Source organism: Vigna umbellata, chromosome 4, assembly GCF_029865625.1.
Source record: "Vigna umbellata cultivar VRB3 chromosome 4, Vumbellata_1.0, whole genome shotgun sequence".
NCBI classification, from domain to species: Eukaryota; Viridiplantae; Streptophyta; class Magnoliopsida; order Fabales; family Fabaceae; genus Vigna; species Vigna umbellata.
The window spans coordinates 7,611,927-7,683,620 of record NC_142168.1 but is presented as its reverse complement, the minus strand read 5'-3'; the positions used below and the strand labels follow the sequence as shown (position 1 = coordinate 7,683,620).

The 71,694-nt window shown below is 32.0% G+C and overlaps 7 protein-coding genes, 2 non-coding genes and 1 pseudogene across 10 annotated transcripts in view; all 10 read right to left on the bottom strand.

Annotated features, from left to right (window-relative positions):
• LOC124833931 (golgin candidate 3) overlaps positions 1-2,444 on the bottom strand; it is a 10,324-nt gene extending 7,880 nt beyond the window's left edge. The window contains exon 1 of the mRNA XM_047308510.2: positions 2,079-2,444. Within this exon, the coding sequence (XP_047164466.1) occupies positions 2,079-2,291 (213 nt within the window). The 5' untranslated portion in view covers positions 2,292-2,444. The remainder of the gene's footprint in view (positions 1-2,078) is intronic.
• Positions 2,445-4,995: 2,551 nt separating this feature from the next.
• LOC124833940 (putative caffeine synthase MTL2) lies at positions 4,996-12,018 on the bottom strand. The gene is made up of 5 exons (XM_047308518.2): positions 11,885-12,018; positions 6,592-6,678; positions 6,074-6,478; positions 5,700-5,963; positions 4,996-5,621 (listed from the first exon to the last, which is right to left on the bottom strand). The coding sequence occupies exons 2-5, from the start codon at positions 6,670-6,672 to the stop codon at positions 5,256-5,258; spliced, it is 1,116 nt and encodes a 371-aa protein (XP_047164474.2). The 5' UTR covers positions 6,673-6,678; positions 11,885-12,018; the 3' UTR covers positions 4,996-5,255.
• Positions 12,019-17,048: 5,030 nt separating this feature from the next.
• Positions 17,049-18,451, bottom strand: LOC124833939 (S-adenosyl-methionine 4-1-methyl-2-pyrrolidinyl-3-oxobutanic acid methyltransferase-like). Its single transcript, XM_088114641.1, has 3 exons — positions 18,053-18,451; positions 17,664-17,918; positions 17,049-17,547 (listed from the first exon to the last, which is right to left on the bottom strand). Exons 1-3 carry the CDS (start codon positions 18,446-18,448, stop codon positions 17,194-17,196), a joined length of 1,005 nt encoding a protein of 334 aa, XP_087970767.1. The 5' UTR covers positions 18,449-18,451; the 3' UTR covers positions 17,049-17,193.
• A 1,986-nt stretch (positions 18,452-20,437) lies between these two features.
• TRNAA-AGC (transfer RNA alanine (anticodon AGC)) lies at positions 20,438-20,510 on the bottom strand. Its single transcript has one exon. It is a non-coding gene; the product is annotated as a tRNA-Ala (tRNA).
• A 3,355-nt stretch (positions 20,511-23,865) lies between these two features.
• Positions 23,866-23,938, bottom strand: TRNAA-AGC (transfer RNA alanine (anticodon AGC)). The gene has a single exon. It is a non-coding gene; the product is annotated as a tRNA-Ala (tRNA).
• A 1,115-nt stretch (positions 23,939-25,053) lies between these two features.
• LOC124833938 (S-adenosyl-methionine 4-1-methyl-2-pyrrolidinyl-3-oxobutanic acid methyltransferase-like) lies at positions 25,054-26,580 on the bottom strand (annotated as a pseudogene). Its single transcript, XR_015786258.1, has 4 exons — positions 26,442-26,580; positions 25,948-26,337; positions 25,551-25,805; positions 25,054-25,471 (listed from the first exon to the last, which is right to left on the bottom strand). The product of XR_015786258.1 is annotated as an S-adenosyl-methionine 4-1-methyl-2-pyrrolidinyl-3-oxobutanic acid methyltransferase-like (transcript).
• Positions 26,581-43,447: 16,867 nt separating this feature from the next.
• On the bottom strand, positions 43,448-44,695 carry LOC124833927 (desiccation protectant protein Lea14 homolog). The gene is made up of 2 exons (XM_047308502.2): positions 44,270-44,695; positions 43,448-43,992 (listed from the first exon to the last, which is right to left on the bottom strand). Exons 1-2 carry the CDS (start codon positions 44,545-44,547, stop codon positions 43,740-43,742), a joined length of 531 nt encoding a protein of 176 aa, XP_047164458.1. The 5' UTR covers positions 44,548-44,695; the 3' UTR covers positions 43,448-43,739.
• A 6,088-nt stretch (positions 44,696-50,783) lies between these two features.
• Positions 50,784-51,563, bottom strand: WRKY43 (WRKY DNA-binding protein 43). Its single transcript, XM_047308515.2, has 2 exons — positions 51,193-51,563; positions 50,784-51,095 (listed from the first exon to the last, which is right to left on the bottom strand). The coding sequence occupies exons 1-2, from the start codon at positions 51,561-51,563 to the stop codon at positions 50,918-50,920; spliced, it is 549 nt and encodes a 182-aa protein (XP_047164471.2). The 3' UTR covers positions 50,784-50,917.
• A 4,058-nt stretch (positions 51,564-55,621) lies between these two features.
• LCBK2 (Diacylglycerol kinase family protein) lies at positions 55,622-59,746 on the bottom strand. The gene is made up of 12 exons (XM_047308522.2): positions 59,300-59,746; positions 58,769-58,845; positions 58,588-58,641; positions 58,447-58,506; positions 57,926-58,003; positions 57,750-57,796; positions 57,611-57,651; positions 57,374-57,458; positions 57,180-57,294; positions 56,961-57,083; positions 56,725-56,825; positions 55,622-56,021 (listed from the first exon to the last, which is right to left on the bottom strand). Exons 1-12 carry the CDS (start codon positions 59,436-59,438, stop codon positions 55,892-55,894), a joined length of 1,050 nt encoding a protein of 349 aa, XP_047164478.1. The 5' UTR covers positions 59,439-59,746; the 3' UTR covers positions 55,622-55,891.
• Positions 59,747-60,484: 738 nt separating this feature from the next.
• On the bottom strand, positions 60,485-64,458 carry LOC124833947 (alpha/beta-Hydrolases superfamily protein). Its single transcript, XM_047308526.2, has 10 exons — positions 64,074-64,458; positions 63,222-63,358; positions 62,955-63,128; positions 62,459-62,695; positions 62,267-62,367; positions 62,118-62,190; positions 61,962-62,030; positions 61,777-61,884; positions 61,044-61,169; positions 60,485-60,894 (listed from the first exon to the last, which is right to left on the bottom strand). Exons 1-10 carry the CDS (start codon positions 64,417-64,419, stop codon positions 60,700-60,702), a joined length of 1,566 nt encoding a protein of 521 aa, XP_047164482.2. The 5' UTR covers positions 64,420-64,458; the 3' UTR covers positions 60,485-60,699.
• Between the last annotated feature and the right edge of the window lie 7,236 nt (positions 64,459-71,694).

Here is a 71,694-nt window from a genome sequence, read left to right as displayed (position 1 = left end):
AAGTGTGAATTTAGCTAATAATTTGCTTTTATATCATGTTAAAAATGGACTTTAAACCAAACTTAACCCCACAAAACCGACTTGTAAGATGAGGTTTGCATCCACTTATATACTTTAACTTCAAACTGGCTTTATCTCTAACCAATGTGAGAATTCCAACATACCCCTCATGCCGAGTTACATACATTTCGAGCATGAAACTAGACATTAATGAGTGATCCAAGAACGGCCCGATAGCGAGTAGAACAATATGTCTAGCAAATAACAAATCTCGCTAGGATAAGTTCTAACTCTAAAATGACTCTGATGCCATATTGAATATAGTGAAAAACTATGTATAAGATTAATCTCTCTTGTATAGAAAATACAAATAGGATATTTTATTTATAATGAAGGAAATATGGATTAAGCTCAAAATACAAACTAAATAATAATAACAAAATAACAGAAGATAAGTAATTGAAGATAAAAATAAATATAAGATATCTAATAATCTAAGATATCTAAAAGTATTAGAGTCAATCTTAATGAGATTTGTTGGGCCTGTTGCACTACCTGCTATCAGACACCCCCCTTTATTCCAAAGCTACATTATCACCTTACAATTTGGTTTTATAAGGTTGATTTAGGTTAAAAGTTCACCTTTATAAAATTCTTGATATTGCGTTTTCCTCTATTCCCATGTTTGATGTCCTAGGCTTGAGGAGATAAGATGTAAATCTCCCATCTACTAGAGATATGGCCAAAGTAATGTATATAAGTGAGGAACAAATTTCACCTTACAAGTGTGAAGTTCAATTAAGCTTAAAATACACTTTCACAAGATGGAATCAAAGCCTATCAATGCCCATCCTATTGAAATTTTTAGGGTCTATCATGCCATCCAATATTGGGTTTCCCTCTAATCCAACATTTGATGTCCTCAACATGTGTGAGTGTGTTGGAGATCCCATACTGAGATATGTTCAATTATAGTACACAAGTGGGGTGTAAATCCTACCTTATAAGTTAATTTTATGAGGAAGAGTTAGGTTTAAAGTTTACTTTATAAGAAAACTCAATGGAAGAGTGTCATCTGACAAGATTTTATCATCTCTTTCCAGCCAAACAACCACAGAAACCCAGTCTGAGAACACCCAAAAGCTTTTGGATCTTGGCTATAAATAAATCCTATGAATTAGCATACATGAGCTTTTGAAGGTCAACGAGAATCATCCAGTTTTCATCAAAAAGACCAAACGATTTATTCCATAGAGGATGCGGATGGGCAACGCCAAAACAAATATTAACAAGTTTTGGAACTCAACCTACACATTACACAAAAATCAGGACTGATGAGTAGGAGAACTTCAACACTGTCTATCAATTTTGGAGCCAGTTGATTTAATATAAACTTGTTATGTATCCTTCTCTAATGTATTGGGGCTTATATTGGAAAGTAAGCCAATGCATTGATTTAATGACCAAAGATCCATCCTCTGGGCCTCGAATGTACGTCATCGAGAACCTTCCAACACCAGATAGACTACAATGTACACACATGAAGCAGGGAACCATGGCCAATATTCTACTAGAGCTAGCAATTCTGTTAGTATTTGCCTTAAAAGCTATTTCCCACACCCCCTCACGGACGGAACACGATGATATCAAATTAAGGATCAGAAGTATCAATAGACCCTACAATGTTCCTTTTCATCCACTTGTATACTGGATACACTGTGTTGGAAGTCAGAGTCCATGTAAGTTCATCATTGGAATTTTACTTGCTCGTATTCAAAGACCTTCTGTTTTAATATTTCATCATCTCATATAGAACAGGCGATGAACAGTAATTATTTACAGTTCTTAATTTGACCACCACACACCTAGGGTTCAGTGACACCAATCCTAAATTAAACGCAACGACCTGCTGCTATCCTGCTTCGACTCTGACTTCAAATACGAAATGTCCGCCATTAAAAACCTCTTAAAGCATTCACAATCGCAAGTCGCTAGCTAATATTGCAATGTTCCACGCGACTTTCGAATATGGTATCTAAAAAGCAAACAAAAACGCAGAGAATTTGAGGAGAACGCACCTCAGAAGCGTAGGGGTGATCGGACATTCCATTGGGCGGCGGAGAGCTGGAAAGCGAATTGGAATGGGCAAAGGTGTGAGAATTGCGGCGATCGGAGACGGCGGGGCTGACGACGTGGTGTTGGTCGTCGTCATCGTCGTCATCGTGGGCGTAATGAACGTCGAGGGCGATCTTGTTCAAATTCTCCTTGAAGTTGGCGATTGTGCCCCACATGGTTGAATGAGAAGAATTGGGGTTTGGAAGGGGATTTGAATCGACGGTGTTAAATCCGTGATTTGGTGAAGAGCGCGCACTGCAATTTCTGCTGGATCTCGCCTTCCTGTCTATCGAATCCTGCCTTTTCGTTTCCTTACAAATGCAATTTTTGGACCAACTCCTTCGTTTTCAACTTATTCTTCTTCATAATAATATTAATAAAATAATATTTAAAACATTTTTTCTTTCTTTTAGTTTCCATTATCTACGATAATAAATGGCTATGTTGAGAAAAAAATTAAATTGCTTTCTTAGACACGGCATAAATTTGCATTCAACAAGAAAATTGAGTATTTCTTTTCTTTTTTTCTTAATTTTCAAACCCTATATTTTCATAATAAGATTATGTGTTTTAATATAATCTTTTTTAATCACAAAATTATTTTTTATTTTATTACACATAGAAAATTGTTTTAAAAAAAAACGAAAAATATATAATAAGTAATTTATAAAAAAGTTAAATCAGAAATGAGAGAATTAAATGTTTTTCTTTACGGAGTCAATGAATATTAAACCACTATTATTATTACAACACATTTGGGTTGAATTCAGCGAAACTCGTTATGCTTTTGACGGCGGGTGACAAGCTTCGGGAAGCTTGGGGCGTGGTAGCCTTTTATTTCAACCATCATTTAACAACTTTAAAAGATGAGACTACGAATCAGTATTTATTTTCTTAAAATAATTTGACAAATTAAATAGATTTTTTTTTGCGTTGTTCTATTTTATTTATTTATTTTAGAATAATTTTTTATTTATTTCAATTAGTAAATATTATTTTCTTTCGCAATTAAAAAATTATTTAAGTATCATTTACTTTAAGTTTAAACAAATTAATTCTTTGAGCGTAGAAAATAATTTTTGTATTATTTATATCTTAAAGTGTGTCATGCTTTGATTTAAACATGCAAAATAAGTTTTAATGTGTAAAATTAAAACACATTAATTTAATTTTAAATAAAATAACTTTTTTCTTCCTTGTGCATTTGTATATGATCCTCGATATAAATAATTCTTTCATTTTGGTCATTCATATATATATATATATATACATATATATATATATATATATATATATATATATATATATATATATATATATATTGGTTTTTACTTATATGTTAAATAACTTTCTATTAAGTGATACATCGAAAAAAAAACAACTGAATAAAACTGACACATTTTTCTGACCCAAATAAAATATATATTTTATTTTTAGTCCTTAATAATTTCTTTTTCTATTTTTAGTGAGTCACAAAGAAACTATAATGACGAAGGAAAGACTAGTTTATATAAAATCTTTTCTAGAGCAACATTTCCTCAAAGCACGGTTTTACTCACATACATTAGAAAACAAAACAAAATATATATATTTTTACATGGTTGAAAAGAAAATAACAAAATGAAGGATTTTACATATGTTTAGAAACAAATTTTCCTTTTCTGTTTTAAATGAAGTAATGGAGCTAACTAATCAACCAAAAGAAAAACTACCCTAATTATAAAGTAAAAGTAATTCTAAAATATTCTTGGATATTTATGTTATTATAGATAAAAACAATTTATAGTATAGTAGTGAAGTTAAACTTTATTTTATAAATTAATTTCATAATTATGAGTTAAGTTTAAATATGTTTTTTAATATATTGATGATTTTATAAGTCAAACTTGGTTGTATAAGAAAAAATTACATTTAAACTTACTTTTTAATAAATGTCTTAAACTTTAAATGCATTTTGAACTTATAGGAGTCTATTTAGTTAAAAGTTCTCAAATTCAAACAATCATTATTTTCACTCTTTGGATCCTAATTGAGTTCAATAAAGATAGTTGTAATTTTTCAACAAAGAAATAAATTAAAAAGTTGATGTAGTCTAGATCTCTTTCCCACACACTTAAAATGATTGAGAATTTTGATATTTACGTTCAAGTCAAAAGTAATATAGGTGACTAGTTTAATTGGACCTTGATATTTTAACAATTTTTTTAACAACTTTTTGACAATACTATGGGTCACTATTTTATTGGTCCGTATACTTGAAACGAACCAATCACATGCTACGACATAGATTGTTGTAAAAAAATTGTTAAAAAAAGTTATTAAAAAGATATTTTCCATATTTTTACTTTGAAATGAATCACCTTATATACTTGTGGTCCTTATTAATTACTTTGGCTTATTTGAGAAAAGTTTAAATATTTATTATAATAAATACTTATGAATGTACAAATAGACTTGTTATTAATTTAATTATGTTGATATGAACATCATTTACACATAATCACTATGTTTTTACTCTAAGCTAAGTTTCAACATGCCATTGTGGTACCAGACAAGATCATCTCAACTCGGTACTAGTCAAGATAATCTCAATCTTATACAATATATATAATTTAATTATAAATCATTTTCTATTTAATATAAGAGTTAAACTTATACAACTTTATTTGAAAAAGGTCGCTTTAATCCACTTTGATATAAGAATCTAAAGATAAAATACATGCTATTTGAAGAAGAAATATTGAAGAATGTATTGACAATATTTAAATTTGTTTGGTTTGCTTGATGAATTTCTAAGGCAAAGCGGCAAAGTTTTAGCTATTGACTCTTTAATTTTCTGTGTAGCCTAAGTGGTCTTTGTCGAATTTAACCATCAAGGAAGACACTAAAAGGTAGAAATTTATCAATTGGACTTCACACAATTAGAACAACAAAAGGGTCAAATATATACTATATACATTCTCATAAACGTATATATGCTTCATGCTCTGCCCAGGCATTTTTCTGCACACTTCTGATACAAGTCTTAAGCTTCAACAAGAGTATCATCTTCGAATACCCTATCTTTATTCACGAAATCAAAACAGAGAAGAAAAAAATACTTCTTATAAGATGATCTTATTACGTTGAGAAATACTTGCTCAAACAACTTTTGTCATGGATATGATCACATTAGCAGTCTCAAATTTCTCCACCTCCATTAGTTGCACAAGTTTCCTTTGAAACCTGATAAACAATTCGTTTATAACTTGTACCTCAAACTTTGCAGATAGAATAGGCTCCATTGCAGCTCTTGTGTATGTAGCTATGAACTCAGCTCTTATACCTCCATCAAGAAAACAATAATCTCCACGTTCACTTATACCTTCATCCCTAGCCACTGTGAAAACTTCTAACCTTTGAACAAACAACGACTCTTGTTCCTTAATCAAATCTCTGATCTCCTCAATCGTAGGTTCATATGTTGGTATGTTAAAAGAGTCTAATTTTTCTTCTTCAATCAAACCCTACAGTATAATATATATACCTGTTAATTATATACATGAAGGACAAATATTGGTAACTCAAAAGAAAATGTTATTTACCTCCAAGAACATGTCATTGAGTGTTAGGCTAATTACTTCCCAAAGACTTTTTGAAAGAGTTTCAGTTTTGCAAGTGCAAGGTAGCACTAAAACCATTGCTCCTCCAGGCACAAGTTCCTCTGAACGTGATTTCAGAAACAGTTTAAAACCTTGTTGAAATTGCTTCTGGTATGCTTTGTGTACGTCTGGTGGGCTTGTGCTAACTATATGGCAGTTTCCCTTATTAAGTTCTTTTGCCTCCTTACTTAATCCCATTAACGGATCCTATAACCAAAATATGATAAATAAATATATAAACTCAAACATTATGTTTTCATTATAATAATACCATTTTATTTTTTTGGATTAAATATGCTAAAAATAGTTGATTTGACCTGAGAGAGCCAGTGTAGACTGTTGGCAGAATGAAAAAAGTCTACAGAATCATCAGGAAAGAGCCTGCCATGAAAGGATCCAGGGGTAGCATTGATAAAGCAGGAACCAAACTTCTGACCCTTTTCTTGTACCAATTTTGCATAGAAATCAGGAAGTGACTTGAAGATGGTATTGAAATCGTTTCCAAACAGATCATTGAGATAAAATTGGAATGTCGGTAGTTCAATATTCATGCAAGTGCACGTAGCATCAACAATGTCAATAATATTTGATGTGACAAGAAGTGTATTTGGTCCTACGGAACAACCTAAATCTGCTACTTTGATGCATTTTGGAGAGGAATCTTGATACAGTATCGTTACAGTTTCTTCAAGTATAGGTTTGGCTTTAAGCATCAATTTTTTCTGCAATAAATCAAAATCAAATAGCTAGATGAACGTATAGAAGAAAAAGAAAAAATGTATGTTATATATAAAATATTGTTACAAACTTATATAAATGAAACAAATATATATACTTGAAATAAGGAGTTGTTTGCATAGCTCCTTTCTCCCTTGCCACCATTCATGTGAATTCCATTTGATGAACCCATGATCATCAATGCCTATGATAGTATCCACACTTAACAACATTAGCTTGAGCCAATATAACCTTTTTTAAACTTAAGAAATTTATTATGGACCATGTGATGGATAGTAAAAAGAAAATATATAAGCATAGAAAAATTTCACAAGTAATTGGATTTTAAAGGAAAATATAAAAAAAGTTTAAAAACTATACTAGTTTACAATTTTAAATTAAGATAAAAATATTAAACTTACTGTTATATTATTTTCCTTCACTTAAAATTCTTGTTAATTATTATCAACGTGTTTGGAAAGTTGAAAGGATTTAATAAAAAAATTAGTTGAGTTATTATTAAGAAAAATAACAGTTTTTTATATAATTAACTAATATCTAAGCGTGATGTGTAGTAGTAATGTTTGAATTTTTATTAAAATATATTTATGTTTAATGTCTAATCTTGTTTCAAATAAAAAGTATTTAAAAAGAAGATAGTTATATAATACATTTTTTTAAAAAAATCAATTAAAGGGATACATTAAAAATATTCAATAGTGAGTTGGTGGCAAGGCCATTCACATAAGAGATCACAACACCCTAAAAATTTGAATTTGTATGTTTTTATTTTAAAGTTTATTAAATTTAACATTTAATAAATCGATAATAAATAAAATATATTTTAATATTAATTAAATTTATGCTGACTGATGTTAATGACAGAAAATTAAAAAAAAAATGGTTGTAATAAACTACCTCCATTGTCATTTTAAAAAGATAAATATAAAATAGACAAAATAAAATAAGCACATGGTCTTTCTTTTAGAGGGATAACACTTTTTTTGTCTCGATTTACATTGTGGTAAATATTTCTTAGTGACAGTGAATAAGAATTGAGAAATGAGATATTACATTGAGAGAGATGAGTTTTATGGGTTGAAGGAGAAAAGTATGAAATAAACGAGAATGAGACAATCATAATTAATTAAAATCAAACTCCCATTACAATATTTCTATCATTTTTAATTATGAGTCTTAGTATTAAGAATAATTTACAATTTTTATTCTGTCACAAAAACACATAAAAATAAATAAATTTATACCACTTTAGTAAATACTAATTTAAATAAATATATAAAATGTATTATATTAATAGTATCTAAATTGTAAGGACCTAAAAATGTGAACCCAGGGTTATTGGGCCTTAATTGTGGCAGCCAGACCTTTAGCAATTTGGGCTCATGACCTTGGTAAGGGGGCTCTCCTAAAAAGAAAAGGCTGAAGTTCATTTGTCAATTCTCCTTTCTCTCTCTAAAACCCCCTTTTTCCAAATTCTTTTCTGCCTTCTCTCTAGCCTCCACACTGATTTAGTCATTGCATGTTCTGTTAGGTGGTACCCTAGCGATCGCCTCGTAGAGAGCTTCAAAACCATTCGATTGATTTTACGTTCTTCAACCGGTAAGTGGCTTCCTCTTTTCTCCGCTATTTTCGAAATTTAGGGTTTATGGTTCTACTGCTTTTGTGCAATTAGAACTGTCCTCTTTTCAATTCCTGTCAAGTTTGAGCTCTAAGGGTTGTTCTCATCACCAATGTGATGGTTGTAGGGCACTGCTTAAGTTCTTCCTGGGGTAGGATACTGTTGAAAGTTGTGGTGTGCTAGACGGCTCAACTTTAAGGTAAGGGGAGCTAGTTCTATTCTTGATTTTACTGTGTGGAGTGAATGCATGATAAAATTTTGTAGTGGTATGTTGTGGAAGCATGAACTTGGTTCTAGTAAACTTGAAATGCATGTATGGAAGTGTGTGTTATGTGAATTGGTGATTGATGGCTATAAACTGTTTTGGAATGACTTAGAATGAGGGAATTGTGTATGTTGAAACTGTTTTGGCATGAAAATTCGGTGGTAGTGCTGTTAGAAAGGAAATCAAGTGTCTTTATGGTCAATTTGGGCTATTTTAGAGGAAGGGAGGTAGGGATTTTGAGTAAATGAGGGCTGCAGTGTTCCTGGACTGTTCGGGCAGCCTAGACAAGTCCATTGTGACTTGTTAGAAACATAACAGTAGTCGAAAACATGTTCCAAGTAGTAGAATCAAATTTGGGTCCCTAAGTTGTTGAATTTAGTGCTCTGGAGCTGAAAGTGAACTTTAATCACTTAAAAATGGTAGTAGAAATGCTTAGAATCATTTGGATAAGTTTAATTAAGTCTAAAACGAGAATTAAGAGTCTAAGAAGTTGAGAAAAGTGGTTAGAAATGGTCAAGGGAGGTTCGGTTATCATTCTGCAGAATTCTGCAGAATTCTGCAGAATGCGAAAAACTGACCGTTCGTCCATGTCGGATTTGGACGATCGGTCATGCCATGTGCTGAGTGACGTTCGGTCAAATGTTGGTTTGGTTAACGTTCGTTCGTGGTAATAGCGTTCGGTCATAATCATGCTTTGGTTTAGGCATTTAGCGTTCGTCCTTGTTTGGAGAGCGTTCGGTTTTAGGGGATGATATTAATAGCGTTCGGTCATTGGTTTAAATAACGATCGCTCAGGTGTTGGTTAGTAGCGTTCGTTCATTCGCTGGTTTAGTAGTGTTCGGTCAGTTGAAGGTTTAATTAGCGTTCGGTCAGAGGTTGAATTAGTAGCGAGCGTCCATAGGTAGTAGCGACCGTTCATATTGGTGGCGTTCGGCCTTGGTTTAGTTGCGATTGTGAGCGTTCGACCTTAAGTTTGTATTCTTAGGTTTGAATCTTAAGCGTCCGGTCTTGATATTTGTTAGTGATCGTTAGTGTTCGGTCTTCAGGAGGTTTGATCGTTGAGCGCTCGTCCAAACAGTGTCCGTCCAATGGTTTTTGACGTTCGTCCAAACAGTGTCCGTCCAATGGTTTATGACGTTCGTCCAAACAGTGTCCGCCTAAGGGCTTTTGGCGTTCGTCCAAATAGGGTTCGTCCATTTAAGTGGTGATGTTTTCTGTTATGTTTTCTCTCATTCCAGTAAGCTATGTTATTTAAATATTTCGGTTACAATTTATGAATGCATTTTCATGTGATCCAAATTGGTTGAAAGTGTATGGTTATAAGTGGTTTATGATGTACATTGTTGATCCAAAAGGAATATCATGAGATTTAAAAAATGGTCGGATTGAATCGGAAATTTTGATCTCTCGGTGGGATCAGTTAGTGTATCGAATGAATGTAAGAGGCTTCCATATGGGGGGTTATCCTTAACACTCCAACGGTCTTTCATTCTCACTTAGAGAGGATTGACGTGTGTGGTGGGAGTAGTGGGAGGTCCTAGGGTAGACGCTATCACTGGAGGTCTATTCCGCGGTAACGGACTAGCCTTGTGTATGGTCGGGTGGAACCCCTCGGCAATGGCTTTGCAAAGCAGTAGAGGCCATCACAAGTGCACAACCCGCCCCAACTCTACATACATTCTATGTCCGGACGTGTCTAGAGTCTTAACATGATAGGATGTTTGTCTTGATGAGTTTTATGAAATAAATGCTTATGTTGACTAAGGTGTTTATATGTGTATGGATATTCTGGTAAATGCTAGATTGATTGAAAATGAATTGTATGATTGTTTGAGACCTAGCTCACCCTTGCATTTGTATGTGTTGCATGTGTTTGCTTTCCCCCTTGTGATGATCATCCAATCCTTTGGATGTGAGCAGTAGGTGATGATGTACCTTTGGAGCAAGCTTTGGAAGTTGAGGAAGACCCAGCACCTAGTGCTTAGGATTTCTACTAGCTCTTATGTTAAATAGCTCTTCATTTTGAAAGACTTCTAGACTTCATTTTATCATGATCCGTCTTTTGGAAAACTTTTTAGGTCTCTTTAAAATTTCAATAGTCTTGTATTTTGGAGAGTTGTGAACTTGTACTTAAGTTTTAACACTTCCCAGCCAGACTTGGATAACTGTACTCCTTAATTCTATCTATTGTGTACTCTTAACTGCTTTCTATTATTCTAATCGATGCATTCTACATATATACATTGCTATATATTTTGGGATGTCACATAAATTATATTAAAATTAGTAGAACTACTTTTAATGCAATTGAATTTGACTTAAATAAATATTAAAAAAATAAATCTTATTAAATTAACATTTATCTTATTTATTTTAATTAGTATCTATTTAATCAATACTAATATTTTTATATATTTTGAAAAACATTTAAAAGCTTAATACCGATTAAATGGACATTAACATTTTTTTTCATATAAAAATTTCTTCTGAAAGTATTTAACGTCAATAGGCAGAAATAAATACCTTTTATGATTAAAAAAAAGTTAAAATCAAATTGCATCAACCTCAAGTTGTCCAAGCCAAACTTAGAATCGAACATGAACATAGTAATTCCGGGTTGATCGATTTGTCACAACAAATTAATTTTTATTATTATATCACCGTTTAAAAACTTAATTTATAAACATATATAATAAATATAAAATATCAAACGTATCCTAATTAATATATATATATATATATATATATATATAATATAATATAATAGAATATAAATTGATATACATATTAATTAGGTCTTATATTCTTAATTATTATTTTGATAAATTACTTTAACAATGACCAACAAATTATGAATATTTTAGTACATATTTCAAATTTCTATAAGAAAATCATAGGTGATGTTATTATAGGTTAAATAAAACCAATATTATAACTAAATAAATAAAATAACATAAAAAAACATGTTGACGTGGGTTCTCATGCATAGATTAACTCAGATGAATCAGACAATAGCAACAATCTAACCCAAATGAACGCAGGATCAATGAAGCATGCAGTTTTATGGTGTTTATCTTTGATATTACATTTCTCTTTGGTAGCAAGATTAACCACGATTCTCATGAGAGAAAAAAAACAGATATTTTCAGACACAATCTGTGGTTGGAAATAAAATGACGAACATTATATATTAACTAGATGATAATTATTGAATTTTAAATTTATCTTAATTTTACAAAATTAATTAATATAAAATAAGTTTTGTATCTATATATATTTTAAATTATAATTATTATATGAAACTTGACATTAATAAAGTATTCCGATAAAATAACATGTTAAATAAATACAAATCTTGTTGTTAGAATAAATTTAAACATATAATTCTAACGTTATTTGCTTAAAATCTATTAAATTCTATAAAATTAGTTTATAAAATAAATTTTATACGTACTTTATTTCTATTTTAACATAAAAAAATTAAATAAAGGAGGAGAAAAGTCTTACCAAAAAAGTGTGTCCTGCCTTGAACCCTCTAGCCAAAAGATCTGGTTCTGCTAAATTCTTGATCTGAGTTTTGAGTATTTATAGACCCTTTTATCTCTTTAGTTTCACCCGGACATATACAACTTGGTTCAGATGAATAGAATGTGATGAATTTTCAAACAAGGTACTATGATGTTACACCAAGTTATTGCAGTCCACATATTCAAATTAGGCATGTTACAGTTTGTTATTGCAGCATCAGTTTTCAAATCAGGCTGCAAGCTGGGGACGCAGTTGCAGACAGGCCAATAATGGAAGATCAATGTAGCAGCCATTCCAAATTCCAATTTCATCCCTGCACCGTCAGCCCAAATGCAATTTTAGAAAATAATTACAAAACACTTCTTCAATTCTTCATATATTAACTATACTTATAATGATATATTAGAATCATATTAATTATAAATTATATAAATATTTTATTTATTTTTAAATAATATAAGAACAAAAGATGATTAATTAAAAAAATTAAATATATTTCATAAATTATTATTATTTATTAATTGAAAGAAATAAGTGTTGACTTTTCATACAAAAAAGAAATACTCATGTTTTAAAGGAGAAAAACATCAAGCTTGTGATATTTATAAAAGAGAAAGAAAAAGACATTAGCATGTGTAGGGATGGGATAAAGACTCAATTATAGTGTTTTAAATTATTGAGATAAGATAAGACAATATAGACTGTTATTTATTTATTTATTTAAATTATTGAGATAAGATAAGACAATATAGACTGTTAAGTGTTTTTGTTTCAGTTATCTATTCACAATGAAGTGTTCTTAATTTTATTTTATTTATGTTATTTAGATGTATGTGTTAAGTTTTTTTACTTATTTATATTTATATCAAATTATGCACAAGTTTTACTTATTTACTTATTTAAATTTATTTTTCAATAATTGATTTTATTTATTTAATTATTTATATTTATTTTTAATTATGAACTAATTTCATTTATTTAATTATTTTTATTTATCTAGATTATATTTAATAAATTATTTATAATAATCTCTAGTCACAAACGAATTCATTCTGTTTATTTATAAATATTTTTTTTAATTACTAAAAAATATAGTACAATTAATATAAATTATTCTTCAAGAATAATAAAATTTATAATAAGTAAAAATTTGATGGTATTATAATAGATGTATAATCTTGATGGTTTTAGTGAATAAATATTATTTAAGATAAAATATTATTGTATTGTTAAACATGATGAACCTCATTTATTCCTATTAGTTAATATAACTTTATTAAAAAAAATAAAATATAATAACACGTAATATATTGATTTAAAATATATTTGTATATTTGATATGATATAATTTTACATTATATTTTTTCTGTATGAAAAACAATTTCGAAAATATAACTGTAAAATAGATGGAGGCGTCATAATGGCGAAATTGATTCTTGGTTGTAATAACTACAATTCTCCCTAGAACTAGTTGGAACAATTATACTGCTCACAATTCCCTGATATTTTAAAAGATTGATATTTCAACCCTTTTATACAAGTTGTACTACAAGGATTAATTGTGGTCCACTTTTTCATTTTTCTCACTTTACACGTTTTTACATGTTAATCCTATTATCCTATCAGTTATGTAAGGATGGATACACGAGAGTATTAATAAAATAAAGAATAGTATGTAAATAATTTTTTTCTCCTTTGATAAGGAATAAGAACATATAGAAGTAAGGAAAAAAAATGTAAAAATTATAAATTATTTATGTCTATATGTAAATCTTTTATTTTATATACTTCTTCTTCTTTTTTGTTAGAAATGAATTATCTATCAAATTATAATTAAATTAAAAATTAAACTATATTATATTTAAAGTGACATCAAATTTTATACGGTTATGAACTAATGGTAATCTCTTCATGATTCATTACAATTGAATCTTTTTATATATATTCTCTTAAATATTCAACTCTGATATTAGTATTGATAGATCGACAATGCATATGGGATGTCAATCGGATGGAACCGGTATTTATAACTACCGTTTTCCTTGGATAAATATTTATTTCGTACCTATCTTTTAAATATGTGTGGATCTTCTTGTTGCAGTACTAATTATCTTTCTAATATTTATAAATATTCACAAATATTTATAAAGAAATTATAAAAATATTTAACAAAATATTTTAATAATATATATATATATATATATAAATATATAAAATTATAAAATGTATAGTAATTAACATTTAAAAAGATCTATATAATATTTATATATAAAATTGAATTTTGAAATTTTAAAAAGATAATGATATCCAAATAAATTTAAATAAAATATAATATATCACTATTATAAGTTTCCAATAAAGTCGAATTCACATGAGTTCAAATAAAATTATAAAAATATATATTAAATCATGTTCAACATTATAAGATTTTAGTAAATTATAAAAGTATATATAAGGATATTTTGATAAATTAGATATTATGAAGTTAAATGCAAACACGGACATCTTCTAAAATATAGGAATTGATGGTTCTTTATTTTATTGAATATTTTTAATGGTTTTTTTCGATAAAAATCAATCGAAAAAACATGATTCTGGGACTTTCATTGTTTCTAAGAGTCATATTTCTATTGTTGTCGAATTTGTGACTAAGTCAAGTATATCTAACTCTACTCTTAATATTTTTATTGTTATTAGAGATAATGATTGAATAATTGATTAAGGTGATATTGATCATATGATCTGTGATCCTCATAAATTTACTAATATTTTCCTAATTGTTCTAAATATGTTATTATTAATGACAATATGGTCTCATCTCCTATTGAAGGTGTATGTATTATATCTCTTTCACCCTCCTTATCGATTCCTAATGTTTTATTTGTTCCTACATTGAACTGTAGTCTTATCTCCGTCAGCAAGTTAATAAATCACATTTTGTGTTCCCTTGTTTTATCCAATCCATTGTCTTTTCCAGAACATCGATTCCAATGAGATAAAGAAGCGTTGGCTTGTCTTGTGAATGATCACATACAAGATAAAAACAACAAGAAAATTAGATATGGCATAAACGGTTGGGACATCCCTCTTTTGGTTATTTTAAAAAAAATATTTCCATCATTATTTCATAAATTCAATATTTCTAATTTTCTTTGTGAAACTTGTGTTAAGAAAAAAAGTCATCGTGTTGTGTTTCCTTTAAGTAATAAGAAAAGTGATTTTTCTTTTTCATTAATTTACACAGATGTTTGGGCCCTGTCCTATAATTTACACATAATGGAAAAAAACGGTTTATCATTTTGTTGATGATTATACTAGGGTAACCTGGGTGTTTCTTAAACATAAAAGTGATGTATGTGATGTTGTTCGTTCCTTTCATCATATGATGGTTACACAATTTAACACATCTATTAAGGTCATTTGATTAGACAATGGAGTAAAATATTTTAAGACTGAATTAATATACTTCATGAATTCTAAAGGCATCTTGCATCAAACTTCACGTCCTTATTCACCATAAAAAAATGGAGTGGCTAAGAGGAAAAAGAGACATATATTAGAGGTGACAAGATCATTTTTTATAGATGATGATGTCACATCCATCTCATTTATGGGGTGATGTTTTGAGCTCTACAGTTTATTTAATTAATCGAACCCCTTCTAGTGTGCTCGAAGGCCTTTAGATGTGTTGTTTGATCATTGTATCCTTCCTTCCATAGTTCATTTACCACCTTATGTTTTTGAATGTGTTATATATGTTCACTTACACTCACATTAACGTATAAAACTTAAAGAACGAGCTATCAAATGTGTTTTTGTTGGGTATGGATAAACTCAAAACGGTTATCGTGCTTACCATCCTCCTTCAAAGAAATTTTATATGGATGTGACATTTAATGAACGTGAATTTTTTTATGTTGGTTCTACACTTCAGGGAGATAATGAAAGTGAAGTGCATAATCTTGATGTTAGTATGTTTGATATCTCAGAAATAAAATTATATTGTGAAGATAAATTATCATGTGATGATCATTCTGCAGGAAGTGAGCCAATCTTAGATATGAACATTTCTTTTCAGGATAATATAGTGTCTTCTGATCATAACCAATTGGCTCAATCTTTTCCACATGTTTGCTTGACTCTTCAGAGGTACCTCTTGATCCTACTCTGATAATACTAATGTAGATGAAACTGATCATGACATTGTTTCTCTTGGTCCTACCCTTAATAATATTAATTTAGATGAAACCAATCATGAAATTGATTCTTATCTGCGTGAGACCACTAGCACACCAAACACCGAGTCTACTACTGTTCAATATAATATTCCACCTCGTTCTAACCGTGGTCAACTTCTAACTGAATATGTGTCATCTCACATGTTGTTCTAGTCATATGCATAATTTGTATCTCAAATATCTTCAATTTCTATTTCTAGTAATATACAGGAAGCTTTGGTTGATGAGATGACAACTTTAGGAAAAAAACAACACTTGGGATCTTGTGTCCTTACCAAAAGGGAAGAAAACTGTGGGCTGCAAATGGGTATTTATAATTAAGCATAAAGTTGATGGAACTATTGAGAGGTATAAAGCACGACTTATGGGTAAAGGTTACACTCAATCTTATGATGTAAATTACCAAGAGAGGTTTGCACCGATAACCAAGCTCAACACTGCAAGAATACTTTTGTCGCTAGTAGCAAACCAAGATTGACCTCTTCTACAATTTGATGTGAAAAATGCTTTCCTACTTCGAGAAATTTCAGAAGAAATTTATATGTAAATGTTATTAAATATTAAACTTTAGCATGAGAAAGCATTAAATTCAAACATTTTTAATATTCGAAGGACTAACTTACCAATTTAAAAAATAATACAAAATCTAAAATCAAATCTGTACAACTAAACATGCAGTTTTCTTCATATATATATATATATATATATATATATATATATATATATATATATATATATATATATATATATATATATATATATATATATATATATACCCATACCTTTGAATATGTTTATTTTTTTTAATTGTTACACAGGTGACCCATACCAGTTAGGTGGTACGATCGTGTTCGATTTGTTTATGTAATATATGTATCAGAAACATAATGTTTTGTTTCATGATCAACGAAAACATTTTCACCTTTCTCATTTATCACTGTTGTAACAATATAAGAATGTTTTCATACATCAATAATAGATAACTTTTAACAAAACAACCAACATAACATAACTTTATTAACAGAGAAAATCTTCTATTGAAACACCACTTCAAGCATTTTTTGTCATAGATATCATAATAGTAGCAAACTCCAATTTCTCCTTCTCCACCTCCATTAGATGCACTGCTTTCTTCTGATACCTCACGAACACTTCAGTTATAACTTCTGCACCAAACTTTGTAGACATTAGAGGCTCCATAATCGCTCTTACATGCTTGGCCATTAGTGCTGCTTTTATATCATCACTCCCTTCACTCATGCCGTCATCCCAAGGTAAGATTAAAATCTCCAATCGTTGAATCAAGAACGACCCTTCTTCCAGAATCACGTTTCTAAGTTCTTCAACAGTTGGTTCGTACACTGGTATGTTGAAGGACTCCAATTTTTCTTCTTCAATCATACCCTGCATTTTTTTATATATACCTCTTCAATTATAAGCTGTAACCCATATAGAGCTAATATTATTCTTAAGAGATACCCTAATAGTAATTAATAAAAAAAAAAAAAAACTTTTTTTACCTCCAAGAACATCTCATTGAGTATTATACTAATTAGTTCCCAACCTGTTATTCTAGGATTTTCCTGATTACCAAGGAACAACAAGACCATTGCTCCTCCAGGCACAAGTTCCTCAGAACGTGATTTCAGAAACAATTTTAAGTCTTGTTGATACTGCTTAAGGTAAGCTTTGTATACCTCAGTAGGGCTTGTGCTTACTATATGACAATGACCCTTGTTAAGGGATGCTACATCCTTACACCCCAATAATGGATCCTACAACCAAAATATGAGATAAATACACTCAAGAGTGAGAAATTGAAACAAAAAAAACCTAAGACAAAAATGGTTTTGGTCGACTATAGCATATCAGTAAGTTTAGAGGAGAAGAAAGAGTGAACTTATCTAACCTGAGAAAGCCAGTGTAGACTGTTGGAGGAATGAAAAAGGTTTATGGAATTACTGGGAAAGAGCCTTCCGTAGAAGGATCCAGGTGTGGCATTAATAAAGCATGAAGCAGACCTGTTTTCTTCGTTTTGTAGCAGTTTTGTGTAAAAATCTGGAAGTGACTTGAAGGTGGTATTGAAATCATTTTCGAATAAATCATTGAGATAAAACTGGAACGTAGGTAGTTCACGGTTTAAGCGAGTGCATGCAGTATCAACAATGCTAACAACATTTGATATTAAAAGAAGTGTATTTGGTCCCACAGAGCAACCTAAATCTGCCACTTTCATGCAGTTTGGAGAAAAACGACAATCGAGTGTCATGATAGTTTCTTCAAGTATGTGTTTGGCTTTAAGCATTAGGTTTTTCTGCAATAATGAATATAAAACGAAAGTTAGATGAACATAGATGGAAGAAAAGGAAACACATTGATATTTTAAGATAAAAGATAGTACTTGCAGCGAGCTGTTATTTGCATAACTTCTCTCCCCCTTGCCACCATTCATGTGAACCAATAGTTCTCTTGCATTTGATGCATGGAATGAAGCCATGATCTATATATGAATATATCTCTCTCTCACACACAGACGTATATATAGAAAAAGCTTGGATTGAATTCAACTCCCACATTCAATGCATTAAATAAGGTTACGACTCTCCCACCAGCAAAATTTAAATCAGAACATAAAATTTGATTTTAGGAACGAAAGGAATCTTTCTGACCTAGGCTTATCTTTTCTGGATCAGTAGCCTCCATCTAGCCTCTATCTATAAGAAACATATATAACCTCATTCCTCTTATTATCGCAAACAATCTCTGGATCATTTTTTATCATTTTTTTATTATTTTATTAAATATATAAAGATGGTTAAAGGATAAAGAGTATTAATTTCACGGGTGGGGGAGTTTATATCATATAGAAGAAGATGTAGTTATTGAAAAATTATTTAGACAAGGGGCACAAGGAAGTCTTTGGGATAGTAGGTGAATAGATAAAATAAGCTATATAAACGGGTTGGACGAGGATGAATATTTAGATGAAGATGGGAACATGGAGTAATTTGTTCTTTATTATTTTGATGTAAAAGATAATCCTAGGGTGAGCAAATACAAAAATATTTCTTTAGTATGACACTTTTGTATAAAATAGTATCAAGATGTTATCAAATATATTAAATAAGGTTGTTAGTATGATAAATCAATGATATTCAAAGTGAATTTGGAGTGAGGAATTTTCTTGATGGGTTATTGTTGAAAAAGAATTGGTTAAAGAGGTGAGAAAAAAAAACAAAAAAATATAATTACGAAGGTGAATTATGAGAAAACTTATAATTAAGTTTGTTTCAGTCTAGGGGGTTGAAGTTAAGTGTTCTCCCACAAAGAGTCTTCAAGTTCGAAGCTTAGGTCAAAGTTTGGTTTTCAATTTTTTCTTCATCGTTCGTTAGGTTAGGTGCTACCTGTAAAAAGCAATCTGATGCTAAAGTCAATGTTTGTCCGAATGTTATAGCAATAAATGCATATTGAAAAATAACTAACTACCTGAATATCAAACCTATATTTATAGATTTTGGGATGAACTTCTGATTAATGTTGACCTAATTACAATCCAATACATTAATGATTGAGATTAGGATTGACATGATTATTCTTATTACTAATCTTGATTGTGACTCGACCGACCGGTCGACCAAATGTTTCACAATGGATCAAAGAGTGTGTTGACCGCTCGGTCCGTGGCTGACAGGGCAGTCATACTATATACAAGTCCCCCGAGTTCGAGTAGGCCTTCTGTTGAAAAGGTACAAAAGAGTTTGTTGTTGATGAGGATACGGGCGTGCATGTTGTTGTGAGATGGACTCCATTGCGCCGCTCCAAGATGTTATCAAATAGATTAAATAATGTTTAACTGTGATAAATCAATGATAATAAAAAAAAATTGGAATAGGAATTTTCTTGGCCAGAATGTTGAAAGGTATTTAAAAGGTCTAGATGGACCAACTTGGATCAAGATGGGCGGGCCTACATTTAAATTTCTGCCAATACAACTTTTGAGACATTGACTTATTTGAATAGATTTGATAGTCTTTTATAGAAGGATCCAGGAAAGAAACATGAACTCAACTCGCACAAAAGTTCAATACACCTCGACCAAAAACTTTAAAACACTCAAATTATAAGTTTTTATTTTTATATAATGTTTACTTTTTTCATTTTTACTTTTATAGTTGAATAACCCACTAAAAAAAGAACTTATATAACCCACTAAAAGACTTGAATAACCCAACACAAAAATTAATAATTTATTTTCAATTCAACAAGAAACCAGACTCTGAAAAGTTGAAAAAAATGGAGATGCGGGGTATCGATCCCCGTACCTCTCGCATGCTAAGCGAGCGCTCTACCATCTGAGCTACATCCCCAGTTTTTAATTAGTAAAACAGTGATAATGATATATATAATATATCTTCAATATAGATTAAAATGAAACTAACCAATTATTCTAAATACTCTAATCAGTTGAATAAATAGATCAATTTTGACCATTTTAAAAATAGTAAGAAATAAAAATGATTTTAAATTAAAAGAAGGCATGTATTTTTTAAATTTAAGTTATAATAGAAAAAAATCATTTTGATTTTAAATTTATAGTATTGTTCATGTTTATAATCTCATGAGCATGAGATCAACAAGGTAGAACACAATGCTGATCCCGTGAGGTCTCAATAATTTCATCTTCTGGAATAGTTCAATAATATAAGATATTTTCAAATAATGTTGTGTATTATTGAACATGAGTTATGCTACCTTGTCTAATATTGGCATGATCGTTAATTCAATTTATTGATATATATAAAATATAAATGTCCAGTTTGGGTAACGATGACACTAACAATCAAACAAAAATGTCAACATGAAGTTTCAATAAATGAAGTTAAACATTTTAAATATATATAGATTTTAAATATATATAGAAACTAATTTAAATATATCTATAGAAACTAATTTAAATATATCTATAGAAACTAATTTAAATATATCTATAGAAACTAATTTAAATATATCTATAGAAACTAATTTAAATTTCATAAATAAATAAAAGTAGGTAAATATAATTTATCTAGAATATATAATGACATTTTTTTTATAGTGGTGGCAAGGAGAGTTAACATAGACATAATTAGAGTATAATGTATGGAAAGATGTATATATAAATGATGAATAACCTAAATCTGGCACTTTGATGCAGTTTGGAGAAGAATGACAGTACAATCTTGTTATAGTTTCTTGAAGCATGGCTTTGGCTTTAAGCATTATTTTTCTCTGTCAGGAATTGAAAGATAAAGGAATATAGAAGAAAAATATTTAAGATATAGTTAATAGTTTGTAAAGATATAAATAATACCTGGAGTGAGGAGTTATTTGCGTAACTCCTTTCACCGTCGCCAACATTCATATGAAGGAAAGGCTCTCTTTCCATTGATGAAGCACGAAATGGTTCTTCAAGATTAGCTTGGGTTAATTAGTGTTTGAAGTTATCAGGGCTTATTGTTGATTTGTACGAAAAGTTACACATTACTCCCCAATTGAGAGAACTTGACTCCCCAAAGTCGTTTTTGTGTTCCTATAGATGATTTTTTTTCAATTTTTTCATGGATACCCCATGTTTCTTATCATTGATGGTGTCAATTATATCAAAACACAATTTGCCCTACTCAATTAGGGACGAAACAATCCATATAGGTGTTTGAACCAAGGTAGGTGAAGTTTATGACCATTTAGGAAGCTTACAAAAACGTTGTTTTTGGAAAATTAACTGCACCTAGTACAATAGTCTAAAAATTAGGATTTAGTAGTCATTTGAAAGCTCTTTGAGTCTAGATTCCAACAAAAATATAATCAACTCATTTGGAGTTCGGTGGAGAAAGTTAAGAGTAAAACAACAAGGTCAGAGTTGACAGGGACATGTAAAACGTTAACTTTAAGGAATTAACTGTACCTACTCAGATGTCCAAAAATTACAAATTAGTAGTCATTGGAAAGAATTTTGAGTCTAGTTTCTAATAAAAAAAATCACATTTAGAGGTCTGTGGGAAAAATTATGATTAAAATAGTCAGCAAAGGTCAAAGTTAACAGCACGTTATCTTATATGTATATCTTTCCCTCTTGTTTACATATCTATTACTTATTGAAATTTCCTTTTAAAATTTGTGCACTAACAACATTAGATGACATGTTTCTTAATTAAAAAAAAATAAAAAAATTTCCTGTGACACTCCAAGAAGGAGTGTTACAACAATGGTCATGTACCTAACCTTAGTTGGAGAAAACCATCTAAATGAACATTTTTTTAAAGAAATTAATGGCCTAACATCATCATTGATGCAGGGAACATACCCAATAGCATTGAACTCACTCACCCATCTCAAAAAATGGAAAAAATTAACAAAAGCAGAGCAAAAACTATCATGGGGAGTGTTGTTGTTCCAACTAGGGAGTCACGTTGAACTTTGTGTACAATTGTCCCCCAAGTCTCTGGTAATCGATTACAAGACCCCTGTAATCGATTATGAGGGCATGACATGGGCACCAATAGTCATGGACTTCATCTAACTTGGTGCAAACCATCTAAATGGACATTTTTTTCAACAATTGAATGACTTATGTTGTTCATTGGTTAAGTAAACACCACCTATGACTAATAAACTCAATCATCCATCTGAAAAAGTGAAAAATGTCACCCAAAAACACAGACAAAATATATCAAAATTGAAATTTTATTCATATAATATCATATAAGTACATATTATCCAACATCTATAATAATAATCTTTTGTATACTAAAATTTGTACAAGGTTCATACAATGAAAATCTCTACACATGTAATTAACATAAATTGAAAACCTATAATAATCCTAACTTGTGCAGCACTGGTTCTCTTCGCACTTTCTCATGGTGCTACCAACCTTGACACGTTGGGGGAGGTCAAAATTGCAAGAAGGAGAGAAGGGGAAAATGGCTCCAACAAAAACAGAGAGAGAGAGCAGGAAGGGGGGAAATGACAGAAGAAAAGAGCGAGAACCGTGCTTATTGGACCAACTTCGCTGGTGATGGGGAGAGGAAGAACGAGACGGAGAGAGAGAACTTCATTGGAGAGACCCATGAGAGCAATGGTAGAGAGAGAGTAAGAGCAATTATGGTATTCGCGAGAGGAAAGAAGAAGCAAAACACACGGGGTTTTCTCAAATGAAATCAAGAAACCCTTTTTCACTTCCTAAAATGTCCTCAACAACACATTATATCTTTTTTAAAAAAAAATTCAAAATGACCGATCAATTCGTGCCACGTGACGTTGTCAAAAAGTTGGTTGTTAAAGAAACATTTTCCACACAATATATGGACAAAATCTATGATGCACGAATTCCAAAACTAGTTTTATAAGTGAACACTTTAAAATTTTCTTTTAACGTTGGAACTCCAATTCTATAAATTTTATTTCACAAATTAATTTTATAAAGTTGACTTAAATTTAAAATTATTTTTTTACATATTGTTTCGACTGAATCCGAGCGGACCCTGCTGAAACAGCTTTCTCCGCTGATGCGGAACGAGAGGCTGCTGCTCCATACTCCGAATCGGGCGGACGTCCTCCTTCTCCGGGCGGACCTCTTAGTACAGTATCTATAAAACATGATATATCACTAAATTAATTTTTTTACATAGAAAAAGTAAAATGTTTATTATATATCTTTTAGATTCTTAAGAAAGAAATAATTGGAGATGCGGGGTATCGATCCCCGTACCTCTCGCATGCTAAGCGAGCGCTCTACCATCTGAGCTACATCCCCATACATTATAATTGTTCAATTAAAGATATATACTAAAGTAAGATTCCTATTAAGATTCTAGTTTAAAAAATAATAAGGAATAAAAGTAATTTATGTAAGTTATAATCTAAGCTAAGGTGCGTCAAAATTTTGTTCGAGTTCCTTGGAGCTATACGTGAGTTTGACCATACATGGATTACTGAGTTGATGAAAGAGTGGGAACCAATCAAATAAGCCAATTTAAGTGATGGGGATCGTGGGGAGAGAAAGACTGAGTGGGTGGCATGTAAAATATTAAATATTATTTTCAGTTTTCTTATTATAGACATTTGTGTGGGTTAAACTGACGCTATATCGACGGTAATGGATTAAATATTAAATATTATTTTCAGTTTTCTTATTATCATGCTGAGAATTGATTATTATATTTTTTTATTTAGCATCGGTCAAGCTGACGATAATAAAAAAAAAAAGTAACTCTTTGTCTCTATTTACATTAGAGTTGTTGGCATCATCTATATCACCATAGTTGGATCGACATCATCTTGCTAGAGTCGACTTTGACCATTTGGGATCTCATTGGAGATCAAATGCCGACATTCTTATAGTGATTTTTCATAATTAAGAGAAAAAAAATAGCACATTTATGAAATGTCTGATGACTATTTTAACAAAAAAGATAAGAAAAAAAAATTAAACAATATAAACAATTATAAATTAATATTATGCTGCTGGTTTGTTTTGAGAATGAAGCAAGTAGTGGGAGATTTATATTTAATTTTTATTGTGTAAAAATTTTAATGAATCAACAATAACTATAATATTGCAAGGTGTCTTGTAAAAAGAATTCGTGAAGCAAGAAAAGACAGTTTTCGTAGTGAGAGATAAAAAATAATCTGTTTATACTAATCCACAGCTGCTCAACTTTTATTATGCTATGCACTTTCTCTTTTCCATTTTCTACTGTTAAAAACACAATTAGTCTCTTGTTTTTTAGTTTATATACAATAAACTTTTCATATATTTTTAAAAAAGGTGGTGTGAGGCTGATGCACTTGAATTTCTAGATCTCACTTAAATTTTCTTTATTATATTCTTTTCTTCCATAATATTTTAAAAATTCAAAAAACAATAAATTCACAAAAAAAAAATACTAGTTTTTGATATCTATTAAGAAACAGCTTCAAGCCTTTTTTTAATGGACATCACAAAAGTAGCACTCTCTAATTTTCCAACCTTCATTGTCTGCATAATTTTATTCTGAAACCTCACGAATAGTTCGTTTATAACCTCTGTATCAAACTTCTCTGACAAGAGAGGCTCCATTGCTGCTCGTGCGTGCTTGGAAATGATTTCGGCTCTTCTATTTTCACCATGAAAGGAATCATCATCACCACCTTCAATGCTCATGCCTTCATCCCAAGCCGAGATTACAACTTCTAATCTTTCAAGAAACAGTGACTCTTCTTCCTGAATCACATGCTTAACTTCCTCAACTGTAGGTTCATACACTGGTATATTAAACGATTCTAATTTTGCTTCTTCAATCAAACCCTACGTACAATTTATGGGTATAATTAATCAATAATCATGACAAACTTAATTGTAATCAATTAAAAAAAATGTTGTTTACCTCCATGAGCATGTCATTGAGTATCAAACTAACTATTTCCCAACTTGTTCTTCTTGGAGTTTCATGATAGCCCAGATGCATTAACACCATTGCTCCTCCTGGAACAAGTTCCTCAGAACGTGATTTCAGAAACAATTTGAAGTCTTGCTGATACTGCTTAAGGTAGGCTCTGTGTACTTCAGGAGGGCTTGTGCTAACTATATGACAATGACCCTTGTTAAGGGATGCTGCATCCTTACACCCCAATAATGGATCCTACAACCAAAACATGAGATGAATAAGCTCAAGTATCTAGAGTGAGAAATTGAAACAAAAACAAACCTAAGACAGAAATGGTTCTGGTGAACTATAACTCATCAAAAAGTTTAGAGGTGAAGAGAGAGTAAACTTATCTAACCTGAGAAAGCCAGTGTAGACCGTTGGAGGAATGAAAAAGGTTTATGGAATTACTGGGAAAGAGTCTTCCATAGAAGGATCCAGGTGTGACATTAATAAAGCATGAACCATTTCCTTTATATTGTATCTAAAAATCTGGAAGTAACTTGATAATGGTATTGAAATCATTTCCATATAAATCATTGAGATAAAATTGGAATGTTGGTAGATCACAGTTTAAGTGAGTGCATGCTGTATCAACGATGTTAATGATGTTTGATATTACAAGAAGTGTATTTGGTCCAACTGAACAACCTAAGTCTGCTACTTTCATGCAGTTCGGAGAAGAATCACGACACAGCCTTGTTATTGTTTCTTCTAGTATGAATTTGGCATTAAGCATCATTTGTCTCTGAAATAATCAAAGTTAGATGAATATATAGAAGAAAAGGAAAGAAAATAAAAGAATGGTTAGTGATGTAGTTAAATCTGGTTATATGAAGATAAAGATGGTACTTGTATGGAGGAGTTGTTTGCATAACTCATTTCTCCCTTGCCACCGTTCATGTGAAGGAATGGTTGATCTCTTTCCATTGATGAAGCACCCAAATGATTGAATCAATGATCTGGCTTCAGAATATTCTCACCTTTAATAATAACTATGAAAATATGAGCATCTCTGATTTCTAATATTTTAAAGGAAAAAGTTTGTTTCACACGGATTAAAAAAAACATTCATTTGACTGCTTTTAATAATATAATAATATATATTATGATTTTAAATTAAAAAGTAATATAATTATAATTAAAGTATTATTATTTAACCGTGTCATTGGTCGTATTCTTGTCTCAAAATATCACTGCTCCATTTTAGATGCATGCTAGTGGTTTCAGAAACAGGACGTGGTCTCAGAAACAGGACGTGCATGTGGTCTCAGAGACAGGACATGTGATTTTCTTTCGTCTTATAGTAGCTTTTGTTTATGTGAGAGTGAGATCGACGAGTTAATAAATAATGATATTTTAACAATTTTTTTTAATAATTTTTTGATAACAGGTGTCATTATTTTGTAGATTTGTATATTTGAAATTACTAATCACAATCAATTACATATTTTGTTGTAAAAAAGTTGTTAAAATAATAATTTTCTTAATAAAATTTTAATATTTTATTATTATTGCACCGTATGAAATATTGACCGAGCGGTCATGAAATAAGACCGATCGGTCTATCCATTATTGGTCAGCCTGGTCAAATGGTTTGGACCGCAATTGGGCCTACGACGCCAATAAGCTACTCCAAATGGTAATTGGGCTAGCGCTTAAGTTGTTATTGGGCTAACAGTCCAAGAGATGATAAAATAATTAAAGATATCTGGTTAAAGATATTTGATAAACCAAATCCAAAATATTTGGTTGAAGATATTGATAAAGTCGTTTTTGGGTAACCAACCGGATCTCCAGGTAAGGTTGTTTTTATTGGATCTATGAAACACATATAAATACATTGACAGAGCCAAAAAAGGTAGGTTCTACTTACGCATTATTCATATGCTAGATTCACCCTCTACTACTCTAAAAATACTCAAAGAGTGCTAATCCTTCACTGAGTATTCTCTTAAGAGCAAAAACTCTTCAACAACACGCCTAACTTGAGCGTCGGAGTGCCTTTTGCAGGTACATCCTCCCTCATCCAAAAGGAGATCAATTGGTTCACACCAATACCGATCGGGCAACAGAAGGAGATTGAAGGTGACCGAGCAGTTCAGGCTAAAGAAAAGCAAGTGATTGGAGGAAGGCAAGCGGTTCAGACACGTCAGGAGGTCAGTCTCTCAGTCCCGAAAATATTTACCGAAACATTTTGGCGCCTACCGTGGGACCGAGCGACATCCCACTGAAACTGCAAGGAACCAAGACGAGCGTTCGGTCTCGACATTGCTACTTTGGATCAACACCAGAAACTTTCAGGAAAGCAAAAGCTACACTACATGAATCATCACCTCTACGTGAAATTTCATCAAGAAAGGTTGCTCTCTAGTGACCATAGTCGTGAATGTGGTGACGGGTACAATCAAGAAACCCAATTTCAATCATCAATCTTGGGCAGCCATGGAAGCCATTGATACCATCGCTAGTACCCCTCTCAACAGCAAGGTTATGAGCCAATAATCCACGCTTCTCGCGCCACTTGTCATCCACCAAGCCAGACATGACACATTTTGTATTCACAAAGGATGCTCTCAAGGGAAACCACCACAACCGCCACCACGAGAAAGAAACCCTCCATCATGAATTAAGAGAAAACCCAAAAAACCAAAAGTCCATAATCGCTAATCGCGAAAGAAAAACAAGATCAAAGCCCCAATTTCAATCACACCAGAAATCCCTGAAAACATAAACCCAAAAATTTGTTGAGAACCTGAAACCCTAAATTTGCCATTCTTGAAGAAGGAGGAGAAGGAAACTTGTGCCGCAAATTAGAACAACCATCGTCCTTGTGTAATCATTGAGACCTCGCCACACCATCACTCCGTCATCTGTCGCGCCGTTCAGTTATACCTTCGCGTCATCCACCTAAGAAACAAGCAAGGGCAAAACCTTACATTGCCACTATCTCATTTGATCAGGAGCGTGATAAGAGTTATACCGCAGATGCCACTATTGATTTCCGTGGCCACACTGCACTTTCATCAGTAAGAAGGTCCACATCATCAAGTGCAGCCCATTGAAAATTTTCAGTGTAGTAAATAATCCAACAAGGTGGCATTATAAGAAACCCCGAAAGGAAATTGATCTTAATTCTACTCTGAAGAAGAGTCAAAGTGTTGATCAATAATTCAACCACTCGACCTTGAACGTAGTCAACTGTTCGGCCTCACAAGTTCAACCGTTCAGCCTCACAGGTTCAACCGTTAGGCCTCCCATGTATTTAGCCATTCGGCCTTGCACGTAGTCAACCGTTCGGCCTCTCAGGTTCAACCGTTCGGCCTCCCATGTATTTAGCCATTCGGCCTTGCATGTACTCAACTATTCAACCTTAGGTATTCAACCGTTCAGCCTCACAAGTATTCAACCGTCCAGTCTCATAAGTTACACTGTTCGGGCGCACAGGTATTCAAGCGTTCGGCCTCACAGGTGTTCAATCATTCGGCCTCATAGGTTCAACCATTCAGCCTCACAGGCCAATGTATTCAGCCATTCGACCTTGCACGTAGTCAACCGTTCGGCTTTCCATGGCCTCAAGCGTTCCAACATTCGGTCATTTGGCATTATAAGTGTTCGGTCACCCGACCTCAACCGCTGGGTCATCCATGGCCTCAAGTATTCAAGCATTCGGCAGTTCGACCTCACAGGTGTTCGGCCCTTCGGCCTCAGTTAATCGGCCTTCCATAGCCTCAGTTTGTGCAGAAAATTACTACTGGCATAGCCCAATGAGACCATGATTTCTTTACCGATCGGTCACAAGGCATTAAAATACCTACACACTCATCCAGAGCACATCCTAATATGAATCAATCCTAGACCGAGCAGTCTTACTGGCTTGTCTGTCTGACCTTATTGCATAAGCTACTTTGAAAATAACTATCTCAACTTTTGATTATGTACATTTTTTCTAACCATTCCAATTCGAACTATTATTTTTCTTCAAGTATAGATGATAGGATCCTGCATACCACTTGGCCAAAAGAAGTGCATAAGCTGAGAGGTAAAGTCCTCTCACTAGGACGTTCTCCAAGAACTCCTAGTGCAAAGCCAAACGGTAAATTTTGTTCTCTAGGAAGAACTCCTACGTCAAAGCCGAACAGTCGCAAACGTTCTTTGTAGAATTTAATCTGGCCTTATAAAACGGACCGAATGCTCTATCATCAAATAGGGATAAATAAAGCTTAATAGTCTTGGACTGAAAAAGGCATGTACAAAGACCGAACGACCTCGTTTATATTTTTGATATTATCTTACAGGTTACAAGGCGCTAAAGCAATTACAAGTTCATCCTAGTATGAATTTCAAATTTTGGTCTCCAAACAATCAACCGAAGACCAACCAGTCTTACTCTTTCGGCTGATCGGCCTTATAGCATAATCTATTTTTAATATTAATTGTCTAACCTTGTAAATGCATTGATTTGTTTGGCTACTCTTTTTCTCATTTTACAGTGCAGATAATCACATCTTGCATACAAAGGCCGAACAGGCTCTCAACAAACGACCACAAGCATAACGCAACTACCGGTAAAACACCAAGCGGGTGGGACGATCATCGCCGACCATCCTCAGTCGAGCGGTCATTTACAACTAGTAGCCTAAAAAACCTAGATAGTCGAAGCAGGTGGGACGATCAACACCGACCATCCGCAGCCGAAAAGTCATTCTATCCTGTAGCCTAAAAAACTTGGATAGTCGAAGTAGTCGAACGGTCATTCTATCCAGTAGCCTAAAAAACCTGGATAGTCGAAGCATCCGAACGGTCATTCTATCCAGTAGCCTAAAAAACCTGGATAGTCGAAGTAGTCGAACGATCATTCTATCCAGTAGCCTTAAAAACCTAGATAGTTGAAGCAGCCGAACGGTCATTCTATCCAGTAGCCTAAAAAACCTGGATAGTTGAAGTAGCCGAACGGTCATTCTATCCAGTAGCCTAAAAAACCTGGATAGTCGAAGCAACCGAACGGTCATTCTATCCAGAAGCCTAAAAAACCTGGATAGTCGAAGTAGCCAAACGGTCATTCTATCCAGTAGCCTAAAAAACTTGGATAATCGAATCGGGTGGGACAATCATTATCGACCATCCTCAGCTGAACGGTCAAGCAGGTGGGACGATCATCATCGACCATACTCAACCGACAGGTCTAGCTTACATGGTATAACCATATACTTTCTTTAACTTCAAATTCGATTATTTTTCCTCTTTAGTACAGGTAACATGCACTGTTGGTTGCACAACTGCATAAGGAAAAAGTTCTAAAAAGAGCTCTACTCAACCACTAATAAGAGCGGCAGAAGCTCTCTAGTACAACAAACACAGCCTCCCTCAAACTCATAAGTCCTATAGCTAATCAAGGCTAAAAGTCAAACGATTACACTCGGACTTGGGGGACATGATGTACCGTATGAAATATTGACCGAGCGGTCATGAAATAAGGTCGATCAGTCTATCCGCCATTAGTCAGCCTGGTCAAATGGTTTGGGCCGCAATTGGGCCTACGGTGCCAATAAGCTACTCGAAATGATTGGGCTAACAGTCCAGGGGATTATAAAATAATTAAAGATATCTAGTCAAAGATATTTGATAAACCAAATCCAAAATATTTGGTTTAAGATATTGATAAAGCCGTTTTTGGGTAACCAACCGATCTCCAGGTAAGGTTATTTTTATTGGATCTATGAAACGCTTATAAATACATTGACAGAGCCAAAAAAGGTAGGTTCTACTTACGCATTATTCATATGCTAGATTCACGCTCTACTACTCTAAAAATACGCAAACAGTGTTAATCCTTCACCGAGTATTCCCTTAAGAGCAAAAACTCTTCAACAACACGCCTAACTTGAGCGTCAGAGTGCCTTTTGCAGGTGCATCCCCCGTCGTCCAGAAGGAGACCGATCAGTTCACACGAATACCGATCGGGCAACAGAAAGAGATTGAAGGTGACCGAACAGTTCAGGCTAAAGAAAAGCAAGCTATTGGAGGAAGGCAAGCGGTTCAGACACGTCAAGAGGTCAGTCTCTCGGTCCCGAAAATATTTACCGAAACAATTATAAATAATAATTTCAATTACATTTATATATGTATTATGTGATATATATATATATATATATATATATATATATATATATATATATATATAAAATAATAACAAAACAATGAAGAATAATAATATATGACAAGTATTTTTTATTATGAGTTTTTAAATTTTGATAATGATATTCATATTAATTTATGAAAACTTAAAAAAATTAAGTGTTTGAATATCAAATCTTAAAAGAATAATTTTATAATTTTTTAAAAAAATTGTTAATTATTTGGTCTTCTTTGTTAATTATGTGGTCTTCTTTGTTAATTCATGTGATTTCTTTTGGTTTCTTCATTAATTCATATTTATATTGTAAAGAATAAAAAGTTACCTTTAATAAAGATAAGGTAATGGCGCAATATATGCTTCCATCATAGATTCAAAATTTATTTTTAAACATTTTGGTTTCAAATTTATCTCACGATCGTGTCCAAAATCACACTAAAACTATTATGTAAAATCTTACACTTTCTGAAAATGAATAAGACCACGATTATAATCTTTAATAATTAAAGTGTAAATACATTAAAAATATTTATTAATTTTTTGTTACCCAACCAGATACTAAATTGGTTATTTCAAGAAAGAACTCCCTTTAAAAATTAATGAGCCAAACCAACTCAAAACCAACCAGAAAAATTTGAATCTGATTCGACCCACCACGGGTTAGTGAGTTAAACGAGTGACTCAATGACTTACTTAATTATATTTTTTAAAATAAAAAATTAAAATTACAAACATTTTGCAACCCAACATCAAGAAATAATAGATTCCTCTATTTTGATTTCACCTTTAATATATGTTTTTTAATTTCAATTTCTCTTTTTGCTACTTGTTGCTTTCAATTTTTGAAGTAAGAGATTTCATTAAGGTTTTTGAGGAAAAGGTGTTTGCTTGCTATGCGGTAACGCAATAGGTCAAGGGATAAATTCTCTTTACGCGACATGTTCGGAGAACGAGCAGTGCATTCCGATTTTCAGAATGCTAGTAACTATTTTCATGAATGTAGTTATTACTGTTTTAGAGTAAATCCCGATAAAACTATAGTAGTTGAAATTGTTAAGACTGTGTGCTTGATCGGGGTCTTGAGAAGTATAAGGAGTTTTCCAAATACAATATGATGCAATTGATAACAACTAACTTGGGTTGGGGGTTGGGAGTTGGGGATCATCAACAGTAAAGTGAGACCACTCTAAGAGTATAACAGATTCACGAAAGCAGAGTGAAGAAATTATTTTTTAGGGTTTCATAAGATAATAAATTAATAAAATAAAATTAGGTGGGTTGGTAAGCCAGTCCAACTCACCACGCGTTCAACTCGGATGAGCTAGGTTTAAATAAATCGAGTTGAAAATTGACTCGCATAAAAAACTGTCAGAACCCGTGATGTGCCGAGTTAACCCACAAGTTGTAACCCATTTTCACAACTCTATAAAAAAAAATTAACACAAATATTTGTTTATCAAATACAACATTATGTGTAGAATGTCTCTACCGTTCAACACTATTTTAAACCCTTTTATAATAAGATTGTGTAATGTAATGTTCTTGTAAGAGCTTTTTATTTTCATTATAGACTTTGTGCAAGTTGTCTCATTTGCACATAAACAAATCACATGTTTATCTAATAAAAAAAAGAGAGAAATTGCTAAAATTATATATATGACACAAGGTTTTAATAAAGTAAAAAACTACTATCATAGTGCACAAATAAGATTTAAATATAATAAAAATGATAAAACTTTAATGAAAAATTCATTGATAACCCAAATATTTTATACTTTACATTACTTTTGGTTATTTTTTACATTTTTTAAAAGTATTAAAATTTATTTTTTATAATATATTAAATAAATAGAAATATGTTTCAGTGATATTTAGTAGGAAAAGAAAAGAACTTTGGGTAGCAAATAGTTATATAATCAGTGAGTTTAAAATATCAAAATTCAAGAATGAAATTTTTAATTTAACATTATATTTGATGACTACTATAATATATTAAAGAGCAGTGTTTATTAAAGATAAAATTTCGCACGTATATAGAATAATACAAATAACTGATTATCAATTTAAAAAATATACCAACTTTTTTATTTAATAAAAAGATATGATCAAATTTAAACACACCCCTTTCTTTTAATTTGTAAGGTAAGTATAATTGAATATTAATTTCATAAATTTAATAGATAATATAATTTTATACTTTTACAGAGTTTTTTAAGAAAGATTTACTGGATTAATGAATCATAAGTTAAACATGAATTATAACATCATTTTTATCCCAAAATATTAAATAAGTGGATTTGTAGGTCTGATCTTGCAAAGCTAATAAGGGAATCAACAAAAATTATTTGGAATGAAGCACGAAGACTCATATATGCTTTAGAAGCATTAGATTTGATTATTAAAGGACATTCTAGATTCTAATAATCCATTTGAGAAAAATGTTATGATATTACAAAAAGATTTTCAACAAGTATTTTCAGAATGCAAAGACACAATTGATTTTTGCATGTATTGTTAAGTCTCCTTTATGGACTAACACAAATGTTTTGCATCTACCCAAAACATGGGATCATTACAAGATCACAATTATGCATATTTATACGTCACGCGCATCATTGTGGGGATTAAACCAATTTATGATATGGTAAAAATATCTTATGAAATAGAAATATCATCGGAAAAAGCAAGTTCATTACACAAATTAATACAAGAAACATTTCCCCATGTAGAAATTCATATATGGGATGCATCTTATATGATTCAAACAGCTATGTTGACTCAAAAAATAAGATATTGAAAAATTTAAGGACATGATTATTAATCCATTTACAAGAAAAAAATATAATTTATTACCATTTGATAAGGTTAGAAGAGACACTCATAATTTATGCCAACAATAATACCCGTGTAACATTATGTTTTTACCATATGAAATTTAAGAATAGAAGTCTTGTATATTCGAAACACCGTTCCTATCCAAAACTTAAAATAAAATTTTAATATTACAACTTAAAACATTTTTTCCAAATGCTTTTCAAAAACTCCCAATGTGTCTCTTCACAATTATACATCTTCAACTCAAAATATGCTCCCATATAACACATATGTTATACGATCATTGCACAAACACAAATAAGTAGGGGTGATCTAACATGAAAAAGATCATTCATAAAACATGCATAAATATATTACTACACATAACAATAATCATATTATCATGCAATAATCATACTAGACTCGACTATCTGAATGAAATGTATACTTGTGAGGGCCTCTATTACTCTTACAGAGTCATTGTCAATGCAATACACATGTCATTCACAAGATTAGCTTGTCAATGTCCAAACTCGACACACTGACTAAGACCTCCTTCCACTCTCACCACATATATCATCATTCTTTACTTGAGACTGAATGACTATTAGAGTATCAGGATAACCTCTAACATTAGGACTCCCTACATCAACATGTACACTAATCAATTACAAACACATAATCTCTCCACGAGACCTTTGACCAATCTTATATTATGTTCATATTCATCAACCAATTTATCATGCAATACATATTTGATCTAAATTTATGTTCATGGGTTAACTTAGAATAATGTTCAAGTCAATGACACAACCATACAAACAAATCAAAAGTACAATCACTCAAGATTTCACCAAATATGATCAAAGATTATTAACAACTTAAACAATTGAAATATTTCGTGGAAAAATTGTTCTAACTACAGATTTAATTAAAGATCTTACCGATCAAAGTAAATAACAATACGTTCAGAACCCACGGTAAAAATTTTGGTTCGATCCAATGGTTCATGAAACGGAAATCATAATTTTTGCCTAGATGATCCAAAAACAGAATTAAGGTAGTGTTAAGTTCCTTAAGAAACAAGAAACTAATTTCTCTAAATATCAATTAAAAATTCGAGTAGTCAAAGTGAATCAATATTTCTTAGGAACTAAATATCCAAATTTCAAGTTAATTTAACGGTTAACTAGGTAGGAATTATGATTTTACCAAGACAAATTAAGGACGAAATTTAAGTGTGGTTTTCAGCTCTACCCAAAAATTGAAAATTAATTCTTCTAAACATAGACATCCAATTAAAAATACTTACCACTTTAAGTGGTTGTCACCATATGTAGCTACCATTTGAACTACCACAGTTCCTTACTTAAAAATTATTTTATATAACCCATTAATCATGTTTCTACCCATAAAAAAGTTTATACTACTACTAATAGTAAAAAGTAGTACTATTTCTTAAGGTAAATATTTTTATCGGTCTTACAACTTGCACACTCTAAGTGGCTTACCACCACATTTTAAAGTTTTAAAAATGTGCACTATTAATGTTGTTGTACACCATCGATCCTAAATAAGGTTTATGTAATAGAACAAGATTATGTTATGGGTTCTACATGAACATGTTGGTTATTGAAATATTAAAAAGAACATCATGTTGGAAAAATATGTTTCTAACCAATAATTAAATATAAAACAATAGAAATTGTTGGTCTTCCAATTGTGCTTCTTAGGAAACAATTCTGTCTTAAACTAGGTTTTGCAATTACTATAAATAACTGATTGTTTGGATTTACCTTTTGTACTATGTTTTGAGTCATTATCAATTATATGTTGCTTTGTTAAGAGGGTATTTCTCAAACAAAAGTACTTATTAAAGAAGGAAAACTTGAAAGCGAAGCCGGTTATTTAACCAAAAATGTTATTTATAAGGATATTTTGTTATCTCAATACACTAGTACAATAAGAGGCTATGGCACCGGTTATTTTAGTCTATAGACACCGGTTCCTGACCCGAAGCATATATAAACGAGGTAAAAGGTCCGCACTTTTACGCCTCGGTTATATAACCGAGTTAAAATAATATAGGAATAGAACTCGGTTCCTTTGAACCGAGGTAGTATGCTCTTCGGATATACGCAATGGAGGATTTCGCAACCAAAAATAAGCACTTCCATTATGTGGTGAATCAGCAACTCCATATCAAAGAATAATTAATTGGTTTTTTAAGAGGCAGAGATTCTGCTTCAGGTTCAGAATATGTTTCAAGAGCCACAAGATTTTTGACCCTGTCACACTAAAATTATTATTGTCTCCAAGCACACTTTCTGCATCCTTCGTTTGTGAGAACATTGCACCAAGCCATATCTTTTCTCTTTTCTCTGTGGAACTCAAATTGAAGACATCCATATAAACAACTGGTTAGTTTCCTTTGTTGCTTTTCTAATCAAACCTCCCACAAAACCAGCACATGATATCATATCATTCAGCAACATTTGATAACACAACAATTAATGTCAATAATTCAACTTCTTCAAGATCTCTAGCACACACAAAAGACAAACAACCATCAAGAAGAAAAAGCTGCAGAAAAATAGAAAATAAGAGTGTCCCTGCCACCCCAACCGTTGCAGGCCCACCGCCCTTCCACCTCCTGCCCACCGCCCCTCCACCTCCTGCTCCCGCCACCCCGACGAAGCCTTCACCGGCTTCTGTCCCTCATGCCTCTGCGAACGCCTCGCCCTCCTCGACCCGAACAACAACAGCAAACCCGCCACTGCCCGCAAACCTCCATCCACCGCCGCCGCCACCCTTCAAGCCCTCTTCCGCCCACCCGCCTTCACGGAGCTACGCCGGACAAAGTCCTTTTCCGCCTCCAAAATCGAACCTTTCTCTACCTCCTTCGAACCTCATCGCAAATACTGCGACGTTCGCCTCCGCAACACTCTCTCCGACGTTCGCATCCGCAGCCCACGCGAACCAGATCCGCCATCCTTTGGCGATAAAGAACAGATCTCCAACCTCCTCTGCCGCGAGATGAAAACAGCGAACAGCCACCACTGTCACAAGCTCTGAAGGATCTCGCCGTCACAGTCGACGTTGCGGGTCGCCGCTGCTGCGCGAACTCGAAACCCCCATGGATACAGCGAACAACCACCACTGTTACAAGCTCTCAAGGATCTCGCCGTCACAGTCGACGTTGCGGGTCGTCGCTGCTGCGCGAACTCGAAACCCCCATGGGTCGCACCTCTGCCGTTGTGCCGCCATCCGTTGGACGAGAGATGAAGAACCTAATAGAGGTGAAGAATAGGGTTTGCACGAAGAAGAGAAACCGTGAATGGATGTGGGAGGAAAGTCTCGAGAGATAACCTATACACGAAGATTATGCCTCGGTTAAAATGCAAATCGAAACATAAATTCCCAAATGACATCGGTTCGTAAAAGACCGAAGCAGTAGGGCTTGTCGCATAAGGTTTTATGCTTCAATTTCATAAATAACCGAGACCGTATAGCGCATAGGCTTCGGTTCTTACTGAACCGAGGCGTATAAATTCATTTTAATTACAAGAATGCCACTTTATTTTAATACGCTTCGGGTTTTTAAAAACCGAAGCATATTAGGCGCGTTAAAAAACTATTTTTTTACTAGTGATATTAGATATGTAACTTTTTATGTTTAGTGTGACACATAAATATATGGATTTGTTAATACTCTACTCTACCTAATTGTACATTGACTTACAAAATATTTTTTAAATTTCACTATACTTATTTTTAATAGTATAAGTAACTTAGTATCTCAGTACATCTCGTCATTCATTGAAAATATCAACATATTTTATTCAAATAATACTCGTTACAGGTACTAAGAAATTTAACCCCCTTCAAAGGAAAATTAATTTGTAAAATAATGGAACACATGAAAGGATGACTATTTACTGGCATTTATTGGGCCAATTGACAATAAAATAGTATAAATAATTCATTATGTAATGACATTGTTACATAGTTTGTTTTTATATGATACTTTTGTCCAAAGGATTTTGACAAATACATTTTTATTCATTTAGATCATATTCTCCCAGCAAATTGAATATCCCATACTTCAAAATGTCAGCATATTGACTCCAATAACATTCTTTGTTCACATCAAATTATATATATTAATGAGATTATAATTATTTATTCAATCTTTTATACTACATCATATACTATTAATGAGTTATACATAGATTACAACTTTTTTTTCAGTTCTTCAAAATACAACAAAATTGAGGAGACTCCTTGAAAGATAAATTATGGCTATAATTAATATATTTTCCGATATTGTTATAGTTTAATACATTAATTCATCATCAAGAATAATATTTTTATCCATTACAAGCAAGCTTAAGCACACCCTGAACATAGATCATTATTTGGTCTCCCAATGAAGAATTAATTGAAATACAATACAGTTACAAATTTGTAATTTAATGATTTCTTCAAAACAATATATGTATACCAATGTATATTTAGACTTTGTTCTTAATATATATAAATTTATTTCATTTTTATCAAATTAATGACATTACAATATCATCATCTACTAATATAATATTATAGATATTTAAAAATACCTACACATACACACATACACGATATCGTATATATATATATATATATATATATATATATATATATATATATATATATATATATATATATATATATATATATATGTATATGTATATGTATATATATATATGTATATGTATGTATATGTATATATATATATGTATGTATATGTATATATATATATGTATGTATATGTATATATATATATATGTATGTATATGTATATATATATATATGTATGTATATGTATATATATATATATATATGTATGTATATGTATATATATATATATATATATATATATATATATATATATATATATATTATTCATGTGTAAGGTGTTTCTGCTGAAATGGAATGAGGATTTCCGTATCGAACGTCTTCCAGTCCCTGTCGAATGGTCACCTGGTTCTAAGCTCCGATTAGTCTTGTTTATCCTGCATGTCGAGCGTTCTGTTTCTCCTAGTTCCGGTAACCGAACATCGAATTGGGGTGATCTACAAAAGACACTCGGACGATCAAATCAGAAATTTTCTCTATATAGTTTTGTAGTGAGTTTTAAAAACGTGAGTTTACCTCGAATCTAAACTCTTGTTTATAGAGTTTAAAAGAATCTGACAAATTAATTTACCTCTTAATGGTCATTAATTCAAACATTAATTGTTTAACAGTAGTCACTATCACATTTATTGTGCCTTAACTCTGCTCAATAGTTGTCGGGGCCGAACGGCTGAGAGGCTTTTTCCTGCATGTTGTCTGTTCGGTCGGCCATGAGCCCAAAGTAACTTAGAGGTTCTCTTACACCTGTACCGTTCGGTCGGCTATGAGTCCATAGTAACATAAGGCATAAAATAAGTTGTTCAAAATACGTGAAGCACAAGCAGAAAACTATAAAATTATCCATTTTCACTTCTCTTAGTATCTTTACATCAAACATTCAAGGGGTAATTCCTACCCTATCCCATACAGGGATAGTAAGAATGACAAAGCAAGTGATCCCACAAGTCGGCCCGTAAGCCTGCATGACAAAATATGTGGAATGGATTAAGATTTCAGGCATGTGAGTTGACAAAGATTGGATCCGCATTACCCGCAATCTGCACAGGCTTGGAACAGGGCAAGGCGGGCCAACCCATGACACACATATCTCCTTACTTCTACTTCTATGAATGTTTCATCTTGGAGTAATGCTCCCTCCACCATCACACAGTGCTCCCTACATCTTTCTGGATTTTTTTTTAATTCAAAAATTACCTTTTTTACTTTTAACATTTACCCTTTTTTTACTTTTATGTCAAAACCCTAATTACCCTACACCTCCCTCTCATTTTCACTCACAGACAACCGCAGCTCCAACCCCCAATCTCACTTTCTCTCTCTCTCCATATATGTTTATTTCCCTACCATTCTCCATGCATATATCACATGTAACCTCTCTCATACTTTCCTACTTTTTTTTCTTTCTTTTTTACCAAAAACTCATCTTATCCTTCCCTCCTTCACTGCCATTAATTTCCCAAACACTTCACGCACTCCTCTTCGTACCCTTGTCCATTCTCAAACCATCAACTCTTTTATCTTCATTAAATCACTCACTTTTCCCAACAATTCTCACACACTATTTTTCTATCTTCCTTTCTCCTCACCAACCATGTTCAAAACAACACCCACTCTCATCTTATCAAAACTCATCTTCCTTTTTAACTTGAAACCTCACCATTCCAATGTTACCATTCTTTTTTTTTGTTCCTCTTACAAAAACTCACGTACACACTCACTACTCTCTTCTCCCTTTTTCAATTTTCTTCTTTCCTCCTTTCTCTTCCTTTTTAATTTGTTACGTAATTATATCTAAATTAATTTTATTTTATTTAATCAAATAATTATTATTAATTTAATTATTATTAATTTAATTACAATTAATTGATTTTCTTTTTGAAAAATGACAGTAAAAAAGAATCACAGTAGGGGAGAAAAAAATAAGAGCAATTTGATTTATGCGGAAGTGGTGGAGTGTGAGGGTGCATTAATACAGTGATGGGGACCATTAATGAGATTTAATGAAATAGTTGGATATTGGTGAAAGTAAAAATAGAAATTAAAAATTTATAAAAGGACAAAAAAAGAATGGGGAGGTGTAGGGAGCACTATGTGATGGTGGAGGGAGCAACTCTCCATCTTGCCCTTTCAAATTTTCACTCTCCACTTCTAGATTATCAAAAATATAATCAATTTCAAAAGGGTTAAATATGCTTTTAGTTCCTGAAGTATCATGCTATGTTGGGTTTCGTCTCTCTTCAAAAGGTTTGTTCATTTTCATCCTCTTAGGTGGGAAACTCGAAAATTTTTAGTCTTTAAAAAGCAATGGCATTAGATTTTCTCTAAGATGGCTAACGGTGTGCCACGTCTGATGTCAACTTCTATGTTAAGTGTCTGCCACGACTTTAAATTTTTTTTCTGAAATCAAATTAGGTGTTTCTTGAAAAATTAGGGTTCTTTCCTTATCTTCAATGAAACGAAGTTGGGATCTTTAATATTTTTTTGAAATCCATGGCAACACCAACAACAATGCTCATTCCAGCAACACTAATATTCTTTTGCAGATCCGAATAAATAAGCACACCTAGTAGCTCTGACCAGTTAAAGTTAATATGTATAAATAAACATAAGCTTCGGAGGAGTCTAGAAGGCTGTCTTGGGGCGCCAACACAAAGGCTCTGGAAAACGTTCCCTCGTCACCAGAAGCCCCGCTCTCGCAATCAGAAACCACTGATTTGTCATCCGAAACATAAGTAGGCGTGTCCGATGAACCCTAAACATAAATGGTTAATGGGTCTGTCCATAATGCAGAGAGAAGAGAGGGGGAATTGAAATTGGGAATATGGGAGGAAGTGCGAGGAAAGAATGGAAGAATTTGGGGAAATTAAAAGAGTTGGTGGCAGAATCTTAACCCCTTTTAAAGAGTGGTTCATTTAAATATCTCCATACCTTACCATCATAACATTTTTTTTATGTTTTCTTAATCAGTGAAAAAGCTGCAGGAGTAGTTTCTCTCATGTCGAAAGCTTGTGTTTGGGAGGTTGAAGAAGAGTGAACAACCATAAAACCGCCACCCTCTATGCCACTTGATGCTGAGAGAACAACACCAATGCATAATGCAACCACCACTGCATCATCCACAACATGTCCACCTTGCTTAATCAATGAAACATCAATTGCAGAACATCGAGCATCATCAATTGCAATAACTCCCACACCTGCTGAGAGAAACCTAATTTTTTTTCAAAGTAAAAAAACCTTAATCTGAAGAAAAGAAAGCAAACCTTTCAAAGAGAAATGAAACTCATTTTAGGGATTAAAAGCATATTTAATCAATTTCAAAATTCGAATCAGATTTTAAAATTTAACTAAGCATGCATCAAATTTCAAAATCTGATTAAATCTTCGTAAATTTCAAAATTCAATAAAGACTTGATGAGATTTCAAAATCTGTTAGTGTGTTTTTATTGTAAAGCATAATAATCATTTAAAAAAAAATTAAAGATGCTGAATGAAACACTTAGAAGTGGAGAATGAAACACCCATCTTTTATTCGTGCAAAAACTTGACTTGGTATCGTACTTGGTATTTTCTCTTTTGACTGGTTCGTTGATGTATTGAAATGGAGAAAAACTTTTGGAAAGTCTTGGTGGCATGGTCCTTTTTCAAATATCATGGTCCTTTTCCAAAACATGGAAACCCAAAAAGACCGCGCGATAACTGCCCCAGTTGTTTTTTGAGGTTGACCTTTTCTCTCCTTTCATCTTTTTAATTAATATCAAGTGATCTGGGTTGTATGATAACAATTGTATTTGTTATGTGCTTCACGATAGAGATGATCCTGTGAGAAGAAAGGGCAATCACTTGGAGCAAAGAGAGGAGTTAGGATTCACTTCTGCCATTAAAGGCCAATCGAAGTCACGGGCAGCAACTTTTGAATCAACAAATGCGTTCGAAAATTTCATGAAACATGGGATTGGAAGGTGAAATTGATAAAAATGCAGAATTTTTACAGACAAGGAAAGTCTCTAAATCCGTTTAGCATGTTTCTCACGGCCTAACACTTCTAGTGTTTCTCGCGATGTGGGTACTTATACATCACGACGAACATAAATTATATGGTCCAGCCCGCAAACCAGAACTTATACAAACAAGGTATAAAAGATGTTTGTCCAGTCTGCATTTTGCTGACCAAGAACAAGACGAACCTAGTTCGCATTGTCAGTTCTTAGGTAGATTCAAACAACGTATAAAAGATGTTTCAACCAAGAAAAATATTCAATATAAGACAAATTCTCACAACAAATTTAGAATACTCTTACGACCACATTGTCTACTCCACTAAAAATTTATTTAAAAACATCTACTTTTACTACAAAGTAAAGGAAAAGTCAAAATAATACTAAACAAGGTAAAATACTAAGGTTGTAGTTGGAGTAGAATTGTTGATATTACTTGTAAAGGGGAGAATTATCTGTCATTTGAAATACCATGACGTTTGTTTATAGCATTCATTGAGGAAAAGTAATTTGTTGGAATAGCGATTAGGCAAACATGTCTCTGAGGGTTGGGAGCTTGATCTCTCCCTTCTGAGAAAGAGGAATGGTAATGTTGCCGATGACAGGAAGGTCAATAATGAGCCAAATATCCAACTGATAATCAATGTCCCAATCTGCACCAATGTCCCTTGCCAAGCTCAGTAACACCGTGTGTGGCACCTTCACTGGCACATCCAACATTGTTGAATCCTTCGCCTTCAACGACCCTGGGTCTGGTATCGTCCCTGATGCTACCTCCCTTTTCACCACACAACACAATAACAACAAATCATATAACTATCACTCTTCTCCATTGTTGGATGCTAATTTTTCAACAATCCTTCCTCCCATCTAAACGAATTAAAACACCGAAATACTAGTTTGAAAATCATAAATCCAACCAACTGTTCAAATTTAAATCAAACAAATAATAATAACAATAGATCCTGCAAAATCCAACCACCATGATCGTTGTTTCACGACTCAGAAACATGCAAGCAAAACCAATCGATTGACGCTGAGAGAAAGATACGAACCTGTCTGCACTTTTGAAGGAGTACTTGATCTCACAAATAGGAAGCGGAGTGGCATAAGGATTAGAGACGGAAACCTTGGCCAAGTACTGGACGCTGTCGCGGCTGACCTTTTGGAAATCCACGTCGGCCACCGTCGCCTCTGGCTTCGGCATGTTCGCCACTTTGTCCGCGACGTAAGTTTTAGCTTTGTCCAACAACTGCGACATTTTCAGCACTGCAAATATCACACTCACACCGATAACACCAAACGACACCTTAACACCCAAACTCGCTCGCATACTTATAAACGGCAAAACCAGACAAACGGGATGCCGACACGTGAAGACTTTTGGTCGAACGTGGCCCCTTCCGTGTTAGCGGATCTGGACTTTCGGAGGCACAAGGGAATGGAATTAGATCCGAAAATCTGATGATAAAAAGATTAAGGAACTAATGCTGATTATCGCTGTCGTTTTTGTTTCCTTTGATGCCGTGTAACCGTGTAGGTTAAGTGTGCATACAATACGCGTGTTGTTAATTTTCTTGCAATCGTTTGGATTATTTTAGAAGCAAAGTTTACTTTTACATTATAAAATAAAAACTTAGAGCCTCTCTATTTTTTAAAGATACCTATGCAAATATATCTAAAAACAAAAATAATACAAAAATACACTCGTTTTTTTTTTCAAAATTAATAGTGATTGGGTGTACTGATGATGAAACAATTCTTTTTCTCTTTATGTTTTCTTTTTTTATTTGATTGAGCAACGTATTTCGGAAAAAAATAACGAATAATTGTTCTTTTGGGTAAGAGTTTGCTTATTTCTTATTCTTGAAAATTAATTTGTGTTTAAAAAATTAAACAAGATGTTTAATGAATATAAAATTTAAAATTTCTTTTCAAAAATTCAGAACATTGCTAATAAATTTTTATTTTTAACTTTCAATCCTTTGTTATTTGTAAAATTATAATTTTAGCAACTTATAACCAAATAAAATAACACATTTTATTACTTATAAATAAAATATATTGTTTCAATATATATAAATATATAGTATTAATACAATTATTTAAAAAAATTAATAATAATATATATTTAAAATACCTACTAAAAACTTATAGACTATAAGAAAAAATATTTTGTAACATCATAATTTTCTACCAAAATGCTTCAATATTTATTTCTCATCTGATCATGTCAATAAAGTTATCATCGCAAAAAGAAAGAAATATATAAACAAAACAACACAAAAGAAATGATAATTAGTTAATGTGCAAAAGAGTTTTCATAAATAATTAAACCATCTAAATACACATAAGGTAAGCTATCTAAAAATATACATAGTACCAAAACACTCGATAACTTGTTAAATTTCTTCACACAGCTTTCACACATTCATATATGAAATCAGGCTCTTTTAGACTCAATTTATCCGGATACACGCACTTGAGTAAGACTTGTTAAGCTATGCACTTATGGTAGTAATGCACTTTTCTACCGAGCTTCCACTCATAAAGTTAGTTCTTGTCACGATCATAAGAACTCTAGAGTCATCTTTATGACAGTACCTTTTACCACTTTCACCAATTAATCATTCTCCTCTATATGAGAATGAAGGGTTAGTAAAGTTCAGAATAGCTTCAAATGATGGAACAATGCTTATCTCAATGCACACACTAAAGAAATGTCATCATAAAATATCCTCATGAGATTCTTAGAATTGTTGGGTCTATCAAGGAGGAGGTTCATCGGGGAGATATAAACACCAATGAGATCTAAGCCCAACCATATAAGGGAGAGACACCCGTTAATAGGTCATTCAACCCTCCAGCGGAAGCATTCCCAACCAATCACAACCACGAGTAATCCTTTCCAACTGCATCTTAACGGGACTTGCTTACTTGAATACCCTTTGCCATGGAGACTTTTGGTGTAGGGATCATTATACTCGTTTGAGCCGGTCACAAGACAAACCTTCGATTCTGATACCACTGTTGGGTCTATCAAGGATGAGGTTTACAGGGGAGACACAAACACCATATAAGGGATTAACACCACTCTCTACCCAAAACCTTAAGGCAATGAGTTAATGAGTCTTTCATCTTTATATAATGTTTTACTTTCTCATTTCTATCCAATGTGAGACTTAGACTCACACTTGGATTCCCAATAAGAATTATGTTAAACACATACAAGGCTCATATCCATTAACAAGCTCATCAGCATCACCAAAAATTTATACATCATTATTCGCATCCATATTTATCCATAAATCTATCAATCATTCTCAGATAAACATTATAAATCAACTATTATTTTAACATCACATAGTCCTACATTAAACATACCAAAAAAGGACATAAAATAGTATTAGACTTTGATAATTTCGCTTAACGAAAACATCTACTCGCTCAGCTAGTAGTGCCTGATTGTCTACTTGCTCGACGACCAAATAGCTCACCTAACGACTAGATATCTTGTTCAATAAAATTATCATTAGAACTCACAAACTTAATTTTCTTTTTCAAAAGTCGTCCAACGAGACTTGTCTCACCCTTCTATTGTAGAATCAATAAGCTCTAACTTTGACTTCGCCCAACGATCACCAAGTCAGTAGCTCTCTGATTTTGTATCTTCTTTTATATCTTCTTTCCAAAAATAAGTTTTTAATATGTGTTATAAAATCATTCAGTAACCAGTTAAAAAAAACACACCTTTTACTTTTTATTTTCCTTTTTTGGAAAATGGACTTTTCTTTGAAGTAGTTGGTGCATTATGAGTGCTTTATCCTTCCTCATCAATAAACTATTATTTTATTTGTGGTGAACACACATAAATCCGTGGATCCATGTGTATGCATTCATTGGTTTGCTTTAAAGATGAAGAACCATATACCCATGAATACAGATGTAAAAGTGTAAAATGAATTGTTAATTAATCACTAAACATGGAATATGGAGGAATAAGCATCACCAAAAAGAATAGAATGAGAAATCTGACCTCCATTATCGAAGATGATGATGAGTGTTATCACGTTCTTGAGTGGAGAGGTGAAAGTGAATCTTGTAATTGAAGGTAATACAGACTGTGATCGAATGAAATGTGGTGACTATTTGTAATGAGGGAACAACACTTTCTCTCTTTATTTTTATTTTATTATAAAGATTCCTTCTTTCCTTTTCAAGTGGACAAAATGTAACTCTTTTTGAAATTCATTTTAGGTAATACTAATTTGTCACTATTATAATTATAAAGAGTAACATTCAATAAATCACACCCATCCACTAAAAAAATCAACAACAAAAAAAGGAGAAAAATAGTTTTCATTAAAGAGGTTTATGCAAGACTTTTGAATACCCATTTGAAATTTTAGAAAAATAAAATTATGCACTAAAAGAAATCTGACTTTGTTTTTTGAAAACAATTTTTTCTTTGGCATTATCTGGGTGTATATATATATATATATATATATATATATGGTTTCTAAGTTGTGATAGCCTATTTAGAGCATTCATAGATATATAACCAGGGTTAGCTCTCAAGGTCTAAGCAGATAAAATTCATATTTTAGGTCTCAAAAAGAATATTAAAAAAACGTTTTTTTTACTAATTACTTTAGATTTTCAAGAAAAAAAATCTTAAAAAATTAAAAAATAAATTTTAAGTAAAATTATAATACATTTTAATATAAATTATTTTATTAGTAAATAAAATAAAATTATTTTTAAATTTATTTTAGATCTTTAAAATTTTTATATCGTGCGAAGGAGATTATAGTTACATAGTCTATTCGTATCTCAAAACTTATTTCAAACTAATCTAATTCCATTTAAAGAGAAGGTAAGTCAGTTCATAAATTATTTCTAGCAAAACATCAAAATCAATATTCATCCAATTCAAATCCTTTTCCCCAACACTATTCCATATCCATAAAATCAAGAAGGAAGATATTTTGTTTTTTTAACGTAAGTAGCATACCTTTCTTCATTAATTTCTCAAGTAAAATTTCAAGTTCATTATCGATATTTACATACTACAACAAAATATCAAATTAGGTTTAAAGTAGACTAATGTCTAATGCAAACATAAAGCTAACGCTTTTAAAAGAAAGGCTATATCATTTCATTTGTTTTTATTTTTTAGTAAAATTTCAAATCAGTCACCTTATTTTTATTCCTTTCAATTTAGTTTTTATTTTAAATTATTTTATTTAATTAGATTCTTTCTATTAGTACTGTGTTAACATTATTAAAGAGATGTCATGTATTAATTCATAATTTTTATTTTATTTTTTAATTATTTTTAAATTTTAAAACAATAAAAATTTGTTATATGTCAAATTGATTTTGTGTCAATGTGACGTATCACTTATTAGGGTCATTAGCTTACTTTCAATTTGATTTTGTATTTTTATTTTGTCTCAGTTTAATCATAATTTGTTTTAAAATTAAATAATTTTGTCTCTTGAAAGAAATTTAATTTTTATATAAATATTATGTAAATATTTTTATTAAAATTTATTTTTTTATTAAATAATTTTAACAAAATTAAATTTATTTATATTCATATTTTGCAATGAATTTTATTTAAATTTTTTTAAAGTTATTAACAAAAAGTAATGTTAATAGAAAAAAAAATTGATTTCAACTAACAAATATACTGAACTTGTTTATCAATTTCATTTCATTAAAATAAAATAAATTTATCAACTTTTTCAATCCTTTTAAATCATTGTATATTTTTAAAATATTTAGAATTCAATAATTTCTATATAAATGCTTGTTAGTTTAAAAATAACAATTTAATGTAAATTTTTTAAATAAAAGTACAAAATTATTTTTAACTTTTTTTAATAAATAATGTTAAGTTATAGGTTGGTTATAAACTTTAAATGAAATGTAAAATGTTAATTTTGTTAACAAATACAAATAATTAACGTAAATAGTTTTGTTAGTGTCTAATTAGATTAATGTTGGATGTTAATAAAATCCATTTAACCAACTATATATAGCAACCATAATTATTTAATTTTAGTATATTTATATTTATTTTTTTAATATCGGTTAAGCTGACTCTTATTAATATATATAAATTTGTGTATATTTATCACAACATATATAAACGGTAGATTATTTTTAATTTAATATTCAAAATTTAAAAATACAAAATCTTTCTACTCATAATTGTTTTCTTTTACTTTCTTTATAAAACTTCTTACACTATTCATAATGAAAAATCTATTTTCACACACACATCTCTTTTTTTCACATTCTTATTCTCATCTCTTTCATTCATAGTTTTCTCTCACATATATTTTCTCCATTCACTTCTATCTTCTTCTTCATCTACTATAATCACTTTCTCTATTTTTTTATATTCTATTCTATTAAAAATGAAAAATTGTTGAAGAAATTATATATTTAAATTATTATCATTAACGTCAGTCAAACGATACAAATTAAATTAATATTAAAAATAAATTTTAAAATACAACACTAAACTACTTTAATTTAGAAAATTAATAATAAATTAATGTCAATTTAACTAATTACTTAAAGTTAGTCTTAAAAAAGATTAAATGTTACAGGATATAAATCCGACATTTTTTATTACCTAGCATTTACTTTTACTTGTTAGCATTAACGCTGAATGTTTATTTTGTTGTAGTGATTCAAAGTGACCATTTTTTAATCCACAATTTGTACAAAATAACATGAAGAAAATATTTTAGTCTTTTTTTCCCAATCCAAAGTCTTTATATTACAATTTGTTTGACTAGATACATTTTTTTATGATTAACATTTAGTATTTATAGTAAATTTATAATAAATATTTTTTTACAATATTTTCATCAAACATAATATTCATTTAGTAGATATGTTATCATTCAAATTAATCTACCACATTTATATTTTTAAATTTTGTGATATATAAGTTAAATATATTTATTTCATTCGTTTTGTTAGTTGGTAATACATGAATAAAGGAAGTAAACTTCTCTGGTTTTTATTTTTTGTTTAAAAATAAATATGATGAATTATAATAAAATAAATTAAAGAGTACGAATAGATATATTGATTTGATATTTTTGAAACAAAAACTTAAATAAGAAAAGGATGAAAATTAAAATTAAAATATAAAAGTATAAATTTGCATATAGATTTGAGCATTAATACTTCCACTCAATATGTCGAGGCCCCGTCTGCTTTCTATAATTTTAATTATGTCACTAACTAAAGGTAACATAAAGGAAATGTATTTATATAATATTTAAAAGAAAAAAAAGAGTAAAGAGTATTGTGTTATTGTCATTAAAAAATAATATATTAATTAATGAAATAATTTAATAGAAATAATATGTTTTTTAAGTAAAAAAATTGTTTTGACACGATAAGTTATATTTTCACACTAGAATGATAAGAAATTTGGTTAAAACTCTTTTGTGAAAAAAAGTTGAAAAGTAAAGCTTGATATACACTGTAAAATTGACAGAAGCTTGATTACACAGACACAGGTATCATGATCACATATAGACACAAAAATAAGTTCACAAACAAACCAGTAACTTATTATAACTGATAGAGAGCACATAAGTAAGTTAACTTTTACAATATAGTGCTTGATGTGTACGCGAGTTTGCATGCAGCTGCAGAGAAACATTTTCACGTTACAAGCTAGCAAGAAACTGTATTTGCTTCAGCAGAGGGGTTAGAGTTTCCATCAGCTTCTCGCATGGATGGTTGTGAATTCCCTCGTACGTTGTCACCACAATGCTTGTGTCTTTTGACAGCCTTTGCACTTGTTTCTTCACATTGCACGTGTGGTGCGTGCACCGGTAGTAACTTCTTCATTATCCATTAATGCAAAATCATAACGAACAGTCATATGCATGCATGCATATATATGCAACGTAAACAAAAGCCCACACGCATAAACATTTACCTTGGATATGTGCTGTTCTTCACAGATTTCTGTCCATATTTCCTCCAGCGATAACCATCATCCAAAACATCATCTGCACTTCTCGTTTGAAAAGCAAACCTCGGCACTCGTGTTGTTTTCTTCACTCTCACACCTTTCCTTTTCTCCTTGCTACCCTTTTCCTCCTCGCAAACTACCTTATTTTGAGCCACTAAAGAGGAAGAAGAAGCACGTTGAATAGTTTCCTTGGCATCACCATTAAGCAACAACAAGCTGTTCTGGGCAGAGAAAAGGTTACCCCATGAGTCAAAGTCGCATAGCCCTTGCTCTTGAGGTTCCAAAGGGTTGAACAGAAAAGGGTCGTTTCGGGGTGGTGGATCATGGCTTTCCATCATGTCTTGATTCCACGAACTGAAGAGAAAATGAGAATGTTTTGGCGTTGAAACTTATAAAGAGGATTTGCATGCATTGAAGATAACGAAAAGTTCGTGCAAATGGTATGAACTTGAAAGGGCAGTTGAACAGAAGTAGTTGGATTTGGTTGATAATTTATAGCATTGGGTGCAAGTAGAGAACAAGCTTCTTTCATAATCCTTTTGCACTTCTCTTAGGATATTATATAATCATTCCCACACTAGTTCAAAACTTCAGATAATATATACTGTTTACCTACCAATAAAACTTGCACTTATGTAATGTACAATTTGATTAAGTCAAACGTTGTAACTTTTATGCCATTAACTGATTTTATGATTTTGTTAACTATGTTTGAATAATAGTAAGTCTAAATTTAAACCTAATTATGTGCAACCTATGTCTGAATTCCCACCACCTATATAATAATAAGTCTAAATTAATATTTAATATTCGCTTTCAAGAAATTGGTGTCTAAATTAATTTTTACTTTGAAATTTTAAATTAATTTATAATCAAATATATAGTAAGTAGTTAAAATCATAATAATTAATGTTAGAAACCATTCTAGATTTTAATTAACAAATCAATTATAACCTTTTATTGGTAATATAAACTATTTTAAATATTAATAATTTTTAATTTATAAAATGGTATTAAATTAGTCATTAATTATTTTTATCTCTAAATTTTATTATTATTTAATGATTTTCTTGTATTGTTAATGGTTAGTTAAACAAAAAATCTTAATAAGAAAAATAGAAACATTGTAAAGACTTGACAAATAGAATGTTATAGAGCACATAGGTGTGTTAAAATAATGAGACAGATTATTTTACTTTAAAATAATCTTATAATATAATTAGAATTTTATAAACACTTCTCATTATTCTAAGAACACTTCATCTCTCTAGAACGTTATTTCTCAGAGTTCTCTGACTTTTCTCTACTTTTTCTCTCCGCTGAGTTATCTGTTCGACAATCAGGAGGTGCCTAGGAGATCCTGGCGTTGAGAGCTTCGTTTTGGACCGATCAATTTCGTGTTCTTCAGCTGGTAAGTGGTTTCCATTGTTGTTTATTCTTCACTGAACTGTGAGCATGCAACGTTTCTGTATTGCATGTGGTTAACAGTTCTTCCTTCCATTTTTCTAGCTCAAATTAAGTTCTAAGTGTTGTTCTCTATCACCAATTGGTGAGTTGTAGGTTTTTGTTGAGTTTCCTTACAGTGCAAGGTACGGTTGGAGCGTTTCTGTGAGTGTGGTTGTTTATCTCTGAGGTAAGGGAAGCTAGGTTGTGTTTCAGTTATCAGTTTGTGTTGTATGGGATAATTCCGTGTTATTGTGTTGTTTGGTTGAAAATTTAGCTGATGAACGTATGTTCTTAAAATGTTAAATTGTGGAGACTGTGGAATGATGATTATGAACTGAATTGGATGTTGTGTGCTGCTGTAATTGAATATATATTCAGGTGTAAAATCTGGTATTGTGGTGATTAAGTAAATGTGAAGTGATTTGAATGTGTTTAGTGTATTTTAGAGGAAGTGAGGTAGTGAATTTGAGTATTAGAGGTCAAGTGTTGTTAGAGGCTGCTGGGGTAGTTTAGACAGGTCATTTGTGACTTGTTTGAGTCATCAAAATGGTTAAAATTAGGTTCAAAGTGGTCAATTAGGATTTGGGTCTCTAAATTGATGAAATTGAGGTTTTAGAGTAGGATTTGATGCATAAACACTTTAGATTGAGGTTAGGAAGGTCTACAATCATTTAGTCAAGTCTAATTAAGTATATACAACGGATTAGGAGTGTTAGAAGTTGGCAAAGTTGAGTAGAATTGGTAAAGAGCGGTTGAGTTGCATAATTCTGCAGAATTTTGTTCTGCAGATTATGCAGACTCGCTGTGTGAATGGATTCGCATAGTGAGTCACCTTGGCGAGGTGCTCTCTGCCAAGGCACTCGAATAGCGATGGGTGCGTTGTGCGAGTGAAGTGAGAGGGTTGCTTTCTGTTTGTCAATCCGCATAGCGAATCAAATCGCTATGCGACTGGTTGGGGTCTAGAACCATTATTCATTTTATTCGAACAACGAGTGGGTCTCGCTCTACGAGTGTTTAAGAAGTCAGAGTCTCTGCCTGAGGTTCTCGCATAGCGAGTTAGGACGCTATGCGAGGGGTTGGGGTCTGTTACATTTCACAGTTTATTCGCATAGCGAGTTTAGTCACTATGCGAGTGGTTATGAGGAGTTGGTCTCTGTCTAAGTATTTTCGCAAGGCGAGTTAGGTCGTTGTGCGAGAAGCTTATGGTTTCGCTATGCGAAGGTGTGCGCTATGCGAGTGGTTCAGTTTTATTTCAATTTCGCTTGTGATCTTAAGTTGTTTTAAATGAAACATTGAGTGGTATGAAGTAAGTTGAAGTTGTATCATGTAATATCAGTGGTTATTGATGTATGTTGTATTTAAAAGTGTAAAGTTCAAGTAGGTTAATGGATGTAATTTCATGATCCTCAAGGAGAGGAGACATGGTGGTGCCCTATGTTGTGATTCAAAGTAAAATCTCTAGTTGAGATTCAAGTAAGTTTAGAATGGATGCAGGAGCTTAGTCTTGGGGGTTATCCTGAAACTCCAATGGTCTTTCATTCTCAAGTAGAGAGGATCGATCCATGTCGTGAGGAGTAGCAGGAGGTCCTAGTCTTGGGTGCTTCCAGTATGGCCCAAGGTGAGTGATAACAGACTAACCTCGTGAGTGTGGTAGGGTGAAACCCATTGGCAACGGCTTTGCAAAGCAGTACAAGCCACCATGAGTGCACGACCCGCCATAGCTCGGCAATCATTCTAAGTCCGGACAATCAAAGTCAGTGTGGTGTTATGTGTGAATGGTTTAAGTGATGTGAATGAATAATATGCTTGTATGAAGTTAACTAATTCGATGTATGATTAATCTTTGTTTAAACTAGCTTACCCTGTGGTGTGCTTGTATTTTGTATGTTTTGATGTTCTTTTCTGCATGACCATCCATTGGATGTGAGCAACGGAAGAAGAGGTCTCTCTGGAACAAGCATTGGATGGAGGTGATGTTGCTGAGTAGTTGATTTAGTTCAGTAAAGTCTTGTGTATAGTTTTGATTAGTCTTCAGTCTGTATATAAAGTTTTAAATTTATAGTTGTTTTTGGATGACTGTAAAGATATCACTTTATAGTTTAGATGGATAATTGTATTATTTTATCATGCATGTAGTTTCTCTTTGATATAGTCTATACTATATATTTTGTGATGTTACAAACATTATTAGTAAACCGGATAATGTATTAATATGTGGAAATTTTCAGTAATTATATATTTCTCCATTAAATGTTTTTAAATTACATTTCTCCTCATTTTTATTTTCAAAATTCTTTAGTAGAGATTAATTAAAATGTATCTCTTAAATAATGAAATGTCTCTCTTTTACAACTACATCACCAATAACTAATTTTAAACACTCCAATATTAATTATTGCTGTTTTAGAATGGAGAATGAAGTTTTAAATATCTCTATTATCCTTTTTAGAACTTCATCTAAAATCTTTGTTTTGTCCTATATAAAGTGACGAAATTGATAACAAATATTCAAAACAAACAATTAATTGCGTGAAGAGGGAGACATAAATTTATACTAAAAGACTCATCTGTACTAAAATGATTTCAAATACAGAATATAGTTATATTTCCAAAAGGATAAATTATGCTTTAAAATAAGAGGAAAGTAAATTTTTTGTTTCGCATTTTGGGTAGGAAAAGGAAGATAAAAAAGCTATGAACCCAGTTGTTGAGATAGCTTGCTATAATGAGCAAAAAGGAATAGCTTGTGAAAGCTTAAAGTTCATGGTTAGATAGCTGAAATTCCTAAGTTCTCTTAAGTAACCTAATATAACAAAGGCACGCATTTCTCAATATAATAATAATAATAATAATAGTAATAATAATAAATTTCCCAATATGATAATACCAGATGTAACTCCAGAAGCTACTTTGACACGGATTTGTGGAGAACTGTGCCTGTGAGGGATATCAAACATGCACTTTATTGAATTTCTAATATATTTGTACCTTTATTTGACATTCTATAACTGTAGATACATTTTACAGCTTGAAAGTAAATTCTGTGACAATACATTGCTGATTCAAAATTACAATTAGTCTCCCTCATACCACAGCAAAACATGTCAGAAGTCTACTCTGATAAAAACAAACTCTTTCTGCCATACTAAATCTGGCAAATTACAAGGAATGAACAACATCATCTCTATTTCATAGATTTAGTCATTCTCCGGTCAAATCACAGTATCATCTCAATGGCAGCAGGCAGAACACTAATCTTTTTTGGAAGGAACCCCAAATGCTCCCCATCAGATTGAATATAAATACCACCCTTGCCTGATATGTCCTCCACCTCAATAGAAAGTACACTGCAATATAAAAAACACTCTGGGATTAGTACCACCACAATGATCCAATCCTAAGCTTCCATGAGCAGAAAAAGGTAGCACATTAGGTTAATTGTCAAAGTTCGCCACAAAATCCCGTTGCTTTAGTTTAGAATAAACTTAAATGAATAAGCTGTGAAGTCTTATAGAGGTAGTTAAAGAATTAGCCGTTGAAGTCTTAAGGGTAGTTAATGTATTAATCGTTGAAGTCTTATGAATAGTTAATGTATTAGTTGTTTATAACTGTTTTTGCCTGTTTTGATTACAACATTAAAAAAAATCTGAATCTATAAATTGTATTGCTGATTGCATGAACGAAACAACACAGAAAGTGAATAAGTTTATTAAGTTTATTCACAAGAGAGATTTGTTGTCTACAGCCTTCAGTGCAGTTAAGGCACATCCATACACAAAGTTATATCAAACTAAAACAATGATACACAGTAATAAATCCAAGACAATTTTGTCTGAATTGCAGCAAATTTAAAACTTAAATCCAAGACTAATTCACGACATATTTCTAATGGCAGTTGTGCAATCCATATAGCCTGACCTCACTAGACCGTGTAATCAAATTGCATTAGTCATCAAAGTTTATTAATTGATATTTAACATCAATAGTTAGAAAGAAGCAACGAAAGGTAACATTAAGAATGGTAGATTGACTTGTTGGAAAAGATTATACCTTCTATCAGATACATTTTTAACCGAGAGATGTGTCCCACTGTATAGCCTATGTAATTTCAACACAAAATCATACCACTTGAAGTTCTGAAGAATCACAACCTGTAGAATTAATTGAAAAAAAATCTACTTTAGAAAAAAAAAAGTTGGCCAGGATATAGGATGAGGCTTAGCCAGTAGATTATTCAAAATAGATGATAGATTTCATCTATGGCATTTGAAAGAATTGTATTTCACCTCTAAATTTCTACTGAACGGATCAGCATTTGGTGTAATTTTCATGCCTCCACCAAAGTATTTTGCATTTCCAATGCAAAGGGCTGTCACTTCAGAACATGTCTCCCACGGACCATCATTGAACTGCACTTTTCATGTTTTAGAACTTGGTGACACTTCTGGTGCACAACATAGACCATGAAAAAACTAAAATTATCAGGACCTCAAACTAACACTGACCCTGATTCTGAGATCCTGGTTCTGATGCCCAATGAAGGCTTGCAAGGCACCAATGATGTAGCACAGGTTGCCAAATCTCTTGTACCTAGAAGCATAAAAACCCGCCTTTGCACTCCTATAAAATTTGGTCAGGCATGATTTAGATATGATCCATATACATTACACTAATTCTGAAATTTCTCATTTAGCCTTACAAGTGAACGTCAGCAACATTTATGAAGTAGTGATGATCGCAATCCTCCCCGGTGATAACACCTACATCTATACTTGATCTCAACCCTAAAGAAAACCTAAATTACAATGTAGTAAGAGAAAACTAAAAGCACATCTGGACACGTAAGATTTGATGAGGCCATTATAAACATACTTCAGTTATCACACAGCTACAATAGAATAGTAAAGCAATTAGAAATTAAGAAAAAGAAAAAAACCTCTAGCAACACGTTCAATAGCCTCATGGGGATCATTTTTCCTGGAAAAGACTCAAAGATATTTCCGTTCACTTCAATTATAACAAGCGTCATTTAAATAAGATACACAAAGACAATGAAGATAAAAGCAAAAACTAACCACTCAAATGTTCTTGCGAAATCAGAACCAGTTCCCAAGGGGATGAGCTGTATAAAGCCATAACAGGGTATATTTTTTTATAAGTATTTCATCCAGGATGTATTACAGATGACAGAATCTAAGATGTCAGGCATTGAATAAAAACTGAGAGTATTGCAATGGTGGCAGGTACTCACACCAAGAGCAGTTGAACGCGTAGAGTCTTTCACTTGACTAACAACAGGTTTTCCAGCCCAGAAAAATCCATTAACAACCTGCTTTAATTGAGGTGCATTAGGAGAATAATTAAGAAAGAATGTTGAGATTCATCAACAAGTTTACTTGTATCATCAAATACATGTACTTTATAGCCAGGAAAATGCTGGCAACAAACTCCCCGATACACTCTTTAAAACACTCCTGTTAGTATTAATTAAAAGTAATCTTAGTCACTGTAAAATATCAATCCTAATTTATAGGTCCTACTCCCAGTTCACTGAACCTAGCATGAGTTTCAACCAATAAAGAAATGTGTTGAAAAATTATACTGCGAGCATTTTATCTTTATAACAAGCATTAAAGGGTTTTGTTGAACCTTTTCTGATAAGGTAGAGGTTTCTCAAGAAATTCCCTGGGGAACTTTATGTACAATAATCCATCAAATAATATCACCACTTCCAACAATAAATATTTTTTTGAAAAACCAAGCAGTGTTCACCTCATGAAGGGTTCCGTCACCTCCAACAGCAATGACAGCATCAGCCCCCTCCCTTATAGCCTACATAATGGACAAACAATTCAACATGATGTTGGGAGCAATTGAGACAAAACCAACTCATCACAAACACTTCAAACTAACCTCTCTCGTTATGTCAATAGCATGACAAGGACCTGATGTTATGGATTCACATATCTACCCAAAAACAAATAAACATAATGAATTTGCAAATAAACACAACACTCAAAGCAAATAAATTTGCACAGTTCATTCCAAAAAGAAGGCAAACACTCGCAACAAATCAGCAACAAGGCTCGCTCACATTGCAATCTTTACCGAGGCGAGACCGGAGATACGGAACTAGCTTCCTCCATTCTTTACCCGTCCTCCCATTAGCACCTGCAACCCAAGTTTCCAGTGCTAAAATTTAGAAAAATTCATAAGTAAACACTACTTCACATAGGCACTCACATCACCAGTTAACATGTGTAAGGCTATACAAATCCTGCATCTCTAAAGTTTTTGTTTTTTTCCTTTTTAGAACAAAAGGTTGATTTAGTTTTACAATCACAGCTATCCTTTACAGAAAGTAATCATGTTTGTACCAGAGCCGAATACAGATACATTATGTCCAAAACTTAAATTCGACATCAGTAAACCAACTGTTAATGAGTTCAAATTGCGGTCCAAATTTTCCTAAAAAATTAATCTTTATCCCCAAAAAATAAAGGGTTATTAGGCTTTTCTAGCTAACGGAACATTTTCATAATGGGTCACCGAATTCAAACACCGAACCATTAAATTTAGCTCAAAGAGAAGAAAAATGTAATATTTTTATGGTTTTTCAACAGACCTAGAGGATTGACGATGAAAACAATGTCCCTTTGACGAGAAGAAGTGGAAGAACCAATGTGGTCAGGTGCCATCCGTTGAAGCTCTGATCTGAAAGCCACGGAGTGAGCAACGTATATTCCACTTCCCAATGCCATCATGATGACGTTGGTGATAACTATGGCACGCAATCTTTTGCCGAATTTGGAAAAACCGAAAAGAAGAACGAAGAAGAAAGGAATTTTGATTCTATCCGCAGAAGACGTTGTCACTCATCTTGAAACTACTCGTCGTTTTCATCGCTCTGAGTTTGTTAAATGCCTTTTCTCTCCTCAACAGTTGTTCAATACTTCAATGCCAATCCCCACCGAAACTGCAATAAATTGTGTCTTCTGTGCTAATCCTTTAGTTAGCGCGCTCTTCTGTTGTTTATATGGATAGAAGAAGAGAGATGAGAAAATTCTCACACTACAAACAAAAAAGTCAATAATTTTGTAGAAAACATATTATATATCCCTTCAAAAGTTATCTCTTATATTATTTTTATAAGCATTTACATGACCTTAAAATACTGAATAAAGTAGAAATTATTCTAAAAATAATCATTATGTATTAGGTCGTTGACTATATTTTAATTTAAGTAATATTTAAAATCATAGAAAGAAAATTTAGACTATGTTCGTGATAGTTTTAAGTTGTCAGATTCAAAATTCTTAAAAAGAACAGTTAGTTTTAATAATTAGTTTTTAGCTTTTACTTCAGGTATTTTTAGTTTTGAAAAATAAGTTTTCTACTAATTAGTTTCAAGTAAATTGCTTTAAAATTCGTTTAAAAGTATGATTGTATGATACTGAGAGTCTTCTTAACAATAGTCATAGTATTACTAGTGGTTGTTGAAGTATAGGTAGTTATAGTGACAACATCAATATTCAAACTAATGGTGTAATATTAGTAGCTAATAGTCCATAATGGTGGCATTGATTGTGGTTGGTAGTAGATTGTAGTGATGATGGAAAAAGTCATTATCAAATATAACAAAAATATAGATTTTTTAAACTAAAAATCAAATTAATAACTGAATGAATGGAAAGTATTTCAAAATTAAGTAAAATTTCTTTCCATTTCACTTTTAAACATGTTTAGTTTTCAAATTTGCACATGAATATCAAAAGTTATATACAGAGAGTGTGTGAGGAAGATTCACCACTTCAAAAGAAAATATAAGTTAAAAATTCAAATACCAAGGAGCCAAAAGCATACAACGTAGTAGGAGGCAGAGAAAAGATGTATAGAATCACTGATTCTATATTAGATGCAGTTTTTCAAATTTTTGGAGAAGCTAATAATCATAACTTTCACATCCCTAGCTCCATTTCTTATTTCTCAACAGGTTTTCCAACATGCTTGTAATGGTAACGATGATCAAAATAGAGGTTTCTTTCCATTTAGCATTCCCAACAAATGATCAATAACTTTATTCCCATCATCACGTAATCCAGAATGCATGAATTCATTAGTTATCCATAGCCTAATCCCTGCTATTTGAGAAGCGGTTTCCATTGCCAACTTAAAACTCACGTACAAGTCTTCATAGTAAACAGCTGCAGCAACAGGTACCTGCCAGCAATGGATCAAAGTTAACCACCAACAAAAACTTGAGAGACTCAACTTCATCTTGATAAACATATTCAACTGTTACGGATGTACCATTCACAATTCATATCTCACAAGAAATTTTAAGTATAAAAGAAAACTGAGTAAACTACCTTATTGTTATTCAGAACCTGAACGTCATATAGAGGGGGCCAGTCTTTCTTCTCTGCCAATATATGAGCTGCATCTTTGAATGGCTTCAATGCATGAATCTCATCAAACATCCATGGGAAAATCATCTATAAAAGCAAAAGGAGCAAGGTAAGCATCTTCTCCTTGTAATAAGAAAGCAAACATAATGAGTAGATTAGCATTCAATTTACTTATGAAGGAAATGCAATGTCATGCACGATGTTCCACATCCAAATAGAATGCCAATTCTAACCAAATCTTCTCATTCAATGAATGTTAAGAATGCATATATATTGGTGGCAATTGATAATTACAGATGAACTAAAGGCTTGAATTATTCACATCAAACATCGATGAACTTACAGAATCCTATATTTGGTTACTGGTCTCTATATTTTTTAACCTTTGTCCCAGAGTTTTTTCTTTAATGGAAGAATCAAAACAAGATGCACAATATCATTTTAATCATATCACTGGTCATTGTGAAATCTCTAATATACAGCAGCGTTAGTCTCTCAATCTCTATATTTTTTAACCTTTGTCCCAGAGTTTTTTCTTTAATGGAAGAATCAAAACAAGATGCACAATATCATTTTAATCATATCACTGGTCATTGTGAAATCTCTAATATACAGCAGCGTTAGTCTCTCAATAGCATCAGTTCAATATTAGTTCGGTAATTAAAGTTAAAAAGAGAGATTCTTTACACCCTACCTCTCCTGTAAAAAGCACAGGGAGTCCTTCTTTGGCAGCTCTAATTGCATCAAACCTATCTTCAACTTCACTCCTTATACTATTGGCAGACCATTTACTAGCAGAACCCTACAGAGAGATCGAGGGACCAGAGTGGAAGGAGAAGCATACATAATGCATAAACAAGGAAGCAAAAATTATAATACCTGACAATAGATGGATTCATGCATAAGGGCATAGAGTGGATTGGTATCAAAAGATAACCACTTCTCAAACTGCGGAGTGAAAATTGGCATTAGATATTCAGAAGGAAACTTGAAATTATGTATTCATAATCACGGAACAGCAGACATTTTTCTTACAGAACTTAGGAAGTTATAGCTTATTTTCTTTGGTTCCCCAGGAACTAAAGTAGGATCCCACACTCTCTGAAACCTAGAAAGGTCAGTACAAAATTATTCAAAAAATTGAATTGAAAATAGTTTTAAACACACAAGGTAATAATGCTTACAAATAGTGCAAGCTCTCAAAACCTGCGCTGGATCCTAAGCCAGATAGACCAAGAGTCTGCAACCCTCTTGGGGTTAGGAAGCCCCCAGATGGAAGGGCCACCTACGTAAAGAGAGAAGGAAATAAGGATCTGACAGAAAATAGCTCATTTTTTCTTGTTTAACAAGAAGAAAATTTTGAGACAGATCATTACCCCTCCTCCTTCTTGTTCAGCTAAATAATTAACAAGTTCTTGAACAATTTTAACATCTTGAGGGAATCTCTTGTAGTACTTCTCATTTTGATTTATAGCTTGCTTAAAGCCTGCTTTGTACACTGAATCAGCAGGACATCCACCTCCAATCGGAGGAATTCCTCCAGTTATAAGTGCTTGCTTCAGCCCTTGTGGTGCAAAACTCAAATATGTGACTGCACAAAATCCACCATAGCTCTAGAGCAATTAAAAGGAACAGAAGAAGAATAAGCAAACATGGAATTTCAAGGTTGTATTGGTTTCAAAGGTAAAACTCATTCTAACCAAAATTAGATTATACCAAAAGCAAAACTCATAAATATCAATTTTCAATTAGACAGGGAAAAGTATAGGGAAAAGAAAGAAAAGGAAGGAGTTAGAGGCCGTAAAGCCAGACTGGTTGGACATCAAAACCAGCAGCTCATACAAATACTTAAAAAAAAAATAACTTGAATACCTGCCCCAAAATTGTCCAAGGACCAGCATCTGGAACAAGACGAACTCGAATAAATTCTGCATCATTCACAATATTATCAGCTCGAAAATGTTTTAAGAAGTCAGCCAACTCCTCAGCAGACTTGAATTGCAACATTGATGACACACTCAAGGGAGTTGATAAGCCTGTTCCTCGCTGTAGAAATGCACATAAGCAACAGAAAAGATTATACATGAAAGTTCTTAGAGTACCACAAAGATGATTACAGAAATGCCGAGTAAATCATGCCTGATCCATTAAGATGAGACGGAATTCTTCACAAACTTTTTGAACCCATCCACTAGATTCGGTTGGTTGCCGACATTCAAACCCAGGTCCACCTTGCAAATATAACAAGTATGGCAACTTTTGCTCTTCTTTCCCAGCTGCAACAAAATACTGAGTTTTGAATAAAAATACGCAAAGATAATGAAAGGGGTGATGTAGAAGAGTGGGCATGAGTTATCCGTTCTGGGCAAAACACAACAATAATCGATCACAAAATTAAAAAGAATCTGAGCATCTGATAATAAACACTCAATGGAACCACTAGCCTAGTTCTTTTTTATAATTTCAGAAAGCTCGAGTAGTTTCCACACCACCAGCTTTTAAAAATATAGTAATGCAATGATACAAACAAAACATCACCTTCCGTTTTCTACTCTCATTTTTCGATCCAAACAATGGACCCTAAATCCATTCCATATTCTTTCATCAATTCAAACACAACTAATAAAGGATTCAAAACCATTATATAATCTAAAAAACAACAACTATATTCTGCCTCAATACCAGATACTCCATTGACAAAAGGCTGATACTTCATGTATGTTTTCAATACAATAATTAAACAACATTAACCTGATTACATCATCCCAAAAACCCCATCTGGGTTTTCCATCACTTCGCTCAGTGAATCATTAGCCACCATCAAAATTCCATTTTTTTCCCACAAATTAAAAAACTAAAAAAAACAAAACTTTATAGTATCACTGAACTTCTGTTCATGAACAAATCAAAGGCAACGAGGAAACAATGAATGCAATCAATCAAAACCACTGAAAATCATTGAATAGCATAGTTCACTTTGACTAGCGTTACCTGCGACGACTTCACGGGCAAAAACAGTGATCTTGGGAGAAGAATAGGGTCCCTGAGAGTGATCGAGAGGGACCGTGAACCGGTGATCACGCAGGCGGAGTTCCGGCACGGAGTACCAGTCGCCGGTAAAGTGCTCCGGAGAGGAGCCACCGGCGGCGAGCCCCTGTCCATCCATCGGGAGAAGTGAACTCAAGCGAGAGCGTGAGAAGAAACGGGTGGCAATGGAAAAGGGCTTTGTGAAATGAGATAATGGAAAGAAGAAAACGCGAGAAGAATGATGATTATGATTGTTGTAACGAAGCAACGTTCTCAGAAAAGGTGATGGTGGCGCGTGGAGTAACAGCATTGTTGGGAGGCGAGTGAATCGAAGTGAGCGTAGGCGAAGGTGGATAAAATTTTAACGGTTTTCTAACTTTGACTGATTTATATGGACGGCTTGGATTTGATTGCAGAGAAACAAAGTTCATCTAAGCCATCTATTAGTAGTTAATCTTGTATCTGAGGCTTAACATAAAATTAAATTTTCATTAAATTAATTATCCAATTAAATATAAAATTATCCTTAAATATTTAAATAACGATTTCTCGTTTATTCAGATATTTTTAAGTAATGACCTATGAATTAATCTAATTTTTAAGAATTGTCAATAAAAAGTTAAGCAACTAAACATTATATTAGTTTAAGTAAAAATCAACTAAAAAATTCAAAGTAAAATGTTTTAATTACATTATTATGAAAGGGAAAAATATAACTAAGACATAATTTACCAAAAATCATTTATTCAATTTTTAATAAAATTTAGTCATCAACAAAATTAATAAATACTTTATATTTATAATTATTAAAAACAAAAGATATGCTTTATAAATATATATTTTATTTATATAGAATAAATAAATATTTGTCTATTTTTAATATTTACAACTATTTTTAAAGTTCGGTGGCAAATTTGATAGTGTTGCTAGTTTTTACATTTGCTTTTAAATTTAGATTAACTGAAAATCCTTTTTTACTATTTAGTAGTATTTGAAAGATAAATTTGTTTTGGTAGGTTATAACAAATTCATAGCAAAAAGTTTATTTGGAAATTTATTTTGGAGACGGAAAAAGTGCTTTTATTATAAAAGAAATAGATATTTACACTATAAATTCTTAATGGAAAATTAGTCAAGAAACTATTTTGTACATATGGGTTTAAATACATCTCTTTAAAGTTTAAAGATTGAATCGTGCTTGGTCCAAAACTTAGGATGTTAATTTATATTTTTTTTTCCAGGAAAATAAAAAGCTTATCTAAGAAGTGAACAATTTTGATTGAACAAGCACTAGTACAAAATTTGTTTTTTAACGTGACATATAGGCTTCGGTTCTATCGAAACTGAAGCATATAAAAGCACGGTGATATTTTTGTAATAATAGCGAAATTTTATGCCTTGGTTCCATGGCAACCGAAGCAGAAAGGATATGTTACCTCGGTTATAAAAGCAACCGAGGCATAAAAGCCTGGCAGAGGGGGAACTAAGGCATAAAAGTCTGCCAAATCTCTCTGCAACCACTGCTATACCCCTGACTTTTCTTCTTTTTTGAACATTGGAGATTTTAATTAACCGCTATTGCCTCGGGTCCTTTGGAGCCGTTGTCAAAAGCTTCTTAGGCTTCGGTTATAGCGCCAACCGAAGCATATAAGTTGAAAATAATATCAAAAGTGCCATTTGCTTTTTTATTTTATTTTTCTTTGAGAACCTTGGGCATCGGTTGGACTGATAACCGAGGCAATAAGGTGTGTATTGCCACGATTATTGGATGAACCGAGGTAGTATCACTTATTTATCTTCAGTTTAATCTACATTGTGCATTCTCTCCTTCGCAGACTCGCGTTCTTCTGCTTCTTCCGACATTCTTCTTCTTCTTTCTTGTGTTCTCCTTCTTCTTCCTTGTGCAAGAATCGTTTTCATCTTCTTGAGGCCATTACTGCTTCGTCTTCCTTGCGAGCCATTGCCATTGCCGCTACGTTTTCCTCGTGGGCCATTGCCGCCACCTTGCGGGCCATTGTTGCCACCTCGCGCCTCTACCTCCTCGTTGTCGCCAACAACTTCATCGTCGTGCCTGCGCCTCCGCCTTCGCCTCGCTCGCAGCGCCTCCACCTTTGTCGTCGCGCCTCTGTTGAGGCAACCACGGTTCTCCTCCTACCCATTGTAAGTTGTCTTTGCTGCCACCATTTTATTTTGTTTTTCATTTTTAAATTGATTATAATAGCAATGGTAGTGTTTGTTGATGATAATCCATGGAAGGGGAGATAGAGGGTTTAGCCAAATGTATTAAGAATACTAAAATTAGGTGAATAATTTCTCCCTTGTCTCCCTTATATAATTAGCCAAATGTATCATCAAATGTTTGTTGATGATATGTTTTCTCCCTTATATACTTGGGTAAGTGAAGTTTGTTGAATTTAAAGTTTCATTTATTAATTTTGGTATATGACAATTAAGTTATTACCAATTTCAGGCGTCATTGGCAGCTACTTGTGATCTCCATACCGGAGAACACTGCTGTCTGGTTTTGTTCATTGCACAAGTTCCCTCCCTTAACATTTTATAATTATGATGATATATTGTAATGTAATAGACAAATGAGGTCATATGAATGTGGTTACTACGTCATGTTTTGGATGATGACCACTATTTGTGCACATTACACCAGTGGATGGCAAATGGTAATATTTTGGTTTGAATTTTATTTTCTCTATACTTTAGATTTCATATACACTAATTGAAATCATTGTGTTTTATGTAGAGATTCAATATTACTGCTCCAATTCCAGAGAAGTCACTTAAACTCGTGAGGAAAGCACTGGCTAAATATGTAATTCAATTATATAATAGTATGTAGTAGATATTAGATATAGTAAGTTCTAAGTTTATGCTTCTAAGTCTTTTATGCTTTTGTAGATTATTATTAGTTTAACTTTGTAAATTTGATTGATTTATGATTACATTGGATTGATTTATGCTTTAAGAAGTTGATTTATGATTACATTGAATGTATTTATGTTTTAATATAATTTTTATTCAAAACATATGCTTCTGGATTGTTCTGGATTGTTCTGGACTGTTCTGACTGTAAAATTATATGCAGGTTTGTTTTTGCAGTTGGGACTGTTGCAGAAACATACCTGTCTTAAAAAAAACAGGAGAATATGCCTCGGTTGTGACCTTAACCGAGGCAGAAAACCCACATATGGCATCGGTTCAGGCTCCAACTGAGGCATAAAAGCTTGCGAAAGAAGCAAAAAGAAAATAAAAAAGACCCTTATTGCCTCGGTTCAAGTCCGAACCGAGGCCGTAGAGTTGGACATACTACTTCGGTTCAGAGGAAATCGAGGCATAAAGTCCTGCGGAAAAAAAACAAAAAAAAAACACATACTGCTTTGGTTAACTTTGAACCGAGGCAAAATTCTACACTTTTATGTCTCGGTTCAGAACTGAGACAAAAAGTTGTTCCCTTCTTGGATATGTCTCGGTTCGAAAATCACTGCTTATGAACGAAAATAACCACTATCGTTTCTCCTGATTGCACTAGTGAAGTAGAAATTCATTACATTAAAAAAAATTGAAGATTTAAATAAAAAGATTTCAAATTAAAGGAACCAAATTGTTTTCTCTAAAAGTATTAATTAATTTTCAATCAACGGTGAATTTGACCTTAAATAAAATAAATTATAATAAATATTACCCAAATAGTCTAGTTATTTTCTAGAGATACAGTATTAAAAAGCTTAGAGTGGAATAAATTATATCAAAGACAATTTTCAACATTCATACTAAACACTGTAAAAATAAAGTACAAGATATTTATCAAACTAAAACTATTTTCTATCGATTGATCCATATTTTGGTCAATATATTAATATTATATTAGTCATTTAATTATTGAATTTATAAGTATAATAATTTTATATACACTTATTATGAAAAGTGTTTTTTAAAAACTATTGTGCCTTTTTGGTGATCATATAAGTGACTTCAGGTTTTTTTTTCATATATGATTTATTATTTGATGAGTAATAATTATTTATTTAATATATTGTAATTTCTTTAAATATATTATATTTTTTTATCTTAAAAAATTGATATGTCTTTTGAAGAGTTATAATAAAATCTCAACCAAATTTAATTTAATGTGAAATTTAGATTAATACTTAAATTTTCAACCATTTTTTAAGGGTGTATCTCTTTCACATTGTATTTTTTTTTATCAAATGGAAGCATTCACCTTAATAGTATTATTACATGTACTTTACACAACAACAAGAGACATCTTAGACATACTTATAGCACAAAAAATCTTTACATGGGATTCTTCACATACTCGTATAAATTGGTTACCAAAACAAATAATTCACTCATATCATTGATTATAAAGGTTTTAAGCAAATAAGTAGTATTGATTTCAAGGTAAAATTTGAAACTTTTATATATCGTTAAATTGGTAGTTACCTCACATAGTTGTAAGAAAAAAAAAATAGATAGTGGGTTAGGTTTTGAATTATGGATTTAAAAAGTCCAACTTAATCAAATTCATTTTGTCTCACTTATCTTAAGTGAAAAGTGTCTTCTAAGTTAAAAAGATGAGTTATTTTCAGTCTTTGGGAGAGAAAAAAAGAGAAAAAAATTGTTGATACATTCACTTAGTTTTTTCGCTAAAGAAATGATTCTTACTTTATTCATTATTTGATTAAACTGAAATTTTGACAGAAATTTCATGACCATATAGTGCTTTAGTTTGAAAGTTGGGATCGTCAATTCAAAATAGAAAAAAATCATGACACTTTTGCTCTATTTTAGGTTGTTATTATTTTTCTCTTCAAATTTAATAGCATTATTGATTTCATATATTGGCTAGTTCTAGATAATTGTTCGTGCTTTTTTTTATTTAATTATCTTATATACTCATATTTTATATCAGTGAAACTTGATTAACTAATCTATGTTTGTAGATTTTTTTCTTTTAGTATCTTTTATGTGACTATTATTGTCATGCTTATTGTTCTTCATAATATATTTTGTTTTTTTTACTATTATGTTATTATTTTTTCATAAAAAAATCTCAAATGCTGTATACTTTTTTTTTGTATATTTAATAAATTCACGTGGCTTAAAAATACAAATTAAAAGCAATTTATTTATTTTTCATCATCCTAAAGACAAAAATATAATTATACATATTCAGTTCAACAAACATATTAAAGAATGTGATTAAAAAGACTCATTTATTAATTTAGATTAGTTAAATAATATTATCATCTGAAGTTAACACTAATGCAAAAACGGCGTATAACGTCGTGCGTTTAACGTCTAACTACTGAATAGTCAATGTTAAAAATGACCGGTGCCAGTTTTGTAAATAATGCAATTATTAAACGTCGTTTAGAGTTGTAATTTGACGTAAAAGGATATAAAACATGTTAGTGAATTCAATAAAGATTTGAGTGCGAGATTGAAAATTCATTCATTTTATATTAACGCACGAGACCCTCTTCTCTTCTCAAACTGTTCTTGAACGAAGTTTGACGACTATCACATATAATATTTCTTTCATTTGATACAAATGCATGTTAATTAACGACTTTATGTATGATTTTCGTTTGTTTTGACCGATTATTTTCGTGTTTTTGTCTTTCATAGGCGCATTCTGCTTTCTCTCTCACTGGTGAAAACACTTTATTCCGACGAAGCCACCTTTTGAAGGTTAGTTTTCGTTTTCGTTTTGAAGAACTTAATTGTTGAACTTGTTTGTTGTTTTTTTGTTGAACTTGTTTGTTGTTATTGTTTGGTTGAATTTATTCATTGTTGTTGTTGTTTGATTGAACTTGTGTGTTGTTGGTTATTGTTGTTTGTTTGTTGTTGATACTACACTACACGTTCATAGTTCATGTCTTATAAAATATCAAAAACTGAAATTTGTTGTTTTTCTACTTTTCAGGTATCGTAAAATTGTAAAAAAGATCACAATTAATTAAAAAATACAAAAAAATTTATTAACGTCGAATTTTAACGTTTCCTGATATGACGTTGACCTTGATTTCGATGTGAAAGGTCCAAAATATGTTATACGCTATTTTTTTACTAGTATAGTTTACCGTGTATTAATAAAATATATGGTCAAATATCCACAATTTGATTCTATAATATATTTTTTTTATGTCATATATAAACAGAATATAACACAATATAAGATCAGACTAAATTATCATAAAAATGGCAAAAGGAATTTACTTTTTATTTTATAACAAAATTCATAAGATCCATACACATTCTCATACTGCCTTCAATATACTTACATAAATTATAAAATTCTTATACTCACTTTAATTCTTTCACTTGGATATGATCATTTGTGAAAAAGTCTAAACACCAAATTTTGGTAAGAATTATAAAGAAAAATTGAATTAAAAAGAGGACAATACCCTTTTATAAAAACAAAAAAAAAACAAAAAAGAGTTAAATTCTGAAAAATTTATGAAAATATCTTTTTAACTCAACAAAGGCCATAATGTATTCTTGATTATAATGATAATAAATTAAAACTATAAATTGTCGTATTCTAGCCGTTAGGTAGAAGGGATAAAATTTGGTTGCGTTTGACCATTGTGGCATCTGAAGTTTAAAATGTGAGTTAAAACCTTGATTTTGATGCTATGTTTCTAATTGTGAGGGAAATATTTTTGTTACTGCTTTGTACTTACTGGAACTGAAACATGACAGAGTGTTAGGAGACAAGAGTAGACCCAAAATGACAGACAAAATAAACACTGGTATTTCAGAATGCAGTGGTTTTAATTGTTCTATTTGATTAGTTGAGATGCAAAAAGGAAGAAAATGAGGATGCCATAAATAAATCTTAAAAAGGGATTAAATTGCTTGCTTTTCTTTTTCATCTTTCAGTAACAAAACCATGATTTTTATCTGCTAAGTGAATAATCTGTGTTGTGCTCTAAATCTGGCTTAACAAATGTTTCTATCAGTAAAAGTATAAAACCATCTTACCAACTTTGCCTCATCAACAACTCATAAACTCTTGAAATAGTACAAATCAAATTTACTAATGGCCTAAGAAAATCGGATAGAATCTGCTATCAATAGTTTTCCTCATACTATTCAAGTTAGTTGTATATTCAAAACAACTTGAAATGACTTGTTAAACTGGAGGAACTCTGCATCTCTGATACTCTTAAGTCCTTTTGAAGTGTCATTAGGGAAGCGATTTGATAGGTCCCTTGAGAGAAAGAGAGAGAAAACATGTCTTAATTATGCAATGATGATAATAAATAGAATACAGTAATATTATATGGCATATTGAACCTGGACACATGTATCCAACTCAGACATAATGCATGTTTCAGACAAGGTTTTAGGTTGAGTGTATAATTTTGTTATGTGTTGTGTTCATATAAAAGCTTATCTTGATGTGATCCTAAATGCGCTTCAGTAAAGGTCAACTTTTGAGGCCTTCATTCTTTACCACCCATGCTTGTGGATGGTGAATTGCTCAAACAGTTTTGTCTGCTAAAGTTCGATTTTCCCACTACAATACAAGATCCTTCCTTAACCATAGGATGCC

Coding starts and splice junctions, on each gene's coding strand:
- LOC124833940 (XM_047308518.2), bottom strand. CDS start 6,672: ATGATCATGGGTTCATCAAATGGAATTCACATGAATGGTGGCAAGGGA. Junction 6,479..6,591: donor CAAACAACTCCTTATTTCAA/GTATATATATTT, acceptor GATTTATTGCAG/AAAAAATTGATGCTTAAAGC. Junction 5,622..5,699: donor TCAATGACATGTTCTTGGAG/GTAAATAACATT, acceptor ATTATACTGTAG/GGTTTGATTGAAGAAGAAAA.
- LOC124833939 (XM_088114641.1), bottom strand. CDS start 18,448: ATGCTTAAAGCCAAACACATACTTGAAGAAACTATCATGACACTCGAT. Junction 17,919..18,052: donor GTCTACACTGGCTTTCTCAG/GTTAGATAAGTT, acceptor TTTTGGTTGTAG/GATCCATTATTGGGGTGTAA. Junction 17,548..17,663: donor TCAATGAGATGTTCTTGGAG/GTAAAAAAAGTT, acceptor AAAAAAATGCAG/GGTATGATTGAAGAAGAAAA.
- LOC124833927 (XM_047308502.2), bottom strand. CDS start 44,547: ATGCGAGCGAGTTTGGGTGTTAAGGTGTCGTTTGGTGTTATCGGTGTG. Junction 43,993..44,269: donor TCCTTCAAAAGTGCAGACAG/GTTCGTATCTTT, acceptor TGTGGTGAAAAG/GGAGGTAGCATCAGGGACGA.
- WRKY43 (XM_047308515.2), bottom strand. CDS start 51,563: ATGGAAAGCCATGATCCACCACCCCGAAACGACCCTTTTCTGTTCAAC. Junction 51,096..51,192: donor AAGAACAGCACATATCCAAG/GTAAATGTTTAT, acceptor TGGATAATGAAG/AAGTTACTACCGGTGCACGC.
- LCBK2 (XM_047308522.2), bottom strand. CDS start 59,438: ATGATGGCATTGGGAAGTGGAATATACGTTGCTCACTCCGTGGCTTTC. Junction 58,004..58,446: donor GTGACGGAACCCTTCATGAG/GTGAACACTGCT, acceptor CAATTAAAGCAG/GTTGTTAATGGATTTTTCTG. Junction 57,797..57,925: donor CGCGTTCAACTGCTCTTGGT/GTGAGTACCTGC, acceptor GGCTTTATACAG/CTCATCCCCTTGGGAACTGG.
- LOC124833947 (XM_047308526.2), bottom strand. CDS start 64,419: ATGCTGTTACTCCACGCGCCACCATCACCTTTTCTGAGAACGTTGCTT. Junction 62,191..62,266: donor TTTGAGAGCTTGCACTATTT/GTAAGCATTATT, acceptor TGACCTTTCTAG/GTTTCAGAGAGTGTGGGATC. Junction 62,031..62,117: donor GCTATAACTTCCTAAGTTCT/GTAAGAAAAATG, acceptor TTCACTCCGCAG/TTTGAGAAGTGGTTATCTTT.